The sequence below is a fragment of the Triticum aestivum genome, chromosome 5D (assembly GCF_018294505.1).
Source record: "Triticum aestivum cultivar Chinese Spring chromosome 5D, IWGSC CS RefSeq v2.1, whole genome shotgun sequence".
In the NCBI taxonomy this organism is placed as follows: domain Eukaryota; kingdom Viridiplantae; phylum Streptophyta; class Magnoliopsida; order Poales; family Poaceae; genus Triticum; species Triticum aestivum.
The window spans coordinates 29,233,484-29,305,572 of record NC_057808.1 but is presented as its reverse complement, the minus strand read 5'-3'; the positions used below and the strand labels follow the sequence as shown (position 1 = coordinate 29,305,572).

General features: G+C 44.0%; 3 protein-coding genes, 1 long non-coding RNA gene and 1 pseudogene across 5 annotated transcripts; 2 read left to right on the top strand and 3 right to left on the bottom strand.

The window, feature by feature from the left end:
• Nucleotides 1-31,062: 31,062 nt before the first annotated feature.
• On the top strand, nt 31,063-33,457 carry LOC123120170 (leucine-rich repeat extensin-like protein 3; annotated as a pseudogene).
• A 7,028-nt stretch (nt 33,458-40,485) lies between these two features.
• LOC123120169 (plant cysteine oxidase 3) lies at nt 40,486-42,375 on the bottom strand. The gene is made up of 3 exons (XM_044540169.1): nt 42,172-42,375; nt 40,940-41,120; nt 40,486-40,813 (listed from the first exon to the last, which is right to left on the bottom strand). The coding sequence occupies exons 1-3, from the start codon at nt 42,373-42,375 to the stop codon at nt 40,560-40,562; spliced, it is 639 nt and encodes a 212-aa protein (XP_044396104.1). The 3' UTR covers nt 40,486-40,559.
• Nucleotides 42,376-47,073: 4,698 nt separating this feature from the next.
• Nucleotides 47,074-49,919, bottom strand: LOC123119220 (plant cysteine oxidase 2). Its single transcript, XM_044538934.1, has 5 exons — nt 49,341-49,919; nt 48,812-48,939; nt 48,551-48,719; nt 48,232-48,435; nt 47,074-47,528 (listed from the first exon to the last, which is right to left on the bottom strand). Exons 1-5 carry the CDS (start codon nt 49,594-49,596, stop codon nt 47,398-47,400), a joined length of 888 nt encoding a protein of 295 aa, XP_044394869.1. The 5' UTR covers nt 49,597-49,919; the 3' UTR covers nt 47,074-47,397.
• Nucleotides 49,920-54,355: 4,436 nt separating this feature from the next.
• LOC123119219 (dihydrofolate synthetase) lies at nt 54,356-59,333 on the bottom strand. Of its 2 annotated transcripts, none has more exons than XM_044538932.1 (10): nt 58,671-59,331; nt 58,410-58,507; nt 58,152-58,302; nt 57,405-57,467; nt 56,618-56,779; nt 56,077-56,268; nt 55,871-55,970; nt 55,476-55,610; nt 55,251-55,382; nt 54,356-55,146 (listed from the first exon to the last, which is right to left on the bottom strand). In XM_044538932.1, exons 1-10 carry the CDS (start codon nt 58,932-58,934, stop codon nt 54,767-54,769), a joined length of 1,677 nt encoding a protein of 558 aa, XP_044394867.1. In that variant the 5' UTR covers nt 58,935-59,331; the 3' UTR covers nt 54,356-54,766. The 2 variants fall into 2 exon arrangements, with proteins under 2 accessions (XP_044394867.1, XP_044394868.1); XM_044538933.1 differs by having other exon boundaries at nt 54,825-55,175; nt 58,671-59,333.
• Nucleotides 59,334-60,008: 675 nt separating this feature from the next.
• On the top strand, nt 60,009-63,154 carry LOC123124178 (uncharacterized). Its single transcript, XR_006461007.1, has 3 exons — nt 60,009-60,824; nt 60,935-61,171; nt 61,442-63,154. It is a non-coding gene; the product is annotated as an uncharacterized lncRNA (long non-coding RNA).
• Nucleotides 63,155-72,089: the final 8,935 nt, after the last annotated feature.

Here is a 72,089-nt window from a genome sequence, read left to right as displayed (position 1 = left end):
GCTTTACTTTAACGTTTTTGTATGGGCATGTTCTTTTATTACGTTGGAACTTGGAATATGTTGGTGTTGCATTTGTGACACTAAAAGTTGTACTTGCTAATGATACCAGGTGGTATCTTGAGAATGTGTTATTTTCTTGAAATAATCACCATTGTTTTGTCACTTGGTCTTTATCTTAAAAGATGGAGCACTTGGACTGGGGAGGAGGAGATAATTTGATGAAGGAGAAAAAGAAGAAGAAAATAAATAAATAAAACAAGAATAAAATGTATAAATTTGACATGATTAGTGTTGGACCACTAAAATTTTATGCTCCTTGTCCGTTTAATTTTATGCTCCCGTTGCAACGCATGGGCAATTACCTAGTTAATAGTAAAACATTCCGTCAACTTTATCTTTACTATAAAAGGGAAGTTGGGGATTGTACATGGTACATCCAACTCTTCTACTTCCCTTGATCCCCGTACAAAAAAAACATCAACTCTCACCTCCCCACATGCAAAAAAAACCAACAACCCTTGCCTCACATAAAAACAAAAGAAAAAAGAGAAGTTCATACGTCGTCTCATTGGTACCCAGTCAATAATGCAAAAACAATTTGAAGATCAAGTACTGAATCAATTTGGAAACGAAGCCATTAATGCAATTAATTAGCTAGACAACTAATTACTTGTGGAATTAATTAAGTTCGTTTAAATAGATATTTTTCACATGAAATTAATTATCTCTACTCCTAATGGAGGCCATACATAGTTTTGTTGGTACTCGATCATTGATACAAAGAGATATTGGAAACCAAGCAACCAATCAATTTGGAAATCAAATCATTAATGTTATTAATTAGCAGATATAATGAATTATGTGTGCATGTAATGAATTAATTTCATTTAAGTAGGGATTTATTTCGCCCGAAATGAATAATGAAATCGAATAATTAATATAATCAATTAATTAGTTAGGCACTAAATTAGGGATGCAGATAATTAATAGTAAAAGGTTTCTTGAACTCTATCTCTACTATAAAAGGGGAGTTGGGGATTGTACATGGTACATCCAACTCTACTTCCCTTGATCACCCTATGAAAAAGACGTCAACTCTCACCTCCCTACACGCATAAAAAAACCAACCTCCCTCGCCTCACTCGACAAGAAAAGAAAGAAGAGATTTCATACATCATCTCATTTGTACACAGTCGAAAGTGCAAAAACAATTTGGATACCCAGTACCAAATCAATGTGGGAACCAAGGCAATGATGCAATAAAATAGCCAGATAATTAATTATGCATGCAACTAATGAAATCCGTCTAATAGGGATTTTTTTCACACCGAATTAATTATCTCTAATCTTAAAACAGGAGTAAGTATGTTGCTTCGTTGGTACTCAATCATTAATGGGAAGGAAGAAATAGAAACCGAGCACCCAATCAATTTGGAAATCAAATCATTAATTCATTTAATTACCAGATAATGAATTACATGTGCATGCAATGAATTATTTTCAGTTAAGTAGGGATTTATTTCACGCCAAATCAATAATGAAATCAAACAATTAATATAATTAATTAATCAGTTAAACACTTAATTAGGAATGCAGATAATTAATAGTGAAAGTTTCTTTAACACTATCTCTACTATAGGAGGGTAGTTCAGGATTGTACGTGATACATCCAACTCTACTTCCCTTGATCCCCCTATGAAAAAAAACACATCAACTCTCATCTTCCCACACACATAAAAAACCAACCTCTCTCGCCTCACGCAAAAGGAAAACAAAAAATAGGGGAGTTCATACGTCATCTCGTTTGTTCCCAATCAATAATGCAAAAACAATTTGGAAACCAAATACCGAATCAATTTCAACGAAGCCATTAATTCAATTAATTACACATGCAATTAATTATGTCCGTTTAATAGGGATTTTTTTGCACCAAATTAATTATCTCTACTTCTAAAGGGGAGTCGTTTCGTTGGCACTCAATTATTAATACAAAGAAAAATTACAAACGAAGCACCCAATCCATTTGGAAAGCAAATCATTAATGCAATTAATTAGCCGATAATGAATTATGTGCACATGTAATGAATTAATTTCATTTAAGTAGGAATGTTTTCACGCCAAATGAATAATGAAATCGAATAATTAATATAATTAATTAGTTATGCACTTAATTAGGGATGCAGATAATTAATAGTAAAAAGTTTCTTGAACTCTGTCTCTACTATAAAAGGGAGTTAGGGATTGTACGTGGTACATCCAACTCTACTTCCCTTGATCCCCCCATGGAAAAAACCCATCAACTCTTACCTCCCCACACGCATAAAAAACCAACCTCCCTCGCCTCATGCAATAAGAAAAAAATTAAGGGAGTTCATACGTCATCTCATTGGTACACAGTCAAAAGTGCAAAAACAATTTGGAAACCCGATACCAAATCAATGTATAAACCAAGGCATTAATGCAATTAAATAGCCAGACAATTAATTACGCATGCAATTAATTAAATCCATTTAAACTATGATTTTTTTAACACCAAATTAATTATCTCTACTCTTAAAGTGGCAATCAGTACGTCATTTCGTTAGTACTCAATCATTAATGGAAAGAAGAAATTAGAAAACAAGCACCCAATTAATTTGGAAATCAAATCACTAATGCATTTTATTACCAGATAATTAATTACGTGTGCATGCAATGAATTGTTTTCAGTTAAGTAGGGATTTATTTCGTGCCAAATCGATAATGAAATCGAATAATCAATATAATTAATAAATTAATTAGTCAGACACTTAATTATGGATGAAGATAATTAATAATAAAAGTTTCTTCAATAGTATCTCTACTATAAAATGGGAGTTGGGAATTGTACGTGGTACATCCAACTCGACATCCCTTGAACCCCCTATGAAAAAACACATCAACTCTCACCTCCCCACACGCACATAAAAACCAACCTCATGCCAAAAAAAGAAAAAAAAATGGGGAGTTTCATATGTCGTCTCGTTGGTACCCAGACAATAATGCAAAAAACAATTTGGAAAGCAGTACTAAATCAATTTGGAAACCAAGCCATTATTGCAATTACTTAATTAAAAAAATTAATTACGCGTGCAATCTCTACAGCTAAAGGAGGGTTGGTACGTCGTCTCGTTGGTACTCACTCATTAATGAAAAGAAATATTAGAAAACAAACACCCAATCAATTTGGAAATCAAATCATTATTGCAATTCATTACTAGATAATTAATTACATGTGCATGCAGTGAATTAATTTCATTTGGGTAGGGATTTATTTCGAGCCAAATCAATAATGAAATCGAACAATTAATGTAACTAATTAATTAGTGAGGCACTTAATTAGGGATCTAGATAATTAATAGTAAAAAAATGTTTGCAACTGTATCTCTACTATAAAAGGGGAATACGGGATTGTATATGGTAATTCCAACTCTACTTCCCTTGATTCCTCTATGAAAAAACCATCAACTTTAATGTCCCCACACGCATAAAAAATCCAACCTCCCTCACCTCACGCAAAAAGAAAAGAAAAAAATAGAGGAGTTCATACTTTATCTCGTTGGTACCCAGTAAATAATGCAAAGACAATTTGGTAACCAAGTACTAAATCAATTTGGAAACAAGGTCAATTGATTTAATTAACAAGATAGTTAATTACACATGTAATTAGTTAAATCGGTTTAAATAGGGATTTTTAGCACCAAATTAATTACCTCTACTCCTAAAGAGGGAGTCTGTACGTCATTTCATTGGCACTCAATTATTAATGCAAATAAAAATCACAAACCAAGCACCCAATGTTGAGGAACGTGGTAATTTCAAAAAAATTCCTACGCACATGCAAGATCATGGTGATGCATAGCAACGAGAGGGGAGAGTGTTGTCCACGTACCCTCGTAGACCGAAAGCGGAAGCGTTAGCACAATGCGGTTGATGTAGTCGTACGTCTTCACGATCCGACCGATCAAGTACCGAACGCACGACACCTCCGAGTTCAGCACACGTTCAGCCCGATGACGTCCCTCGAACTCCGATCCAGCCGAGTGTTGAGGGAGAGTTTCGTCAGCACGACGGCGTGGTGACGATGATGATGTTCTACCGACGCAGGGCTTCGCCTAAGCACCGCTACAGTATTATCGAGGTGGACTATGGTGGAGGGGGGCACCGCACACGGCTAAAAGATCAAACGATCAATTGTTGTGTCTCTAGGGTGCCCCCTGCCCCCGTATATAAAGGAGCAAGGGGAGAGGTGCGGCCAGCCAGAAGGGGCGCGCCAGGAGGAGTCCTACTCCCATCGGGAGTAGGACTCCCTCCCTTTTCCTTGTTGGACTAGGAGTGGAGGGGGAAAGTGGAGGGAGAGGAAGGAAAGGGGGGCGCCGCTGCCCTCTCCTTGTCCTATTCGGACTAGGGGGAGGGGCGCGCGGCCCTGCCCTGGCCGCCTCTCCTCTCTTCCACTAAGGCCCACTATGGCCCATTAAGCCCCCAGGGGGTTCCGGTAACCTCCCGGTACTCCGGTAAAATCCCGATTTCACCCGGAACTCTTCCGATATCCAAATATAGGCTTCCAATATATCAATCTTTATGTCTCGACCAATTCGAGACTCCTCGTCATGTCCGTGATCACATCCGGGACTCCGAACAACCTTCGGTACATCAAAACATATAAACTCATAATATAACTGTCATCGAAACTTTAAGCGTGCGGACCCTACGGGTTCGAGAACTATGTAGACATGACCGAGACACGTCTCCGGTAAATAACCAATAGCGGAACCTGGATGCTCATATTGGCTCCCACATATTCTACGAAGATCTTTATCGGTCAGACCGCATAACAACATACGTTGTTCCCTTTGTCATCGGTATGTTACTTGCCCGAGATTCGATCGTCGGTATCTCAATACGTAGTTCAATCTCGTTACCGGCAAGTCTCTTTACTCGTTCCGTAATACATCATCCCGCAACAAACTCATTAGTTCCAATGCTTGCAAGGCTTAAGTGATGTGCATTACCGAGAGGGCCCAGAGATACCTCTCCGACAATCGGAGTGACAAATCCTAATCTCGAAATACGCCAACCCAACAAGTACCTTCGGAGACACTTGTAGAGCACCTTTATAATCACCCAGTTATGTTGTGACGTTTGGTAGCACACAAAGTGTTCCTCCGGTAAACGGGAGTTGCATAATCTCATAGTCATAGGAACATGTATAAGTCATGAAGAAAGCAATAGCAACATACTAAACGATCGAGTGCTAAGCTAACGGAATGGGTCAAGTCAATCACATCATTCTCCTAATGATGTGATCTCGTTAATCAAATGACAACTCATGTCTATGGCTAGGAAACATAACCATCTTTGATCAACGAGCTAGTCAAGTAGAGGCATACTAGTGACACTCTGTTTGTCTATGTATTCACACATGTATTATGTTTCCGGTTAATACAATTCCAGCATGAATAATAAACATTTATCATGATATAAGGAAATAAATAATAACTTTATTATTGCCTCTAGGGCATATTTCCTTCAGTCTCCCACTTGCACTAGAGTCAATAATCTAGATTACACAGTAATGCTTCTAACCCCCATGGAGCCTTGGTGCTGATCATGTTTTGCTCGTGGAAGAGGCTTAGTCGACGGGTCTGCAACATTCAGATCCGTATGTATCTTGCAAATTTCTATGTCTCCCACCTGGACTAAATCTCGGATGGAATTGAAGCGTCTCTTGATGTGCTTGGTTCTCTTGTGAAATCTGGATTCCTTCGCTAAGGCAATTGCACCAGTATTGTCACAAAAGATTTTCATTGGACCCGATGCACTAGGTATGACACCTAGATCGGATATGAACTCCTTCATCCAGACTCCTTCATTTGCTGCTTCCGAAGTAGCTATGTATTCCGCTTCACACGTAGATCCCTCCACGACGCTTTGTTTAGAACTGCACCGACTGACAGCTCCACCGTTCTATGTAAAGACGTATCCGGTTTGCGATTTAGAATCGTCCGGATCAGTGTCAAAGCTTGCATCAACGTAACCATTTACAATGAGCTCTTTGTCACCTCCATAAACGAGAAACATATCCTTAGTCCTTTTCAGGTATTTCAGGATGTTCTTGACCGCTGTCCAGTGATCCACTCCTGGATTACTTTGGTACCTCCCTGCTAGACTTATAGCAAGGCACACATCAGGTCTGGTACACAGCATTGCATACATGATAGAGCCTATGGCTGAAGCATAGGGAACATCTTTCATCTTCTCTCTATCTTCTGCAGTGGTCGGGCATTGAGTCTTACTCAACTTCACACCTTGTAACACAGGCAAGAACCCTTTCTTTGCTTGATCCATTTTGAACTTCTTCAAAACTTTGTCAAGGTATGTGCTTTGTGAAAGTCCAATTAAGCGTCTTGATCTATCTCTATAGACCTTGATGCCCAATATATACGCAGCTTCACTGAGGTCTTTCATTGAAAAACTCTTATTCAAGTATCCCTTTATGCTATCCAGAAATTCTATACCATTTCCAATCAGCAATATGTCATCCACATATAATATCAGAAATGCTATAGAGCTCCCACTCACTTTCTTGTAAATACAGGCTTCTCCAAAAGTCTGTACAAAACCAAATGCTTTGATCACACTATCAAAGCGTTTATTCCAACTCCGAGAGGCTTGCACCAGTCCATAAATGGATCGCTGGAGCTTGCACACTTTGTTAGCTCCCTTTGGATCGACAAAACCTTCCGGTTGCATCTTATATAACTCTTCTTCCAGAAATCCATTCAGGACTGCAGTTTTGACATCCATTTGCCAAATTTCATAATCATAAAATGCGGCAATTGCTAACATGATTCCGACAGACTTAAGCATCGCTACGGGTGAGAAGGTCTCATCGTAGTCAATCCCTTGAACTTGTTGAAAACCTTTTGCAACAAGTCGAGCTTTATAGACAGTAACATTACCGTCAGCGTCAGTCTTCTTCTTGAAGATCCATTTATTCTCAATTGCTTGCCGATCATCGGGCAAGTCAACCAAAGTCCACACTTTGTTCTCATACATGGATTCCATCTCAGATTTCATGGCTTCAAGCCATTTTGCGGAATCTGGGCTCACCATCGCTTCTTCATAGTTCGTAGGTTCGTCATGGTCTAGTAACATAACCTCCAGAACAGGATTACCGTACCACTCTGGTGCGGATCTTACTCTGGTTGACCTACGAGGTTCAGTAATAACTTGATCTGAAGTTCCGTGATCATCATCATTAACTTCCTCACTAATTGGTATAGGCGTTGCAGAAACTGGTTTCTGCGATGAACTACTTTCCAATAAGGGAGCAGGTACAATTACCTCACCAAGTTCTACTTTCCTCCCACTCACTTCTTTCGGGAGAAACTCCTTCTCCAGAAAAATTCCGAATTTAGCAACAAAAGTCTTGCCTTCGGATCTGTGATAGAAGGTGCACCCAACAGTCTCCTTTGGGTATCCTATGAAGACACATTTCTCCTATTTGGGTTCGAGCTTATCAGGTTGAAGCTTTTTCACATAAGCATCGCAGCCCCAAACTTTAAGAAACAACAACTTTGGTTTCTTGCCAAACCACAGTTCATAAGGCGTCGTCTCAACGGATTTTGATGGTGCCCTATTTAACGTGAATGCAGCCGTCTCTAAAGCATAACCCCAAAACGATAGCGGTAAATCAGTAAGAGACATCATAGATCGCACCATATTTAGTAAAGTACGATTACGACGTTCGGACACACCATTACGCTGTGGTGTTCCGGGTGGCGTGAGTTGCGAAACTATTCCGCATTGTTTCAAATGAAGAACAAACTCATAACTCAAATATTCTCCTCCACGATCAGATCGTAGAAACTTTATTTTCTTGTTACGATGATTTTCAACTTCACTCTGAAATTCTTTGAAATTTTCAAATGTTTCAAACTTATGTTTCATTAAGTAGATATACCCATATCTGCTTAAATCATCTGTGAAGGTGAGAAAATAACGATATCCGCCACGAGCCTCAACATTCATCGGACCACATACATCTGTATGTATGATTTCCAACAAATCTGTTGCTCTCTCCATAGTTCCGGAGAACGGCGTTTTAGTCATCTTGCCCATGAGGCACAGTTCGCAAGTACCAAGTGATTCATATTCAAGTGGTTCCAAAAGTCCATCAGTATGGAGTTTCTTCATGCGCTTTACACCGACATGACCTAAACGGCAGTGCCACAAATAAGTTGCACTATCATTATCAACTCTGCATCTTTTGGCTTCAATACTATGAATATGTGTATCACCACTATCGAGATTCAACAAAAATAGACCACTCTTCAAGGGTGCATGACCATAAAATATATTACTCATATAAATAGAACAACCATTATTCTCTGATTTAAATGAATAACCGTCTCGCATCAAACAAGATCCAGATATAATGTTCATGCTTAACGCTGGCACCAAATAACAATTATTTAGGTCTAAAACTAATCCTGAAGGTAGATGTAGAGGTAGCGTGCCGACCGCGATCACATCGACTTTGGAACCATTTCCCACGCGCATCGTCACCTCGTCCTTAGCCAATCTTCGCTTAATCTGTAGCCCCTGCTTCGAGTTGCAAATATTAGCAACAGAACCAGTATCAAATACCCAGGTGCTACTGTGAGCATTAGTAAGGTACACATCAATAACATGTATATCACATATACCTTTGTTCACTTTGCCATCCTTCTTATCCGCCAAATACTTGGGGCAGTTCCGCTTCTAGTGTCCAGTCTGCTTGCAGTAGAAGCACTCAGTCTCAGGCTTAGGTCCAGACTTGGGTTTCTTCTCCTGAACAGCAACTTGCTTGCTGTTCTTCTTGAAGTTCCCCTTCTTCTTCCCTTTGCCCTTTTTCTTGAAACTGGTGGTCTTATTGACCATCAACACTTGATGCTCCTTTTTGATTTCTACCTCCGCAGCCTTTAGCATTGCGAAGAGCTCGGGAATCATCTTATCCATCCCTTGCATGTTATAGTTCATCACGAAGCTCTTGTAGCTTGGTGGCAGTGATTGAAGAATTCTGTCAATGACGCTATCATCCGGAAGATTAACTCCCAGTTGAATCAAGTGATTGCAGTACCCAGACATCTTGAGTATATGCTCACTGACAGAACTATTCTCCTCCATTTTGCAGCTGTAGAACTTATTGGAGACTTCATATCTCTCAATCCGGGCATTTGCTTGAAATATTAACGTCAACTCCTAAAACATCTCATATGCTCCATGACGTTCAAAACGTCGTTGAAGTCCCGGTTCTAATCCGTAAAGCATGGCACACTGAACTATCGAGTAGTCATCAACATGTGACTGCCAGGCATTCACAATGTCTGCAGTTGCTGGCGTAGGTGGTACACCTAGCGGTGCTTCCAGGACGTAATTCTTCTGTGCAGCAATGAGGATAATCCTCAAGTTACGGACCCAGTCCGTGTAATTGCTATCATCATCTTTCAACTTTGCTTTCTCAAGGAACGCATTAAAATTCAACGGAACAACAGCACGGGCCATCTATCTACAATCAACATAGACAAGCAAGATACTATCAGGTACTAAGTTCATGATAAATTTAAGTTCAATTAATCATATTACTTAAGAACTCCCACTTAGATAGACATCCCTCTAATCTTCTAAGTGATCACGTGATCCATATCAACTAAACCATGACCGATCATCACGTGAGATGGAGTAGTTTCAATGGTGAACATCACTATGTTGATCATATCCACTATATGATTCACGCTCGGCCTTTCGGTCTCCGTGTTCCGAGGCCATATCTGTTATATGCTTGGCTCGTCAAGCTTAACCTGAGTATTCCGCGTGTGCAACTGTTTTGCACCCGTTGTATTTGAACGTAGAGCCTATCACACCCGATCATCACGTGGTTTCTCAGCACGAAGAACTTTCGCAACGGTGCATACTCAGGGAGAACACTTATACTTTGATAATTTAGTGAGGGATCATCTTATAATGTACCGTCAATCAAAGCAAGATAAGATGCATAAAAGATAAACATCACATGCAATCAATATAAGTGATATGATATGGCCATCATCATCTTGTGCTTGTGATCTCCATCTCCGAAGCACCGTCATGATCACCATCGTCACCGGCGCGACACCTTGGTCTCCATCGTAGCATCGTTGTCGTCTCGCCAATCTTATGCTTCTACGACTATCGCTATCGCTTAGTGATAAAGTAAAGCATTACAGGGCGATTGCATTGCATACAATAAAGCGACAACCATATGGCTCCTGCCAATTGCCGATAACTCGGTTACAAAACATGATCATCTCATACAATAAAATTTAGCATCATGTCTTGACCATATCACATCACAACATGCCCTGCAAAAACAAGTTAGACGTCCTCTACTTTGTTGTTGCGAGTTTTACGTGGCTGCTACGAGCTTAGCAAGAACCATTCTTACCTACGCATCAAACCACAATGATAGTTTGTCAAGTTGGTGCTGTTTTAACCTTCGCAAGGACCGGGCGTAGCCACACTCGGTTCAACTAAAGTTGGAGAAACTGACACCCGCCAGCCACCTCTGTGCAAAGCATGTCGGAAGAACCAGTCTCGCGTAAGCATACGCGTAATGTCGTTCCGGGCCGCTTCATCCAACAGTACCGCTGAACCAAAGTATGACATGCTGGTAAGCAGTATGACTTATATCGCCCACAACTCACTTGTGTTCTACTCGTGCATATAACATCAACGCATAAAACCAGGCTCAGATGCCACTGTTGGGGAACGTAGTAATTTCAAAAAAAATCCTACGCACACGCAAGATCATGGTGATGCATAGCAACGAGAGGGGAGAGTGTTGTCCACGTACCCTCATAGACCGAAAGCGGAAGCGTTAGCACAACGCGGTTGATGTAGTCGTACGTCTTCACGATCCGACCGATCAAGTACCGAACGCACGGCACCTCCGAGTTCAGCACACGTTCAGCCCGATGACGTCCCTCGAACTCCGATCCAGCCGAGTGTTGAGGGAGAGTTTTGTCAGCACAACGGCGTGGTGACGACGATGATGTTCTACCGACGCAGGGCTTCGCCTAAGCACCGCTACAGTATTATCAAGGTGGACTATGGTGGAGGGCGGCACCGCACACGGCTAAAAGATCAAACGATCAATTGTTGTGTCTCTAGGGTGCCCCCTGCCCCCGTATATAAAGGAGCAATGGGGAGAGGTGCGGCCGGCCAGAAGGGGCGCGCCAGGAGGAGTCCTACTTGTAAGGGCATATTTATCCCTAAGATGTTTTGGTGATTGATGACAATGCTTTTGCGGACTAATCGTGTGCATTGATTGTTTTCAGAGATTCATCCTTTTGGCACGAGACGATTCCCTCCCCTCAGAGCTTGAAGCGAAGATGGTGTAGTCCTTTCGAATTAGTTTGGTGGACTAGTTTCATAGGGATCACCGTACTATCAAGAGGGGGTCCGCTTTGGAAAGGCTAGGGCGGAATCATCACGTACACTTCCTTTGCCCCCCCCCCTCCGAGCCTTTCCGCTTCTATGATGGGCTCGTTCCTCTCTTCAGTGTGCCCTCTCTGGTCCCAGCGGTAGTACCGCGGGCCGGAGCGGTAGTACCGCTTGGGTGCTATAAGCGGTAGTACCGCGCCAGAGCGGTAGTACCGCTCTGGAGCGGTAGTACCGCTGGTAGCCCCCAGCCGTAGTACCACTGCGGTCTCGTGCTAGTACCGCCTCGATTCGAGGGGTCTTTTTTCGTGTCGGGTTTTACGGTACTAGCCACGGCAGTGGGGGCCGTACTACCGCTCGTATGCGGTAGTACCGCCCTGCCACCGCGGTAGTACCGCTCTGGGCCCAGCGGCAGTACCACGAGGGGGAGCGGTAGTACCGCTTATAGGGGCAAGCGGTAGTACCACTGGCCAAGCGGCAGTACCGCTCTCTGCGGGGCTGAAGTGGGGGTAACGGTTGGTTTTTCCCCCCACTATATAAGGGGGTCTTCTTCCCCAAAGTTTACCTGACCTCTTCCCCCAAAAGCTCCATTGTTGCTCCAAGCTCCATTTTTGCCCGATCTCTCTCCCTAGCCAATCAAACTTGTTGATTTGCTCGGGATTGGTTGAGAAGGCCACGATCTACACTTCCACCAAGAGAAATTTGATTCCCACCAGTTATCCCTAGCGGATCTTGTTACTCTTGGGTGTTTGAGCACCCTAGACGGTTGAGGTCACCGCGGAGCCATAGTCCATTGTGGTGAAGCTTTGTGGTGTCGTTGGGAGCCTCCAATTAAGTTGTGGAGATTGCCCCAACCTTGTTTGTAAAGGTCCGGTCGCTGCCTTCAAGGGCACCAATAGTGGAATCACGGCATCTCGCATTGTGTGAGGGCATGAGGAGAATACGGTGGCCGTAGTGGCTTCTTGGGGAGCATTGTGCCTCCACACCGCTCCAACGGAGACGTACTTCCCCTCAAAAGGAAGGAACTTCGGTAACACATCCTCATCTTCACCGGCTCCACTCTTGGTTATCTCGTCCCTTTACTTTCGCAAGTTTACTCGTGTTATATCTCTTATTTGCTTGCGTGCTTGTTGTCATTTCATCATATAGGTTGCACACTTAGTTGCATATCTAGACAACCTATTTTGATGCAAAGTTTAATTTGGTAAAGAAAAGCTAAAAATTGTTAGTTTCCTATTCACCCCCCCTTTAGTCAACTATATCGATCCTTTCAATTGGTATCAGAGCCTCGTCTCTTTTTAAGGACTTTACCATCTGAAGAGTATGGTTGACGTCATAGACGGTGTGGAGGAGCACTCCGGTGTGAATCCGGTCTCGTCTACGGGGGATGGGGGAACCGCGGTCTCTCGTGAGGAATTAAATGTGGCGTTGGACACATTGAAAACCTCCATCACTACCGAGGTCGAAAGCATGTTTCATAAATACTTAGAAGGGCATAAGCTTTCCATCGCTCCGTTGAAAGTGGGTGATCCCGCCAACAAGGTGACGGATGCTACCTCCGACAAAGGGGAAGCTACTAGCGAGAAAGCTCCTTCTTCTAGTGGTAAAAAGGACACCGACATATTTGCCCATGTGGAACCTCCACCTGTCTATGGTGGACCGCTCCCTTCCACTCATTTGAATCATGCCGGCCCGGCTCGTAAGATTGAGAAGAATGTAGATTTTGATTCTTGGGTCTATCGTTTTAAGCGTCATTTAAATCATGTGAACACTAACCCTTGGAGAATCATTGAAGAAGGTTTCTATCCGCATGACCGAAGTAACTTCACTCCTAGAGAAGTTGTGGATCATCAATTCAATGAGAATGCTCTCTTCATCATCCAAGAAGCAATCCCACCCGAAGATCTTCCTCATCTCCGGCCTTACACCGTGGCCAAAGATGCTTGGCTCCAAGTTGTTTCCCTCTATCGGGGAAGCGCAAGCATTCAACGCTCCAACTATGAAGTGGTGCAAGATGAAGCCGACGAGTTTGCAATGAAAGAAGATGAAGAACCGCGTGAGCTCTTTCGGAGAGTAACCAAACTCGCGGTCTCTCTCCGAGATCATGGAAGTAAGGACACGGATGACAATTGGATCAAGCGCAAATTCCTCAAGGCAATGATGCCCTACCACAAAGCCATGTCCTCCGTAATTCGTCAAAGGCCGGACTTCCACACCTTGTCATCAAGTGAAGTGTTGGATGAGTTTGTTGCTATGAGCATCTTGGACAAGACCGCCGACAATGCGGTTCTTCGCTCTCAAAGAGTAAAGAAGCCCAACCTTGCTCTAAAGGCCAAGGTTAGTATGGAGGAAGAGGATGAAGAGGAAGAATAGGAGGGCAACCTCGAAGATACGAAGTATGCCTATCATGAACACATGGCTCTTGCTTCAAGGCAATTTTGGAGCAAGAAGAACACAAGGCCAAACTTCAACAAGAACAATTCAAGTGGCGCAAAGGGCAAGCAACGAGTGAGAACTTGCTTCAATTGTGGCAATGTGAGCCACTTTGTTGCGGAGTGCCCTTACGAGAAGAGGGAAGACAATGGTGGCAAGCTCATTAGACAGGACAAGGCCAAGTCGTTCCCCAACAAGAGCGACTTCACCAAGAAGACTCCTCCCAAGGCATTAGTGGTACAAGAAGAGTACAACGAGGATGATGACGATGATGAAGATGATGAGTCGGTTGCCATGGCCTCCGTTGCCATTGCGAAGACTCCACAGATGTCTCTCTTCGACTCACCCAATGAGAACATCACCGCCAAGTGCCTCATGGCTAAAGCCACCAATAAGGTAACCTCCAACATCAAAACTAACATCATTAATCATCCTTCTTCGACAGATAGCATTGATGAACATGAGGGGACAAATGTGGAGGAAAATGAGTTTGAGACCTTTATGGGTAAACTCAAGGGTAAATCCAAGAAGCACTTCGTTGCTCTCTTGGAACAACTTGGTGAAGCCAATGACATGATCGAGGCTCACGAAGATACCATCTCTAAGATGGAGGGGCATAGTCGTGACTATGCCGATGAGATTTCGGATCTTTCCAATGCTCTTGAAGAAGAGCGTGGTCTTCGTTTGGCTCTTGAGGAGTCATACAACGATGATCATGCTAAGTTAAAGAAAGATCTTGATCATGCTCTTGTTGCGTCTCGTGTGCTAAACTCCGAGAAGGCAAAACTTGGGGTTGATCTTGCTAGACTTAAAGAGGAGTTTGACATTCTCGACAAGGCTCACAAAGTCTTGAAGGGCGTTCATGCTAGCCTCAAGGAGTCTCATGATCAACTCCAAGTAATGCTAACTAAGGAGAAAGCCACCTTTCCTCATATGGTGTTAATTGATAATGAAAATGCTACTAACCCTTGTTGTGAGCATGTGCATCTTGTTGAGGAGAATGCTAAGTTGAAGGAGCAACTTGAGAAAGGCCTTGTGTCATGCATACAAGGTGAGAAGAACCTCAACGACCTTTATGGAAACCAAAAGGAAGTTGTGGCCAAGGAGGGGATTGGGTTCGCACCCAAGCCCAAGAACAAGAAGAAGAATGACAAGACCAAACGACCTCCCCCTCTCAAGCAAACTTTTGTGAAGGAGGGAGAGAGTACTTCCAAGGAGAAGAAGAACAATGCGAAGGTTGACGGTGTTAAGAAGGGCAATACCACCCCATCCAACAAAGCCGGCGACTTTAATCCTTCTTATGTGTTATGCCGTGCAAGTGATGGGCATGTTTATGCCAAATTTGTTGGTTCTCCTCATGAGTATATTCAATGGTCCATTTGGGTTCCTAAGACCCTTGTTACTAACATCAAAGGACCCATTACAAAATGGGTACCTAAAACCAAGCATTGATCTCTTGTAGGTGTTTGCTTCCGGTGGGGGATCATGGTTGCTCGATAGTGGAGCTACAAATCATATGACCGGAAGCAAGGACTTGCTGGTGGACGTGCACAAGATTCCATCTATGCCCACCAATGTTGAGTGGGGTGATGCCTCGTCTTCTAAGGTATTGGGACTCGGCAAAGTTGTCATTTCTCATGATCTCACGATCGAGAAGGTCATGCTAGTTGAGTCCCTTGCATACAATTTACTCTCCGTTCGTCAACTTGCTACCATGGGCTTTGCCACTTTCTTTGATATTGATACCGTGGCCCTCTTGTGGAGAAAGACTCTTAAAGTAGCCTTTGTTGGGCATGTCGAGAACGGTCTCTATGTGATTAACTTTTCGGAGCGACCCACTAAGACCGCGACATGCCTAATGGCTAAAGTTGACGTGGGATGGCTTTGGCATCACCGTTTATCCCATGTCAATATGAGATCTTTGCAAAGTCTTCTCAAGGGGGACCATGTCCGTGGACTAACGAACGTTAGTTTTGCTAAAGATCGTGCTTGCAGTGCTTGTATCAAAGGAAAGCTTCATGAGAAGGCTCACCCTCCCACGACTCTCATTTACTCGAAGAGGCCTTTGGAGCTCCTTCACTTGGATCTCTTTGGGCCTCCATCCTTTGATAGTCTTGGGGGTAGAAAGTATTGCTTGGTAATTGTGGATGACTATTCAAGATACACTTGGGTGTATTTCTTCAAGAGGAAGAGTGAGACCCAACAAACCGTCATTGACTTTGCAAATGAAGCCCAACGTCAACACAATGCAAAGATCTTGACAATAGAAGTGACAACGGCACCGAGTTCAAGAACTACACCTTGGATGAGTTTCTTAGTGATGAGGGGATCAAGCATCAATTTTCCGCACCTTACACCCCTCAACAAAATGGTGTTGCGGAGAGGAAGAACCGGACGTTGATGGATGCGGCAAGGACCATGATGGCGGAGTTCAAGTCTCCATACAACTTTTGGGCCGAAGCCATCAACACCACGTGTCATGCTTCAAATCGGCTCTATCTCCGCAAAGGCTTGAACAAGACTCCATATGAGATACTCACCGGTAACAAGCCCAACCTCAAGTACTTTCGGGTGTTCGGGTGTAAGTGTTTCATTCTCAAGAAAGGTGTTCGTTTGTCTAAATTTGAGACTAGAGCTCATGAGGGCATATTTGTTGGTTATGCTACAAACTCCCATGCTTACCGTGTTCTCAATAAGTCCACGGGACTTATTGAGGAGACGTGTAACGTGGAGTTTGATGAGAATAACGGCTCCCAAGTGGAGCAAAGTGGTACTTGTGATGTAGGTGATGAAATTCCTCCCCAAGCCATAAGAAGAATGGGTGTTGGTTATATCCTACCCATTGAGGAACCCCTTGTGGCCGAAGGAGAAGGACAATGCTCCACTCAAGTGGAGCCATCACCAACCCAAGACCCACACGCTTCCGAAGAACAAAGTGAAGGCCCTCAACCTCATGAACAAGATCAAGGGCAAGATCAACCTCAAGATGGTGGTGATCCACCAAATGATGCCCAAGGTCAAGTTCTCCCCCTCGAGCAAGTTCAAGATCAAGAACAAGCTCAAGACGACACTCAAGATGATCAAGTAACCCCTCCTCGTTTCACTTCCGAGGAGGAATTGGAGCGTCGTGCCGCTAAGATAGCTTCCAAGCTCACCACCAAAGGTCATCTCATGGAGAATGTGGTTGGAAGCCTAAGAAAGGGGGTAAGCACTCGTAGACAATTAGCAAACTATTGTGAACATCGTGCGTTTGTTTCTTGTGTCGAACCCCAAAAGGTTTATGAAGCGCTCGAGGACCCGGATTGGCTCAATGCCATGCATGAAGAACTCAACAACTTCGAACATAACCAAGTGTGGAAATTAGTGCCAAGGCCAACCGGGAACAATAATGTCATTGGAACCAAGTGGATATTCAAGAACAAGCAAGATGCTCATGGGATCATTGTTCGCAACAAGGCTCGTTTGGTGGCACAAGGCTACTCCCAAGTCGAGGGAATCGACTACGGTGAAACCTTTACCCCCGTCGCTCGCCTTGAATCTATTTGTTTGTTGATTGCTTATGCTTCTCATCATAATTTCACGTTGCAACAAATGGATGTGAAGAGTGCTTTTCTTAATGGTCCCATAAATGAGTTGGTTTATGTCAAACAACCCCCCGGGTTCGAAGATCCCTATTTCCCCGATCATGTGTATCAACTCCACAAGGCGCTCTATGGCCTTAAACAAGCCCCACGTGCATGGTATGAGCATCTTACAGAGTTGTTACAAGATCGTGGATTCGAAATCGGGAAAATCGACCCCACTCTTTTTACTAAGAAGGTCAAAGGGGAGTTGTTTGTGTGCCAACTATATGTTGATGATATTATTTTTGGTTCCCCTAACAAAGCCTTCAATGAAGAATTTGCCGCTCTCATGACCTCAATGTTCAAGATGTCTATGATGGGAGAGTTGAAGTTCTTTCTCGGATTCGAAATCAAACAAAGAAGAGAAGGAACCTTCATCAACCAAGCCAAATACACTCAAGACATGCTAAAGAGATTCAAGCTAAGTGATGTCAAGCCGGCTTCCACTCCAATGCCCACCAAGTGCCAACTTGACATTGATCCCAATGGTAAAGCGGTGGATCAAAAGGTATATCGCTCCATGATTGGATCCTTGCTTTACCTTTGTGCATCTAGACCGGATATCATGTTGAGTGTGGGAATATGTGCACGGTTTCAAGCCGCACCTAAGGAAAGCCACTTTGTGGCGGTCAAGCGAATCTTTCGATATTTGGCTCATACCCCAAACTTTGGCTTATGGTACCCAAGAGGAGCAAACTTCAAGCTTGTAGGTTATTCGGACTCCGATTGGGCGGGAGACAAAGTGGATAGGAAGTCCACTTCCGGAGGGTGCCAATTTCTTGGTTGCTCTTTGGTAAGTTGGTCTTCTAAAAAGCAAAGTTGTGTGTCTCTCTCGTCCACCGAAGCGGAGTATGTGGCGGCCGGGAATTGTTGTGCACAACTCTTATGGATGAGGCAAACTTTAAAGGTTTACGGTGTCATTTGTGACAAAGTGCCTCTTTGGTGTGACAATGAAAGTGCTATCAAGATTTCTCTCAACCCGGTGCAACACTTCAAGACAAAGCATATTGAGATTCGTTATCACTTCATCCGGGATCATATTAGGCGAGGGGAGATCGAGCTCAACTATGTCAACACTCGTGATAACCTTGCAGATATTTTCACGAAGCCATTGGATGAAGCAAGATTTCGTGAGTTAAGGCTTGAGCGAAATATCATTGATTCGAGCAATGTGGTTTGAACCTTTGCACATTCGTCATGCATTCTTGTCTAGGTGTAGGCATGGACTTAGGGGGAGTGTTGTTCTCTCAATGAATTCTTCCTCCCCCCATAATGCATAAACTAATCTCACTCTTTCACATTAGCCATTTTTGATGGTACTTGTGCTTCAAAGACGAGCTTTGGTCATGGGCCCAAGGATAATTCTTCGCGGTGCCATACCAATTGACTCAAACATAGGTGGCCTCGGCCACCGCCCTCTCGTATAGAGGCGCGTGGTTTTTGTTCTCTTGCTGGTGCTCTTGTTGGTCTTCTTGCCGTCGTCTCCCGTCTTTTGTTTTGTGCCATAGGTGTTGAGTCTTGTTTTGAGTTGCGCTGGGCGGTACTACCGTTGTGAAGGGGCGGTACTGCCGCTCTACGGTGCGGTACTACCGCTTATGTGGCTAAGCGGTACTACCGCCCATCACCACGGTACTACCGCTGAGGGGCGGGGCCAGGGGGTTAAGTCGTGGGCAGGGGTGGTTTCCTCCACCCCATACCCATTTGCTTCATCCCCTGGTTCCTCTTCCCCTCTCTCCAGCGCCATCTCGCCGCGTGAGGGCTCCGGCGGCCCTCCGTCTCCGGACCGTTCCTTTCCATTTCCTTCGGTGGAGTCGATCCCCACCTCGTCCTCTTGCCATGGATGCCGGTATTGCCCCCGTTCCTCTTCTCTTCTTGTCTAGTTTTCAGATCTCGCGTTTTAGGGGCAATAGTAGTTGCATCTCTAGATTTTTGGCCAAATCTAGGCTTGAGTAGGTTGGAGAAGGCAACTAGACTCTTTGGATTGATGTTTGGTAGGTTTATTTTTGAATTTGGCATCCCCGGTAGTGCCGGATCTGACCATGGCAGTAGGGATCCTCCGTGCCCTGTCTCGGGCGGTACTACCGCCCATATGGCGCGGTACTACCGCTGGAGCGGTACTACCGCTGGGAGGGCACGGTACTACCGCTTGTGCGGTACTGCCGCTGTGCAGGCACGGTACTACCGCCGGATGCCCAGTTCCATCGTTTCCTACCACATGTTGATCCATATTTGTTGTGTTTATTTGGTTTTGATCGCTCCTTCTGGTTGTTTCTTGTGTTCGTGTGTTTGGTTCCAGGTGATGAACATCCTGAGCAGCAAGGCCGTCGTGTCAACCCTGGGCGTTCAACGTCAAAGCGGTACCGCTCATCTGAGACTGCAGGTGGTTCTTCCAGTGCTCCACCGCCGCCAGTGGGTGCTTCCTCAAGTGCTAATCCTCCTCTCAAGAAGAAGACTGCCAACCGGCCGAAGCCAAGTGGCAAGAAGGTGACTGAGATGTCTAGCAAGGAATTCTGGGACAGGCGTCGCCGCAACCCATATGAGGAAGACCAAGAACCCAACCTTGTCAATCGCCCGTTCTGGAACCGGTTTCAGTATGCCACCTACTTTGATGTGATCAAGGCTAAGAAGAACCTCTTTGTCAATGTTCATTCCATCAACACGGATGCTATGGAGAAGGACCCTGAGTACTTTGGTGATGCCCTTCAGATGTGCTCTCAGTTGAACATTCTCAGGATCATGCAGTTCAACAAGGACTTTGATGCAGATTTGCTGGCACAGTTCTTTGCCACTGTCCACCTAGGAACTGATGAAGACAGGACTCTGACTTGGATGACTAATGGAAAGTTGCTAGCTGTCAAGTGGTAGGCCTTCATGGGGTTGCTTGAGGTGGAAGATCAAGGGCTCGAGACTCCAGTCGGTTTTCGTCCTCACCAAAATGTTACCTCCACTCACAAGCAAGCTCTCTGGCCCTACTGTACTCGGAAGGTCAACCCTGAGATCGGGAAGGAAACCTATGAGTTGTCTGCCTATCTGGACATCCTTCACCGTATCTTCCGCGAGACTCTCTTCCCTCGTATCGGGAATCTGGACATGGTACACTCTTATCTCGTGGACATGCTTCTCTTCTGCCAGCGTGAGAAGGAAGCAAACACTGGCGAGTCCCTGGACATCTCTCATGTCATGTCGTCTGAACTTCTTGCTGCTGTTTCTGAGCGCAAGTGCCCGATTTATGGTCCGTTCATTATGTTGCTCATTGAGAAGGCCTGGAGACGCACCTATCCTGAGGAGCCGCTGGAAACTGGAGAGGTGGTCTCTCATGAGATCAAGCGTTTGCGGAAGAAGGATAATTGGGGCATTCCTAGATCTGGAGTTCCATCTTCTGCTGCTGCCATGGAGACCGAGGGCGAGGCTGATGCTGATGATGACGATGAGGATTATGTGCCTTCTGGGACAGAGCCTTCTGTGGCAGAGCCCTCTTGGGCAAAGAAGCTCAAACACAAGATGAAGAAGTTGTTCTGCATGGAGTCTCACGGTCAGTACATGACTCATGTGGCCGAGAAGAAGGCAAGGGGACATCACAAGGAGCTTATGCGTCAGTTGGGTGCGACAGTCACCAGCGGCTCTGAGGGTCAGATCACTGAGGAGGAGGAGTGGATCCAGCAGCACTGTCCGTGGACCGATTCAGATGCCGAGCAGTTTCCGGCCGAGGACGGCAGTGCAGATGATCACGCAGCGTCCTGATGTTCGAGATCCTCAGCTTGCTCTCACCTGGAGCCGTAGGTTTGCTCTTTGCCCCTTTTGGTGTCTCGATGCCAAAGGGGGAGAGAGTTTAGGGATTTGCGTCGTTGTGCTGCGAGTGTGTCGTCTTTGACTTTGTGCTTTCGTTGTGTTTGCTACCTTGTGCTTTGTTTGGTTTTGTGTTCAGTGAGACCTTGGTTCAAGTCATATGGTGTGAGACATATGCTACCCTATCCTTATCATATCTTTATCTTTGTCTCTAGTCATTTGGTATCTCATGAGTTGCATGCTTTATTATGTTATATATCCTGCTATCTTGTATCTCGCTTAGGTTGTTGGTCCCTAAAATACAGGGGGAGTGTTGATCCTAGTATGTGTGTCGTGCAGTCCAAAGCACTTATCTTGATGGCACACATCTAGGGGGAGCCCGTCTATATTTTAGAGACTTGGGGTTTGCTTATGTCCTTTGTCTTTTCCCAGTTGTGCAAATCCCGTATTGTCATCAATCCACCAAAAAGGGGGAGATTGTAAGGGCATATTTATCCCTAAGATGTTTTGGTGATTGATGACAATGCTTTTGCGGACTAATCGTGTGCATTGAGTGTTTTCAGAGATTCATCCTTTTGGCACGAGACGATTCCCTCCCCTCGGAGCTTGAAGCGAAGACGGTGTAGTCCTTTCGAATTAGTTTGGTGGACTAGTTTCATAGGGATCACCGTACTATCAAGAGGGGGTTCGCTTTGGAAAGGCTAGGGCGGAATCATCACGTACACTTCCTTTGCCCCCCTCCGAGCCTTTCCGCTTCTATGATGGGCTCGTTCCTCTCTTCAGTGTGCCCTCTCTGGTCCCAGCGGTAGTACCGCGGGCCGGAGCGGTAGTACCGCTTGGGTGCTATAAGCGGTAGTACCGCGCCAGAGCGGTAGTACCACTCTGGAGCGGTAGTACCGCTGGTAGCCCCCAGCCGTAGTACCGCTGCGGTCTCGTGCTAGTACCGCCTCGATTCGAGGGGTCTTTTTTCGTGTCGGGTTTTACAGTACTAGCCACGACAGTGGGGGCCGTAGTACCGCTCGTATGCGGTAGTACCGCCCTGCCACCGCGGTAGTACCGCTCTGGGCCCAGCGGCAGTACCACGAGGGGGAGCGGTAGTACCGCTTATAGGGGCAAGCGGTAGTACTGCTGGCCAAGCGGTAGTACCGCTCTCTGCGGGGCTGAAGTGGGGGTAACGGTTGGATTGTTCCCCCCACTATATAAGGGGGTCTTCTTCCCCAAAGTTTACCTGACCTCTTCCCCCAAAAGCTCCATTGTTGCTCCAAGCTCCATTTTCGCCCGATCTCTCTCCCTAGCCAATCAAACTTGTTGATTTGCTCGGGATTGGTTGAGAAGGCCACGATCTACACTTCCACCAAGAGAAATTTGATTCCCCCCACTTATCCCTAGCGGATCTTGTTACTCTTGGGTGTTTGAGCACCCTAGACGGTTGAGGTCACCGCGGAGCCATAGTCCATTGTGGTGAAGCTTTGTGGTGTCGTTGGGAGCCTCCAATTAAGTTGTGGAGATTGCCCCAACCTTGTTTGTAAAGGTCCGGTCGCCGCCTTCAAGGGCACCAATAGTGGAATCACGGCATCTCGCATTGTGTGAGGGCGTGAGGAGAATACGGTGGCCCTAGTGGCTTCTTGGGGAGCATTGTGCCTCCACACCGCTCCAACGGAGACGTACTTCCCCTCAAAAGGAAGGAACTTCGGTAACACATCCTCGTCTTCACCGGCTCCACTCTTGGTCAGGGGCGGACCCAGGACAAAAATGACCCGGGGTCCCATGTGTATCACATATATGTGGATATCAAGTCATAATATAGATAACCCCGCAACAAAAAGTCATAATATAGATAGAAGTAACACACTTAACAGGTACATACAATATACCTAGAATACGATATGACGATGAATATGATTGCCAAAGGTCCAAAACAAAGAGTTCGCTCGAAATATTAGTTGATTGCTGGAAATTGAATAGTAAATGAGAATCAAAGTGTCCAAACTATGAATAAAGTATAACCGATGATGAGAAAATGCAACAGTAGATCTTGATTGCCTGCAAATAAAAAAAACCACTTAAAAACAAAAAAACAAAACCACTTAGCACATATTAATTACAGTTGTGTAATAAGTAAGTTAAAACCATTACCTTTTCTAAAATGGTTTCCTGCGTTCTTTCATGGCCTCAAAGCGATCAATTACTGCATCATTTGTAACCTTCCTCATTTCGCTTTTCTCCACATAACAAATAAGGTTGTACTTCAAGGCGTCGTCGCCAAGACGATTGCGCAAATATGTCTTCACAATTCTCATAGCTGAAAAAGATCTCTCAACTGTAGCAGTGGCAACAGGCAATACTAGTGCTAGCTTCAAAAGTCGATAAACCAAGGGATATACAATATGTTTCCTTGTCTCCACCATTTTTTGAGAGAGCCGACAAATATTACTTAAACCAGAGAAGCGATCATCTGCTCGGACATCAGCAATGTAAAGAAGAAGGTGATGTCTAAGGTCCCTGAGTTCTCCATCATCAAAATCTTTTGGATAAAGTTTGGCTAGACTCATCAAATGCTCTAAATTGAAATCACGAAATGATTCAATTGGACTCAAAGCCGCCGAGCAGACAAGTAGTTTAGAATTTTTCTCATTGAAGCGATTGTCAAGTTCTTGAAGAAGCCAATCAATGACATCATTAAAACAATCCACTTCATAATGATGCCTATTAGTGATACCTGTTTTTTGCCGTGGCTTCTTTGGATTCACATATTGGTCTTCCATTTCCAACTTGGAAATGTCATGCTTGTCACAAAAGACATATGCTTCATGTAGGACAGAATCCCATCCATCTCTCCTTAGATAATTCAAAGAGGCTTTGGTTTAATTCACACAATTAATGGCATTCACAATGTCTTGATTCTTACGTTGTAGAGCCAATGATAATGTGTTTGTGATTATCAATATAGTGGCCATAAGCTGTAAGTAGAACACAAAATCAAAAGACTGGAAATAAACAAGAAGACCACATGCTTGCCTTCTATTTGTATCATCCCTGTCTTCTTCTTCCACATATTCTAGCACCTTGACAATTGTAGGGAACATATCAATCAAACTCTCAAGAGTCTTGTAGTGAGAACTCCATCGAGTGTCTCCAGATCTTTGAAGAGCTAGTTCTTGATTTAATCATGTCCCACTTTTCAATAGTCCACAACCTAAAGCTTCACACACTTGTTCTTTATATTTGTCTCGAATCATGTCTTTTCTTTTTGATGATCTAGAGACAACATTCAACAAGACCGAGATCATATCAAAAAAATTACCAATGCATTTATGCTTACGAACAACAACCACAAAAACTAACTGAAGCTAATGTGCAAAACAGTGAACGTAATATGCTATGGGGTTGTCTCTCATTATTAAGGATTTCAAGCCATTGAACTCACCTCTCATATTGCTTGCACCGTCATATCCTTGACCTCTAACTTGCTTGAAACTTAATTTATATTCTGCAAATAAGTCATCAATGGCAGACTTGAGATACTTGGAGGTTGTCTCCTTCACATGAGTAAGGCCAACTAATGTCTCTATGGCACTTCCACATTTACCAACATACCCCAATACCACTGGCATTTGCTCTTTACCAGCCACATCCCTCGACTCATCAACCAACAAAGAAAATACATCATTCCCAATTTCCTGAAGAACCGAATGTAATATTTCCTTTGCAAAACATTCAGCTATGTCCTTCTGAATCTTCGAAGAAGTCAACTGATTATTACCTGGAGCATTATGCGCCCCAACTTTTCTTACAGCTGGATTCTGCTCTGCTGTGTAAGCATGAAATTCCATGAAATTGCCTTTATTGAGAGACTCCTCGGACTCATCATGGCCACGGAAAGGCAACCCTTGCTTCAGTAACACTCTAGCAACATCAATTGAGGCATTTAGTCGAGTATAATAAGCAATCCTCTCAGCATTACTTTGGTTATTTAGAGCAACATAAATGTGTTCCTTTTGTTTCTGCAAAGCATCACAATCTCTTTTTGCTTGGTTGTGAGCACTATTGATGTCTCCTACATGCTCCTTTAATCTATATTTTTTATTCCAACTTGACCAACCATTTGCAACAAATGCATCATATCCAGATTCTTTCTTCTTGCGTGGTCTAAACAAGAAACAACAAAAACAATATGCTTTGTGTTCGGACTCGCTATACTCAAGCCAGCTCTCAAACTCATCAAGCCATTCCCGAACGAACCTTCTATCTCTACCACATATTTCTGTTACTTTAAAATCACCAGTACGAGGCTGACAAGGTCCATTGGCCAAATACTTCCTTCTTACCATATCTCTCAGATTCGGATGATACTCATCTATACTTCTCCGTTTACCTGGATCAAATTTAATTTCTTCTTCCCAATTGATCTCTTCTTCAACTTGAAATAAATTCCTTGTATTATTGGCAGAATTAGGTTCATGTGTGGAGGCATCATTCTGTCCAGGTGGTGATGGCGGGGCTGGGACATCAACCTGTTCATGTGGTGAGGGGACATCATTTTGTTCGATCGACAGTGGCGGGATCGAGGCATCATTCTGATTATGTTTGTGACGGGCCTTCATCTTGCACTATGGTTCTCCTCTTTTTTTAAAACCTTTCCATAAACTGAGCTTCTCCTGAAATTTGTAATTATTTAGATAATTAATTTTTTCACAAAAGGAAAAAAAACTTAGAATCATGTGTATACATACATAACATGAATTGCAATTGCATAGCTGTAAAATAAAACTTACTTGACATGTTTGCTGCCTTGCCGGTGCTTCCAGCCGTCCTAATCTCCTAGAATATTGCAGTATTCTTCTCCACTCATCCACTGACCACTACAATAGCCAAATAGTCCAATAGCTAATACAGTCAAAGTTTCTAGTCTTACCGAATAGCCCTAATTTCCTAGGGTTAGACAAACAAATTAAGAATTAGAGCAGAATTTGGGAATTGAAATAGAGGCAGACACACACTGCGAATTGGGGTCTGATGGAACATACGTTCACTGATTGGGCGAATTGGGGGGATCTGGCGAAGTAGATGAACAGGCGAGGGGTCGAGGGCGACGAGGCGACAGGCCACGAAGCGCATCGGCCGAGCGGCGAGTAGACGAACAGGCAAGGCGATACGCGAAGCCACGTACTGACGTACGTATAGATGGATCGATGCCTGGGCCTGGGCTTTCACCAGGGCGTGCTGTGCTGCTAGTCGGCCGGGCCTTGTTGGCTAGTTGTGGCCGTTTTGTCTGTACGGGGGTGTCCCATTAGGAAATTTAGGGGTGTCCAGGCCTTCGTGGGCTCTACATGTATAAGGTAAGGTAGTTTTTTTACCCGGTGTCATGGGCTACCTGCTGGGTCAACGGGGCCCGCCCCTGCTCTTGGTTATCTCGTCCCTTTACTTTCGCAAGTTTACTCGTGTTATATCTCTTATTTGCTTGCGTGCTTGTTGTCATTGCATCATATAGGTTGCACACTTAGTTGCATATCTAGACAACCTATTTTGATGCAAAGTTTAATTTGGTAAAGAAAAGCTAAAAATTGTTAGTTGCCTATTCACCCCCCCTCTAGTCAACTATATCGATCCTTTCACTACTCCCACCGAGAGTAGGACTCCCTTCCTTTTCCTTGTTGGACTAGGAGTGGAGGGGAAAAGTGGAGGGAGAGAGGAAGGAAAGGGGGGCGCCGCCCCCCTCTCCTTGTCCTATTCGGACTAGGGGGGAGGGGCGCGCGGCCCTGCCCTGGCCGCCTCTCCTCTCTTCCACTAAGGCCACTATGGCCCATTAAGCCCCCGGGGGGGTCCGGTAACCTCTCGGTACTCCGGTAAAATCCCGATTTCACCCGGAACTTTTCCGATATCCAAATATAGGCTTCCAATATATCAATCTTTATGTCTCGACCATTTTGAGACTCCTCGTCATGTCCGTGATCACATCCGGGACTCCGAACAACCTTCGGTACATCAAAACATATAAACTCATAATATAACTGTCATTGAAACTTTAAGCGTGCGGACCCTACGGGTTCGAAAACTATGTAGACATGACCGAGACACGTCTCCGGTAAATAACCAATAGCGGAACCTGGATGCTCATATTGGCTCCCACATATTCTACGAAGATCTTTATCGGTCAGACCGCAAAACAACATACGTTGTTTCCTTTGTCATCGGTATGTTACTTGCCCGAGATTCGATCGTCGGTATCTCAATACCTAGTTCAATCTCGTTACTGGCAAGTCTCTTTACTCGTTCCGTAATACATCATCCCGTAACAAACTCATTAGTTGCAATGCTTGCAAGGCTTAAGTGATGTGCATTACCGAGAGGGCCTAGAGATACCTCTCTGACAATCGGAGTGACAAATCCTAATCTCGAAATACGCCAACCCAACAAGTACCTTCGGAGACACCTGTAGAGCACCTTTATAATCACCCAGTTACGTTGTGACGTTTGGTAGCACACAAAGTGTTCCTCCGGTAAACGGGAGTTGCATAATCTCATAGTCATAGGAACATGTATAAGTCATGAAGAAAGCAATAGCAACATACTAAACGATCGAGTGCTAAGCTAACGGAATGGGTCAAGTCAATCACATCATTCTCCTAATGATGTGATCTCGTTAATCAAATGACAACTCATGTCTATGGCTAGAAAACATAACCATCTTTGATCAACGAGCTAGTCAAGTAGAGGCATACTAGTGACACTCTGTTTGTCTATGTATTCACACATGTATTATGTTTCCGGTTAATACAATTCTAGCATGAATAATAAACATTTATCATGATATAAGGAAATAAATGATAACTTTATTATTGCCTCTAGGGCATATTTCCTTCACCCAATCCATTTGGAAAGCAAATCATTAATGCAACTAATTACCAGATAATGAATTATGTGTGCGGGCATTGAATTAATTTCATTTATGTAGGGATTTATTTTGCACCAAATAAATAATGAAATCAAATAATTAATATAATTAATTAATTAGTTAGGCACTTAATTAGGGATGCAGATAATTAATAGTAAAAAGTTTCTTGAACTGTATCTCAACTATAAAAGGGGAGTTGTGAATTATATGTTATACATCCAACTTTACTTCCCTTAATCCCCGTATTGAAAAAAAAACATCAACTCTTAGCTCCCCACACGCATAAAAAACAACCTCCCTCGCCTCACGCAAAAAGAAAAGAAAAAATGGAGGGCATACGTCATCTCGTTGGTACACAGTCAAAAGTGCAAAAACAATTTGGAACCTAGTACCGAATCAATGTGGAGACCAAGCCATTAATGCAATTAAATAACCAGACAATTAATTACACGTGTAATTAATTAGGTACATTTAAATACATATTTTTTCACACCAAATTAATTACCTGTACTCTAAAAGCGAGAGTCAGTACATTGTTTTTTGGTACTCAATCATTAAAAGAAACAAAAAATAGAAACCAAGCACCCAATCAATTTGGAAATCAAATCATTAATGTATTTAATTAGTAGATAATTAATTACATGTGCATGCAATGAATTAATTTCATTTAAGTAAGGATTTATTTCACGCCAAATAAATAAATTGAACAATTAAGTATAATAAATAAATTAGTCAGACATTTAATTAGGGATGCTGATAATTAATCGTAATTGTTTATTTAATAGTATCTCCACTATAAAAGTGAGTTGGGGATTGTACGTGTACATCTAACTCTACTCCCCTTGAACCCCTTACGAAAAAAGCCATCAACTCTCACCTCCCAACGCGCACAAGAAAAACTAACCTCATGCAAAAAAATGGAGTTCGTACATCGGCTCATTGGTACCCACTCAATAATGCAAAAACAATTTGGAAATCAAGTACTGAATCAATTTGAAAACCGAGCCATTAATGCAATTAATTAGTCAGAGAATTAACTACGCATGCAATTTCTACTCCTAAAGGGGAGTTCGTACATCGTTTCGTTGGTACTTAATCATTAATGTTAAGAAATATTACAAACCAAGCACTTAATCAATTTGGAAATCAAATCATTATTGCAACTAATTACCAGTTAATTAATTAAATGTGCATGCAGTGAATTAATTTCATTTAAGTATGGACTTATTTCACGCCAAATCAATAATGAAATTGAACAATTAATGTAATTACTTAATTAGTGAGGCACTTAATTAGCGATGTAGATAATTAATAGTAAAAAAATCTGCAACTGTATCTCTACTCTAAAACGGTAATTTGGGATTGTATGTGGTACATCGAACTCTACTTCTCTTGATCCCTCTATGAAGAAAAACCATCAAATCTAACCTCCCCACAGGCATAAAAAAATTAACCTCCCTCGCCTCACGCAAAAAGAAAAGAAAAAAAATAGGGGAATTCATTTATCATCTCGTTGGTACCCAGTCAATATTGCAAAAACAATATGGAAACCAAGTACCGGATCTATTTGGAAACAGAACCATTAATTGAATTAATTAGCGAGACAATTAATTATACATGTAATTAGTTAAGTATGTTTAAATAGGGATTTTAACACCAAATTAATTATCTCTACTCCTAAAGGGAGAGTCCGTATGTCGTTTCGCTGGCAACCAATTATTAATGCAAAGAAAAAATTACAAACCAAGCACCAAATCCATTTGGAAATCGAATCATTAATGCATTTAATTACCAGATAATGAATTACATGCACTTGCAATGAACTAATTTCATTTAAGTAGGGACGTATTTGGTGCCAAGTGAATAATGAAATCAAATAATTAATATAATTAATTAGGCACTTAATTAGAGATGCAGATAATTAATAGTAAAAAAAATCTTCAACTATATCTCTACTATAAAAGGAGAGTTGGGAATTGTACGTGGTACATCCAACATTACTTCCCTTTATCCTCTATTGAAAAAACTATCAACTCTCACCCTCTACACGCATACAAAAACCAACCTCCCTCGCCTCACGAAAAAAGAAAAGAAAAAATGCTGTTCCTACGTCATCTCGTTGGTACATCGTCAAAAGTGCAAAAAAATAGGAAACCCGGTACCAAATCAATGTCGAAATCAAGCCATTAATGCAAATAAATAAGTAGACATTTAATTACGCGTGCAGTTAATTAAGTCCGTTTAGACAGAGAATTTTTGTCATGCCAAATTAATTATTTCTACTCTTAAAGCGGTCATTTTTTCGTACTCAATCATTAATGGAAAGAAAAATAGAAACCAAGCACCCAATTAATTTGGAAATCAAACCATTAATGCATTTAATTATCAGATAATTAATTATGTATGCATGCAATGAATTAATAATTTAAGTATGGATTTATTTCATGCCAAATCAATAATGAAATTGAAAAATTAATATAATTAATTAATTAGTCAGACTCTTAATTAGGGATGCAATAATTAATAGTAAAAGTTTCTTTCAACAGTATATGTACAATAATACCAATATAAAAAGACTCAAATGGGCAGATCTAATTAATCTCGACCATCAAATCATGTCAATCCAACGACCTAAACTGCTTTAATGTCGAGTGCTCAACACGTTTAGTGTGTAGTTAATTTTATGCCAAATATAATGCTAATCACATAATAATATCTTACTTAATATTCGCATGCACTTGATATACTTCCAAATTAACGTGTATTGCACATACACATTGACTAGTACTAGAAGTTTCTTCAACAGTATCTGTACTATAAAAGCCATCAACATGCACATACACAATGACTAGTGGTACATCCAACTCTATTTTCCTTGAACCTCGAAAAAAAAAGCCATCAACTCTCACCTCCCCACACGCGGAAAAAACCAACCTCACGCAAAAAGAAAAAAGGGAGTTCAGACATCTTCTCATTGGTACCCAGTCAATAATGCAAAAACGATTTGGAAACCTAGTACTGAATAAATTTGGGAACCAAGCCATTGATGCAACTAATTAGCCAAACAATTAATTACGCGTGCAATTAAGTAAGTCCTTTAAATAGGGTTTTTTCACACCAAATTAATTATGAAATCAAGTTGTTAATGCTCTACTACTAAAGGGAGAGTTTGTATTTAGTTTCGTTTGTACTCATTCTTTAATGCAAAGAGAAGTTAAAAATGAACCACCAAATCAATTTGGAAATCAGACCATTAATGCAACTAATCAGCCGGACAAATAATTACGTGTGCATGGAATTAATTAATTGCATTTAAGTATGGACTTATTTCACATCAAATCAATAATGAAATCAAACAATTAATGCAATTAATTATTTAGTCAGTCGCTTAATTAGGGATGCAGATAATTAATAGTACGAAGTTTTTTCAACTCTATCTCTACTATTAAAGTGGACTAGTAGAACGCCCGTGCGTTGCTACGGGCTCTTTGTATATAAAAATAGTTCAACATCAGTTGTGTATAATATATACTGTACCCTCGTACTAATTATGCTTATGCATCATTGTCGACCTTTTTTTATGTAAAGACCCTCTTTCTCACTCTGTCTCTCATCTCTAACACTCTTCTTTCTCTCTCTCTCTCCACCCATTTCACTATTGTGCCTTCATCTTCTCCATCCTCTCAAATTCCCTCAAATCAGTTATTTAAGTGTTTGACTATACACAAAATAATATTTTCCAGTGTAATATATTCAGGACTAAGAGCATCTCCAATAGACGGTCCATATGTAAAAATAACCAACTTTTGGATCGTCTGAGGCAAAAAATATCTCTCCAACAGATGGTCCATATGCAATTTTTTTTACATTTCCGCCTCCACGAGATGTAAAATACAACACCTCGCGGTGCAAATTTACATCTCCGGAGGCAGGAGATGTAAAAACCGCGACCGCGCACCAACGCCCAACCGCCCTTCAGTTCATTTCCCCCCTTCTTCCTCCCGCTCGCCCGCCGCAGCTCCCCGACCCCGCCCCGCCGCAGATCCAGCCCCGTCCCTACCCCCGCCGCCGATTCCACCCCGCCTGGACTGCCGCCCGCCATCGTACGGGTGGATCGGGCCATCGCTGCACCGCGCCGCCCCGGCCCCGTCCGCCTCCGCTCCGGCCGCCTCCGCCCCGCCCCGGACCCGTCCGCCTTAGCCCCCGCCCGCACCGCTCGCCGTCGCGCCCGCCCTTGCCGGCACTGCACGCCGCCGCCCCGCTCCGTCCGCCTCCGCCCCATGCCGCACGCCGCCGCCCGCTCCCCGCTCGGCCGCCGCCCCGACCTCTCTCCATCTGCCGCCGCCCCGACTCGCTCCGGCCGCCGCCCCGACCTCTCCCCATCTGCCGCCGCCCCGACTCGCTCCGGCCGCCGCCGCCACCCGATGGCGCCGAAGAAGAGACGCCGAAGGGCAAGTCGGGTTTCTTCGGCGTGAGGGTGAAGCCCTCCGGGAACTTCGGAGTGGAGTTCTCCGACGCCGGGCGGTGTTGGTGGCTCGGCACGTATCCCACCGCCAACGAGGTTGCGCGTGCCTACGATGTGGCGATGTGGCGTGTCGGACGGCCGAAGACGGACCTCAACTTCCCGGCAATCGAGACCTGGGCGGTGGCAGAGTGGCTCGTGCTGCAGGGCATCCGGATGGAGGAGATGCCGACGAAGAAGAAGAAGAAAAGACCGGCGGTTGTCGCCACTCCCGGTGAGAGCGACGAGGCAACGATGGCTCGGTTTGCGTGGGAGCATCCCGAGTATGCCCAGGCCGAGCAGGAGTTCTACTGGAAGCGTGATGCCGAGGAGAAGAAGAAGAAGAAGAAGAAGAAGAAGAAGAAGAAGAAGAAGAAGAAGAAGAAGAAGAAGAAGAAGAAGAAGACGAAGACGAAGAAGAAGAAGAAGAAGAAGAAGAAGAAGAAGAAGAAGAAGAAGAAGAAGAAGAAGAAGAAGAAGAAGAAGAAGAAGAAGAAGAAGAAGAAGAAGAAGAAGAGGAAGGAGGAGGAGGAGGAGGAGGAGGAGGTGAAGAAGGAGGACGAGGCCGGCCCCTCAACGGTGATCCCCATCCTCCATCATCGTCGGAGGAGGACGAGGAGTTCTGGGGGCTCTCGGATGACTCCAAAGAGTCGTACTGGATGCCCTCGGACAACGAGTAGTTCTGCTAGTTTAAATTTATGTCATCTATGTTTGAATTTGATGTTTGAACTATGTTGAGATGAAGTAGTAGTTGGTCGTTTTCAGAATTTTACATCTTCGTTTTGGACCATCTTTTGGAGTTGCTCTTTTACATCACCGGTTTGGATCACCAAAATATACATCATCTATTGGAGATGCTCTAAGCATTATATTTGCCACCACAACAAAAGGAATTTCATGGAAATTGTTTTGGGTGATTCGCTCTATCCTTTAAAGTTTTTAGGGTCATGAGAAATATTTTGTGGAGCACTACAACACACTCCACACATATGGTGGCGTAATTTTTCATTTTCTGATAAGAAAACATATAATTTTTTATCTATTTGTGTGAATCATCGTAAGTAGGATAGTTAAGTTTGTGTGGATATCATGATACGAACCGGAATATCCGCAAGTTTAAAATATTTCATGGCAATAATCTATGTACTCTCTTTATAATTTATTTTGCACTATCATAAACCAAGTCATTACAAACACTACTTGCCTTGGTCCATCAAGTATTCTCTTAGCCCATTTGAATAACCTTAGCAAGAAAATTTTTACACAGAGCGAAGTGCTAATATTTATACATCAAAGCTTAACCAGCCTGTAGATTTTTCCTACATTAAAACCAATTAACTCTTCTATGAGGTAGTTATTTCACCACATGCAAATTTCTTCTGATTACCTCCATCCCCTTATAGCAGCACCCCTCATAGGCACTCCTACTTACTATGAAGTTGAATCTTCATCAAATGTTAATGTCTCATTTTCTTCCTTGACGTCTTATACTATTTATTTTCATGGATATAGGGTGCTTTGCTTCCACTGTGATGACATTCTGCTATGTCATTTGTAAAAACATGTCTACTTTGTAGTATCCAATGTATCATGCACTTTTGTCTTCTCGCCGTATAGTCTCAACTGCAGATAAGGCTTCAAAAACAACGGTCACGTGTAAGATCTGGGCTATTTACTTAAGTGACATTGATGGTAGCTATCTGCAGGTTTTCTTCAATCAACAGCTCCGACTGGCATACTCGCTGATAATTCTACCTTGGTTGTAGGCAAGTAGGCTGGTATGTTCATCTATTGTCAGGAACTCCTCTTCACATCTGAATTTTGGCGGAACAACAATTCTACTGAGAGTACGCTTTATAGAATACAGTTAAAAACTGATACATTGGTTGTAGGCAAGTAGGCTGATATACAGTTAATAAGTTGATATATATATATATATATATATATATATATATATATATATATATATATATATATACTTTTATAGAATACAGTTAAAAACTGATGGCTTTGGATGATGCTTTGAAAATATAGATTGAAAAAGCTTTATGATGGATGGACTCAAAACTCATCGAGTCTTATACAATTGGAAGAGATGCATACAAATAATTGTTCTTCTCTTTTTTTTGCATATGATAATACAAAAAGTGTACTTTTACAGTTAAAAACTGATACATTGGTTGTAGGCAAGTAGGCTGATATACAGTTAATAAGTTGATATATATATATATATATATATATATATATATATATATATATATATATATATATATATATATATATATACTTTTATAGAATACAGTTAAAAACTGATGGCTTTGGATGATGCTTTGAAAATATAGATTGAAAAAGCTTTATGATGGATGGACTCAAAACTCATCGAGTCTTATACAATTGGAAGAGATGCATACAAATAATTGTTCTTCTCTTTTTTTTGCATATGATAATACAAAAAGTGTACTTTTATATGTTACTTTTGCATAATATGAGAGAGATGGAGATGTGTTATGCCCTTGTTCAAAAAGAATCCGTCAATAAGGGTGTTGATGCGATGTTGTTGGAAGGGACCAAAAATTCATCGAGTTATATACAACAATACAGGTATATATATGCAATCAACAAAAGAAAATTAGAAAGCCCGTGGCAACGCACGAGCATTCTACTAGTTAGGAGTATTTAGGTATTGTACATGGCACATCCAACTATTCTTCCCGTGATCCTCCTATGAAAAAAAAACCATCAACTCCCACCTCCCCACACGCGCAAAAAAAAACCTCCCTCGCCTCACGCAAAAGAAAAAGAAAAGAAACAAAGTGAGAGTTCATACATTGTTTCGTTGTTACCCAGTCATTAATGTATCAACAATTTGGAGACAAACACCAAAACATTTTGAAAATCAAGCCATTAATGCAATTAATTAGCCAAATAATTAATTACGTGTGCAATTAATTAAGTCCATTTAAATAAAGGATTTTTTCATGCCAAATCAATTATGGAATTGAGTCATTAATGGAATTAATTAATTAGCCAGGTACTTAATTAAGGATGAAGATAATTAATAGTAGTAAGTTTGTTCAGTCTGATTTCTAATATTAAAGGGGAGTTGGGGGTTATACGTCGTACATCCAACTCTCCTCCCCATGATCCCCTACGAAACAACCCATCAGCTCCCACCTCTCCACACGCACAAATAAACTCATCTTCCTTGTCTAATGCAAAAATGAAAATAAGAAAACAAAGGGGGAGTCTGTACGTCGTTTCGTTTCGTTGGTATCCAATCATTAATGCAAAACAATTTGAAACCAAGCAGTGAATCAATTTGGAAATCAAGCCTTTAATGCAATTAATGAGCCAGACAATCAATTATGCATGCAACTAATTAAGTCCGTTGAAGTAGTGAATTTTTCACGCCAAATCAATTATAAAATTGAGCCGTTAATGCAATTAAATAATTAGTCGGATACTTAGTTAACGATGTTGATAATTAATAGTAGAAAGGTTTTTCAACCATATCTTTGGAAGTTAAGGATCGTACGTGCTACATCCAACTCCCCCCACCTTGACCCCCCTATGAAAAAAACCCATCAGCTCCCACCTCCCCACACTTATAGAAGGAACACCTCCCTTGCCTCATGCAAAAGGAAAAAAACAAAAAACAAAACGTCGTCCTTACTCCCCCTCCCCTCACACACAATTTATTGTCTACCACACAGCTGGACTAACAACCGGTCACCGTCGTGCGTCATCACAGAGGTGCCCAAGGAGCGCGCCTCATGGTCGATCTGGTCGCCACTATGCATCATTCTTAGACACAAGTGTGGAAAGAGAGTGGGTGCCAGGACAGGATCGTTGGACCGTCGACGCAGCTCTGGGGATGCGATGACCGGGAGGGAGGTTGCCGCCCTTGGGTGACACATCTCGGGGTAGGGATAGGCTGCCGTTGGGGCTGTGGTCTGGTCACCTCCCCGGTTCCTATGGTCATGCATTGAGCCATGTCCAGAAGAGGAACCAACGGTAGATTCCAAGCCATGTGAGTGGAGCAGCCAAGTCGTATCCCACCCCACTGCCTCTAATGGGTGACACTTGTAGGTGGAAGAGGCACGATGAGGAGGGCGGCGCTGGCAGGAGGAGTAGATGCGAGGTACCCGTGGAGAGGCAGTTGCAGTAAGAGTTCTCACCCATGCAACCTTCACCTGATTAATCTCCCTCCTTCCATCATCTTCCGATCGATGCATTATTTCCATCATTGGGCGAGTTATGCGATGGACAGCTGGACGAGCACAGTTGGATCAACCCAACAGCCACCACCCTAAGAGAAGCGAGTTGTGGGGAATCTTCACACGTCGGTTTGACACCAACGGATGAGTTCACGTGTCAACGCTCAGAAGGTGGCCGACATGGATGCCCACTTCAATGACCTCCCTCAGCAGGTTCCATCACACACATCTCCTAGCGGACCTCTGCCTCCATCTTCCTAACTCAATCAACATTCATACGGATTCATGTCGTCTGCAGCATGTTCCACCAAAAGCTACTGATAAACTGAAATGTTGGTATAAAATAGATCAATAGCTCAATTCTGGTATTAGAACTATTTCTTGTGTAACAGTATGATCCATTTGCTATTGATCGTGTTTGGAAGGAATACCATTTCTGGACAATGAGGCTGCTGAGGTCACAAGGTAATGAAAAATAGATATTACTTCATTTTTGCCACTCGGTTTCTGTTTGACCGTGTTGACATGTTTACATATCACACGTAGCTTTATATAGATGTTCCAAAGTTACTTCATCTGGTATGATTAGCTAGAAAAGTAACTGATTTAGGGAGCTAAGCTGAGGTTGTACATGTCTCTATCTTTGTATTATATACCATCTATTCAACCTTAGGATTTAAGTTCATGTATCAAGTTTAAAAACACACACATGAATGCACCATAGAATATACACAGGAGAGCTGCATTTTCGTACATAGAGGAAGGGAGAGACCACGTCAGTTGTACAAGGAAAAGAAATAAAATGGAAACGAAAATGAAAAACACAAGAGAAGAATGCTATGATCCCATGATAAGATGTCGGCCACCAACTAGCCAGCACCCACAGGACCGCTCCTATAGTAGGTCCTAAAGCACACATAACTTTTGATTAGTACTAGCATGCATCTAATGAAGGTCACTTGATCTGCCTAATCTATAATGCTTGGTCCGTCATTCTTTTGCTTATAGTTGATGATTTCTTTTTAGGTATGCAATTTAGAAAATAAGTATGTTATTGTCCAGGTGTACCATGTCAGTATAGGTTATGGAGGACGGCAAAGTGATTATTAGTTAAAAAGCATTGGCTATGCTTGATATGTTTTAATCCGTAGCTATCCAACCTCTGGTACCAAGTAGTCATGCATTTTGTGATTATCAAGCTTCAATTGCATGATGCTTTCGTTCATTAATTCCAACTTTTGTAGGTTCGTCATAAGAAGGGCTGCCTCATAGTCGAGGAAGATGATATCCATTGATTTCGACAGGCGACAACTATCTAGGTTGTAGATCGTATTGCATAAGATATTCACAAGAGGAGAGTATGCATGTATTATTGATTTGCATTGTTAGATCTTGCATTTTATCCCAAAGAAATCAAAAGATCAGTTATGTGATGTCATTAGTAAATGACTTCCCATAGACCTTTTTTCTTTCTTTCACAACTACATATTAACCACATACATTCACGAATTGTGCAAACTATTAGATTTTTGTTAATATAAATAATTTTTAATGAATATGTGTGGCAATACACGTTTCAAAAATTATGTAAGCAATCATTCTTGATAACAAGGTCATGCATGTATAATTAGTGAATTTTATTTTGTAGCTCAATCTTTTTCTCCATGATATACCAACAACCAATATAACACAGAGTGCATTTTAAAAAAGCAGTAGGTGTAATAGACTAGATTGAGGGGCATAATTGGATTAAGAGTTCAGACCAGAAATGTTTCCTCAAGTATATGCATTGTAGCCCGTAGCGACGCACAACATTCTACTAGCATACATAGGTGTAATATAGGACATCTCCATTGTTGGGTGCTTATACGGGCGCTTGCAGACCAAAAAATAATCTATGGATGATCTATGCATTGACAAAGATCAACAAAGGATCTGGACAAGGTCCACACACACAGCTGCTGCAAAAGCAGGTAAGCACTCTTACATGATAAATTGCCACCACTCACTGAGACATCATGCACAGACTGAAACCTATGCTCACGGTTGAACTAGCTAGCTTTGCTGCTATATTCACACGGCAAACGATTCTAACATCATCTTGTTTGAGTTGTTTGAGTTGCTCATCATCCGTTGTGAAGTGCTGGAAAGAACGGCGCCGAACAGGGCTTAATCACCTGTCGGAGATCGGCGGGCCGCTGTACTGGACGGTAGGGCTGGACGTCCGAACGGGCTAATGGGCTCGGCTCGGAGCTCGCTCCAGCTCGGCCCGACTCAGCTCGGCCCGAGAACTAAATAGGCCGAGCCGAGCCACGCGAAATGGGCCCGTTGGCCGACCGAGCCGAGCCTGTTTTGGCCCGGTCCAGCTCGGTGGCTCGTCCAAAGCCGAAGCCCAGGACGCGACACGTTCATGCAGCCCAGCAGAGGAGCGCAACCAGCCCAACCCAGCGAGTCGCGTCGTCTCCACTGTCTCCTCCCGCTAGGGTTCGCCGCCGCCGTCGCCGCCGCCCCACGCTTCTCGCCAAGCTATTTCCTGCATGCCACCACGACGCATCCTGCCGCTGGCGTCGGCACGCACGAACGCATCCAGCGGCCGCAGCGCACGCACGCATCACCAGCCTGTTGATTGATTCCTGGACACAAGTACAAAACTTGAAGCACGTTGATTGAATCCTGGAGTTGGACACAAGTACAAAACTTGATGCACACGTACGAGAGGAAGCAAGATCAACTGCTACAGAGGCTAGCCACCTGCGTTCGACGCACCAGACGCCCGACCTCGCCACGTCGGCACGTCTCCGTCGTGCTCCCCTCAACGCTGTCAAGCTCCAGCCTCGCCTGATGCGCCCGTACGCCCACGCACCCAGCCTCCAGAGGCAAAACGAGCTGCTCGGGCTCGGACCGAACTCAGCTCGGCTCGGCTCGTGTCCAGCCCTATTGGACGGTGCGCATCTTCAGATCCCTCGGCATCTCGACCTCTTTCAGCCACGCGAGGCATCGCCCTTCTTGTTCATTGCAGGTCACTGTCAGTAGAAGAGGAGACAAATCAGTTAGCCTTGGGTTACACCAGTGTGACGAGCTAGCTGTAAACATATTAAATTAGCAGAAGCATCATCGGTCATCACGATGATTACAGACCAATGTTCAGGCCTTGAAGGAGCCCTAAATTTCTTTGGGGGTGAAGCTAGCAACATTACTCTAATACTGTTCCACAACATGCATGGACGGCTAATGTCATTCAGAACATGGTTTATGTACAAGTGGTTTCGACATTCTGCGCTTCTAAAACCCGCGGGGGCTTAAAACCGTGTGCTAACCCTATTAATTAAGAGAATTAATCATGTGCATAGGATGCAAATGGAGTGTGTACCATAAACAAAGATACCTTCAGGCTGCAGGTTGTTACTTAACTAACAGACCTCTCTCTCCATTCAGTGGGCTGCTCACGAGGCAAACTACTGTTTTTGATGGTGCAAAACATAGTATCTATGTCGGAAAAAAAGGACACGTCAAGCATGTACTATCATCGCTCAAATCAGGCCCCAAAAGAAGCGAGAATGTGAGCTCATGCATTTCCAGTGACCGTTAACAGTTGCATTGTAAATTCAGAACTAGTAGATTATCTAGCTTAGACTTCTAAGATCAAGATTGGCAACAACTTTCAACTTTCTAGGATGCTGGGAGGAGTAGGGAACATCCGTGTAGTAGGTGCAATCTCGGTCCTCTTCGATGGAGTAAGGGGGACCAAGGATGTCAAGGATGGCGCACGGCGCGATGGCTGTGAAACGGTGCATGTTGCCTCCTGCCGTCGGGTAGAGGACCGACGTGTTGCACGGCGCCGTGAAAACATCGTCCACAACCAGCTCCGCGAATCTCACTGCAAGCAATTCATCAAGCCCCAACGTTATAGCGCATTTGCTATATATGCATGCTATTGGATACTGGCAAATTAGCAGGGAAATTGTACTAGGTAGAACTGCTCGCGCCCATCGGTGGGTATCACCTGCAGCGCACGCCTCGGAAGGTAGGAAGCAAGAAAGAGATGAGGGAAAGGTGGTGGTGGTGGGGGAAGCAAGGGTGAGCGCGGCGAGGATATTTATGCATGCGACTGTGCAGGTGGGGAAGGAGCAAAACCATGGGCTGGACGACGATGGATCCACGGCGCGAGAGAGACCGCCAGCTGCCTGCGAGGGAATCCAGGGACGGTTCAACGCCTTTCGGTGGACGCTGTTTCGGACGGATTGGTGCAGAAGGAAACCACCTGCGTCGGGACCAAACTAGGAGTAGCATGGAGGATTCCGGTGTCCCCTCCCTATGACGGTACTGCTACGTAACGGTCAAACATCCACCACGCGGTAGGCGGTACCATGAATCGTGCAGCTGAAGGTCCACATCAGTTGTATATCTAACAACCCACCTATAGCGAATCAACCTGTGGTTGGATGGTTGTAAAGATACTGGTATCCACTGCCCATCAGAGTTCAAGTCCGAGAATTGACATTGGTGCTTCCATTTTTCTGCATTTATTTCAGACCTTCGGGCGATGTGCTTTTAGTGAGAGGGAACATTCTCGTCGACTACGAAGGCGTCTGTGGCGACTTCAACTTCGTCAATCTCAAAATCTAGCGGCATGATCTTTAGAAGAAAAAAAAGTCGGTATTGGATATGTTCTAAACATGTTTAAATTTTGATGCCCCAATCAATTTAAATAATAAAAATAAATTTTGAAAAATTTGGATTCACTTAATTTTCCTTGAAATAAGTGAAACGATAATTTCATATGCATTCAAAGTGAAATAAAAATAACAAAATAGCATATCCAGTTTCACATATGAATTGATATGGTTTTGATAAATGATATCGGTATTGTTGTGTTACTGACGCTGATATTTTGGTTAGTGAAATGGATACGACTGTTGTTATTGAAATGGATAACATTTGTTGCCATTGAAATTAAATTAGTCGGTGAATCAAGAGCAGCAATAGTACATTTGTTGCCATTGAAATTAAATTAGTCGGTGATAAGTATTGCTCAAGGCAGTATGCTCACGTCATGTTCATGAAATTAAATTAGTCGGTGAATCAAGAGCATGGCCTCGCTAGATTGTGAGCATCCACATTGGAGCTCCTAAACTCATGAACTATATTACAAAAATAAAAAAAAGTAGCTGTCATCTTGATCTCTTGGACAGTAGCTCCATAGCTCGACCCGCTTCCCGTTTGGACTTCTGTTACCACACCTCCGTTTTGCGTGATGCTGGCACAGTCGGCCAGCTCCGTCTTGTGCCCACGGCCCAGTTCAAGCGCATGCTGCCTTTGCAAGTACGTGAGCATTTTTCTCAAATGCTTGAACATGCCGTGAGCATACTGCCTTTGCAATACCATGCAAATATGTTCAAGCATGCGAAGCAGCTCCGTCTTCTCGGATGACGTGAGCATGCTGCCACTGCAATATGTTCAAGCAATACCTGAGTATTTTTCTCGAATGGTTGAACATATTTTTCGTTCGCGAACTTTTTTGAATTGGTGAATAATATTACAATTCACGAAACTCTATTTTTGGATATGTGAACAACTTTCTTGAATGCGTGAACATATTTTGCATTCGCAAACTTTTTTAAATTTGCTCCCAACATATTTTGAATTGGTGAGCATTTTCTGTAGTCGTGAACATTTTCTTCAATCCGCGAACATTTCTTGAAGATGTTCACATTTTTTATTTTGCAAAACTTGTTTGAATATGTGAACATTTTTTGAATTTGCGAGGACTTTTTGAATCCGCCGTGAACATTTTTGAATTCACTGTGAACAATTATCGAATTTGTGAATGTTTTTCAAAAATTTCTGCGAACATATTTCCAATTCTCAAACATTTTTGAATGCATGAACAATATTCGAATTTGGGAACATTTTTTTGAATACATGAACATTTTTCTAGGATACTTGAACATATTTTGAATTCATGAACAGTTTTTGAATCGCCACAAGCTTATTTCATATTCGCGGAAATTATTTGAATTCAATGCGAACATATTGCGGATTCGCATATATTTTTGAATCTGTGAACAATGTTTGAATATGTGAACAATTTTTTTGAATATATGAAAATTTTCTTGAATTTCTGAACACTTAAACATTTCTGAATTCATGAACTATACTCAAATTCACAAACTTTTTTTTAATACTTAAACATTTTCCTACAATATTTCAGCATATTTTGAATTCACGGACATTTCTTGAATTTACCGTGAACAGATTTCGTATTCGTGGACATTTTTTAAATCACGAACATTGTTTGAATTCACCTCAAACATATTCTGAATTCACAAATATTTTTTGAATCTGCGAACAATTTTCAAATGTGTGATCAATTTCTTCAAATACATGAACTTGTTTGAATTCATGAACATTTTTTCCGATTCACAAACATTTTTATTAAACTATGAACATTTTTGGGAAATTCATGAACAGTTCTTTATTTGCACTAACTTTTTCAAAATTTAAAACACGATTACCATTGTTTTTCTTGCATGAGGCAGCACCGCCCTCTGCGAGATACAAGCAAGTCAAGCTTCTGAGCTACCCAAACAGTCGAAGAATTGTTAACATTTAATGAGTGTTGTCATGGTCCACATGTAGACGGGAACATCATGCAAACCGATTTGTCTGAAAAGCCGTTAAACCTAATTTGGTTGCACCTAAAAAGTACTGCAATCTTTAGAAATAATGGCGGAGCTTCATGGAGCCAAAGGGGGCCATGCCCCCCCCCCCCCCCAACCACTGTAGGAAAACTACTCGGAATTATTAGGTCTGAATAACAATTATTTTTTAGAGTTCGTGCATAACTTATTTTCTTCGTCCCCATAACTCTGATTAGTACCCTCAAGAATCTTCATCAAGCTTCGCCACTGTCTAGAAACATGCACAACCAGTATCAACAGTAGAAAAGAGTAGCTTCTCAGGCAGCCTTTGGGGCACCGTAGCACTACATTACCGCTACAGTACCCAAAGGAAATGCATCTCACGCCTCAGGCAGCGCCCGGGCTGCCTAGGACCTGGCTCCGCCACTGTGCACAGCGAATATGAGATGCCACTCAATTTTCACAATAAATAGCATGTTGTACTACGAAACGTATGCATGTTCTACCGTCTTACATATTAAACGGCATTGTCTCGGTATGCTACTGTTTGCTGCTGGTATCCCTCCCTGATTTCTACGCCCGCACTTTATACATGTGCCCATGCATGATTGTTCCATTGGTCCACCTAGCAGGAGCAGGTGAGCTCGTCCATTCTATTGCCACTCTCATAAGTTTGTGCCTTTTCTTATAGTGGATGGAACAATATTGGGTTTGCGATCTCAACAACAAAATGAAGCCTTTAGTCCCCAACAAATTGGGATAGGCTAGAGGTGAAACCAATAAGATCTCGTGACCAACTCATGGTTCTGACACATGGATAGCAAGCTTCCACGTACCCATGTTTATAGCTAGTTCTTTGGTGATACTCCAGTCCTTTAGATCTCTCTTTACGGACTCGTCCCATGCCAAATTCGGTCTACCCCGACCTCTCTCGATATTACCCGCACGCTTTAGCTGTCCGCTGTGCACTGGAGCTTCTGGAGGCTTGCGCTGAATATGCCTAAACCATCTCAGACGATATTGGACAAGCTTCTCTTCAATTGGTATACCCCAACTCTATGTCGTATATCATCATTCCGGACTCGATACTTCCTCGTGTGGCCACACATCCACCTCAACATGCGCATCTCCACCGCACCTAAGTGTTGAACATGTCATCTTTTAGTCGGCCAACACTTGGCGCCATACAACATTGCGGGTTGAACCGACATTCTGTAGAACTTGCCTTTTAGTTTTTGTGGCACTCTCTTGTCACATAGAATGCTAAAAGTTTGGCGCCACTTCATCCATCTGGCTTTGATGCGATGATTCATATCTTCATCAATACATCCATCCTTCTGCAACATTGACCCTAAATATCGAAAGGTGTCCTTCTGAGGTACCACCTGCTTGGATGTCTATCATATGCATAATAAATTCAGCAATCAAGTAAGCTCTTAATAGACTCATAAATATGAACACATCTTTTTCCCGATTTCTTTTTACCTTGGCTAAATACATTTGTGGTGCGCAGGAACATATACTCCCTAGAGACAAAAATAATATCAGCTTGGTAACCCACATGATTCTCAGCTGAATATCTCTTATTCCTAGAAAATAAATAAATATATAAAATAATATCTTGATGTATTTTTTTAACACAGTACAGACGCAAGCGCTCATATACACGCGCATACACTCACCCCTATGAACGCACACACGCACACCCTACGCCTATGAGCACCTCAGAAAGACTGAGCCGGCATATCATCTTCAAATTTATGAAGTCACCGTTTGTTACCGTTTTAGCATCACCTCGAGTAGTTTTTCCTACGGCATGCCAATTTTAGGGAACTTTTAGTCTTGGCTTCCGTTGTCTTCTTCATGTAGGCGAATTGATTATGGCCCATAGCTTTGAAATGTACGCGAGATTCAGCCCACTTGAATTTGGGCTGCATTGTCTTGTTAGTTTCCAAAGGGAAAAATATATTAACTCCTTGAGTATCCCCTCAAGAAAAAAGGGTAGGGAGACTCGTAGCCCTTTGGCTTAATCTATGCGCATCTTTCTCTAAAAAAACCTATACGCCATCAAAAATAGAAAGGTGTATAAGTTTTTCTTTAAGTCAAACTCAAACTGACCACGTTTTCCTTTAACTCAAACTTAAACTGACCAAGTTTTTTAATTAATAAAATACATGTTATGACGGATCAAATGATGTAAATTCATAAAATATATTTTTATTCATTATTTATTTTATATTACGATGTTAATATTTTATTCTATAATCTTGGTCAAACATACATGACTTTTATAAAAATTGATGCAATACTGAACGGAGGGAGTATGTTCGAATATACACATATAAGATTGCGAATCAATCTGTGGTTGGTTAGAGGGACTGTGGTATCCCAGTTCACCAGGGTTCAAATCCTGATGCTCGCATTTATTTCTGGGTTTATTTCAGGATTTCCAGCGATGCGCATTTAGTGGGAGGAAACGTTCCCGTCGACGACGAGGCGCCTACGGTGACTTCGTAGATCTTAAGATGATATGCCTGCTCAGTCTTTCGAAGATGCTCATAGGGATAGGGTGTGTGTGCACGTTCATAGGGGTAAGTGTATGCACGTGTATATGAACGCTTGTGTTTGTACTGATGTTAAAATATATATATATATATATATATATATATATATATATATATATATATATATATATATATATATAAGATCGTTTTGGTTTTGTTTACATGATGGCGCATACAAAAAGGGTTGTTTTAGCCACATACACGAATGATATGATCACACGTCAGAAAAGAATAGAGAAAATCAACCCCCCCCCCCCCAAAGAAAAAAAAAGAAAAACATAGGCGAATATTAAAAACTTATGATCATATTATATAAATATAAAATCTGAATAAAAAATATTCCAAGATATATGGGGAAGTTGGAATTTTGACGACTAAATTTAAAGAAGCATATAATTTTAATTTAAAAAAACGAACGCAAGAAAATAGGGAAATTGTAAGTGATATTATTAGAAAAACTATTTTTTAAAAAAGAATGGCAAAGTAGTACAATTTTTTAAAAAAAAGCAAGAAAATAGGGAAATTGTAAATGATATTATTAGAAAAACTATTTTTTTAAAGAATGGCAAAGTAGTACAATTTAGAAAAATGGAAGCATAGGGAAATTGTAAGTGATATTATTAGGAAAACTAATACTGTACTACTTGGTTTAGCCACATATGGGGAAATAGGAATTTAAGAATCTCAAATTTGACAAAAGAAATGGCGACTAAAACTTTAATAATCATATTGTTAAATTTTAAAATTCGAAACAGAAAATACAGTATGGAAATTCTAAGAATGATATTATTAATATCTAAAAGAAACTGAAAAAGAAGGAATGACAAATTAGTACGAGAGACATGGGGACAAATTTAAGAATCTCAAACCTGATAAATAATTGGGCAGAGCATGAAACATTTCAAACGAAGAAAAGTGGGGAATGCAGATGCTAAGCAAGTGAAATCTATGGATGATCTATGTATTGAAAAAAGATCAACAAAGGGATCTCCTGGACAAGGTCCACGTACACAGCTGCTGCAAAAGCAAGCAAGCAAGCATTCTTACATGGTAGACTGCCATAACTGATTGAGACATCATGCACAAACTGAGACCTATTCTTATGGCTCAACTAACTAGCTTGCTGCTGTATTCACAAGGTGAACAACGATTCTGACACCATCTGGTCTGAGTTGGGTTGACACTTGACAGCTCATCATCGGTCGCAAAGGGCTGGAAGGAAAGGATCAAAGGACCCGCGCCGGCCGGGGGGTCGATCATCTGCCGGAGATCGGTGGACCGCCGTACCGGACGCTGCACATCTTCAGATCCCTCGGCATCTCGACCTCTTTCAGCCACGCGAGACGCCGGCCTTCTTGCTCGTTGCCGATGAGCTCATTGCTGGTCACTGTCAGCAGAAGAGGAGGCAAATTTAGTTAACCTTCAGATTATAGAAGCGTCCAATGAGCTAGCTGTAATTAAATTTAGTTAGCAGAAGCATCGACGATCACGTGATTACCGACCAATGTTCAAGACCCAATGGAGCCTAAATATCTTTGGGGTGAAGCTACATTACTTTAGTACTGTTATAAAATGTGGATGCCTCTTGCCTAGTGCCCTTTAGAACATGGTTTTATGCACAAGTGGTTTCGACTTTCGACATCCCGCGCTTCTCAAACCCACGTACGGGGGGCGCAAAACCGTGTGCTTGCTTGCACTATTAATTAAGGAGTGTATGATAAACAAAGCTACCTGAAAGCTCCAGGTTGTTACTTAACTAAAAGACCACTTTCTCCATTCAGTGGGCTGCTTACAAGGCAAACTACTGTTTTGATGATGCAACATATATATATATCTATGTTGCAACTTGCTATTGATGCCTAACCATTCTTAGTTAATTCTTTCGCATGCTGTCGGTAAAAAGGATGCATAAAGTATTTACTGTGATCACTCAGACCAAACCCCCAAATAGCAGAGGATATGAGCTCAAGCATTTTCTGTGCTGGTTTACAGTTGCAAGCTACACGCACCGTCGAAATTCAGAACTAGTACCAAGTCCATCTCCATAATGTATCTAGATTAGATTTTTGAGATCAGAATTGGCAACTTACTGTGATGCTCGGAGTAAGGAATGTCTGTATAGTACGTGCAGTCTCGGTCTTCTTCGATGGAGTAAGGGGGGCCGAGGATGTCAAGGAACGCAGATGGCGCGACGGCCCTGAACCGGTGCATGTTGCCTCCCGCCGTCGGGAACAAGACCGACGTGTCGCACGGCGCCGTGAAAACATCGTCCACGACTAGTTGTGCCAGCCTCACTGCAAGCAAGGAAGTCTAAACGTTATAGCACATTTGCGTCGCCAGGCATATATACTGGGGAGCAGAAGCAGGGGATCTGGTGACAATTGTAGTAGAAATGTATGGGAAGCTCACATTGACCGTCAGCTGACGAAGCGTCACTCTCATTAGGCGGATCATCAGGATCAGCCCAGTCATATGACTTTGCGTGCATCGATCCGATGAGTAGCTTGTTGAACACCGTCATACCGGGGTGGTTGTGCAGAGGGATGACCGCATTCGTCGGCAAGAAGAAGAGAACCATCTGCCAAGCAACAAAAAGGAGGAAATGTCAGCAACTAGTAATTCCCTTGGGTATATATACGATCAACACGCTGTTTTTTACGCTGCACTTACGGAAAATTTCTCAGATTTGTATATGGTGGTGTGTGTGATGGCCGGGGTCCCTTCGGTTGCCGGCGCATCTCTATTCCTGAAGAAGGGCATGTCTGAGCTTAGGCCGACGTCCTCTGGTCTCATTCTGTCTGCAAATATCACCGCCAGCATTCAATATTCAGTTGTGGTAAAATTCAAGCAGTACACGACATTCCCATTTCCGAATCCACTTCATTTCAACTATGTCTCCATTTGCATGCTCAAATTTAACATATTTTTTTGTAGAAAAAACAAAAATTAAACATCTTCAGTACGCAGAGCACAATGGTAGACACTAATTATCAAGTAAAAACTCAGCAAATTCTGAACTTAGTTATATGGTATCCAAGACATGTAGAACTAATTTGGATGCAAAAAAGCAAGACTTGAACTTTTAACGGGTCACTGCATGCACCAAATTAATTTTCAAGGTCCTGATTGGGTGATTGTGCATGTACTACTAGTAGCTAAGTAGGTTTGAGAGGAGGGGTGGTTTGGTTGGTTGGCGTACCGAGCATGGCGCGGAGCAGGGCGACCTCGGCGGGCGCGGGCACGGTGCCGGGGCCCCGGAAGACGGCGCGGCAGGCCTGGAAGAGGCGCTGGATGGCGGACGGCCTCCTCTCGCGCCGCGGCCTCCTTCCTGCCGCCGCCGCCGCGGTCTTGAGGGCCAGCACCCGCCTCCTCTTGGCCGGCGGCACGGTCTGCGCGGCCTCCGCCGCGCCCACCTCCACCATCCCGGGCCCGAGCTCCACCATCCCCGCTCCCATGGCAGTAGGCAACTCCAAAAAGATTACAGAAGACGCAAAGAAACGCGGTGGATCGTAGCAGAGGGAGGGAGGGAGGGATGAATCAAGCAAACTGGTGGGGACGAAGAGGCAACAGGAGAGGCGGGGATATATGCGGGAGGTCAGCGAGGGCGGAGGGAGCAAAACCAGGTGCCGCTCGACGGTGGGTTGACGGTGGAGGCGACACGACGGGACGGGACGGGCGAGGAGGAACGAAACCGGGGCGGTGGGTTCGATCCGTCCGATGGGGCCGCTTTCGGTGGTCGCCCTCGGCACCGAGCTGCTTCTTTTCTTGTAGTCTGGAGAAAGAAAGCAGCAACTGGATAGAGATCACGGTGTGGGTGTGGCGTGGCGCCCGCCATTTCGGGGAAGCGGAAAGCAAAACCGGCTGCTGCACCGGTGTCCACGGTTTGTCGCCCCTCGGAAAACTGTGGCTGCTCACGTGCGGTGCGGGGGAGACGCTCTCGCTCTCGCTCTCTCTCTCACTGTCCGACGCGGATCTGCTGGCCGCCGCTGTCGAGCGAGCCTCTCCGCTGGATTCGCTTAATCTAGCAGACGGTAGATTACGTAGGCCCCTTTTCTTGAGGCCTTTCCCAAACGGAACAAGCCAGATATTTCGAGCTGCCGCCCGCGAGTCCACGCCTCCAACCGACGGGAAAATGCTACCCCCGCCGTCACCTATTTCTAAATCAAATCAAACCAAATGTAGACATGTTTTAATGTATTTGTTCATTTGTTTTAGTCTGTATATAGTTTATATTAAAACATACTCCCTTCATTCCTAAATATAAGCCCTTTTAGATAAAAAAAATTTGAGAGATTCCTTTTGCAGGAGAAATTTCTAAATGGCCTTATATATAGAAACGGAGGGAGCACAAAACATCTGTTATTCGTGAACGGAGGGAGTGGGCAGATGGGGATTGTTATGCTAAAACTGTTAGAAATTGCCATGCTCTAAATACATAATTTGTCATTCGAGTGTGATTTTAAAGAGGGTGGTGGGCGCTAAGACAGGTGCACGTCATTGCCTCAGTTGACACGGGGAGCGAACACGTAGTGTCATATGCTCAGTCGTCCGCTCAGTGGGGTGCATGGGACCGAACAGTGATTAGCACGTGTGTCGCTTTAAGATTCACACACGGGAATCGGACGCACAGGAGAATGTTCTCTAGAAAACCACTCCTATGGAACGTCAGCTCAATAGCATTTTTGATATTTTTGACCAAAACCATTTCCGAATCCAGTGGGGCAGAGTACAATTAAAGTTTTTTGACGTTCAAGTATAATCTAGTTCTGAATCCGACTTCAATTCGGAATCCGATTGTTAGGATATGATATTGCTAATATGAGATAATCATTTTTTAGCTGGATAAACTGATCTTGTAAAATATGGTTATATGATTTATTGGTATATAACTGTAAACATTAACTAGCAATTATGTGCATGCCATCTTCACCTATGAGATGGGACATAGGCTTGCTAGTGGTTTATTTAGATTGTTTTACTACCTTTCTAATGTTTTTATGTGTGCTTCATGCGTGCGAGTATTAATGGTTACCCAAATCTGACACTGAATATGTGTTTGTCTGTTATCCGTCATACATCCACGTCTGAAAAGGTATAAAATATAGAATGTCGTTTGAGCACTATTGGACCAAATCCGCTCCGTTTTCACGCATAGTTATTTCCCCATTTCAAAATTAAGTGTGTGTGAACTGTGATCAAGTTTATGAAAAACAAACCTGCATATGTAATGCCAGTTTTAGAACTTTTTCTACATCGTAGGTGTACCTATTTCTCTCTCTCTCTCTCTCTCTCTCTCTCTCTCTCTCTCTCTCTCTCTCTCTCGCCCCGAACGAGATCGATGACCTAGAGTTTCCATGTCGACGTAGGTGCAACCTACCTTGCCATCGTTTGTCCCCGCTCCAAACTAGTCGTCCCCCCCCTCACACTTCATGTCGTTGATGTAGTTGGCGGCGAGAGATGCTCTCCGATCCACTAGCCGCCAGTGTCAAGCCCCTACTTGATTCACATAGTTTATTTATTATTACTATTTTGAGTTGGATTTGTGTGGTTTATGAAATGGTAGATTATGTTGGCCCCTTTTGTTTGAGCTTTTGGGGTGTGTGTTTTACATGAAAAGCAAAAAAATCCCAAATAAACAAGATATTTTGATATTTTGCGAGTCCATAGCTCAAAGCGACCTTTGTTTTTTTAAAACGGGCAAAAGATTTGCCACGTATATTAATTAAGAGAGAAAAAAGTCTGTGTTACAAACACCCCTTAACAATACAGGGAAGAATCACTCTCCCGGCATGATGGACCCTAGTTTCTTAGCTCCGGCGGCGACCCAAGACCATGCCTCCCTTTTGATGTTGTCGAGAAGAACCTTAGGCGGGGCGGCCATGTTGCGGAACACGCGGGCGTTTCGCTCGTTCCAGATCGTCCATGTGGTGAGCATGGTGAGCGAGGCCATGGCCTTCCGGTTGGGGACGGAAGCATCGGTCAACCCAAGCCACCAATCTAAGGTGGAATGCCTCAGGGGCCAAGTGGAGGTGTCAACGTGGATGAGTTGCAGCCACGCCTTGATCAAGCCCCATAGGCGAATGTTGAACCGGCATTTGAAGAAGAGATGGTCAACCGATTCATCCTCACACGTGCATAAGGGGCATGAGCCACAGTTAGGCCAACCACGCTTGGCCAATCTATCCGCAGTCTAGACTCTATTTTGGATGGCCAGCCAAGCAAAAAACTTGACCTTGGGTGGAGCCCAGATTTTCCACACTGCATGCTTCAAGGGAGAGCGAATGAGTCCAAGAAATTGCGGTTTGTAGGCGGACTCCGTCGTGTAGAGGCCACTAGCAGAATGCTTCCAAACAATGTCATCATCAATATCCTCCTGTAGGTGAAAATCCCGGATGATGGCCCAAAGCTCGAGAAATTGCCTGAAATGCTCTATAGAGAAACTAGGCGTCATCTTGATCTTTTTAACCCAAGCACCATCCTTGAGCGCTTCTCGCACCTTCCAATTCTTCCTTGTGGACGCCGCGTAGATGAGAGGGGCCATGTCCATGGGTTTGCGGTTGTGCACCCATGGAGAGTCCCAAAAGGGGGTGCGCGCGCCATTTCCCACAATAATAGTTGAGGAGGCATAGAAGAAGTTGTAGTCTGCATCATTGCATGGGTTGCCCATGCCATCCCACATCTTAGTTGGCTCCTTTCACTCAAACCAAATCCAACGAAGCCTAAGCGCCCTAGCAAATTTCTCTGTGTTTAGCACTCCAAGACCCCCATTGGCGATTGGGCGGCAAATGGTGTCCCAATTAACCTTGCATTTGGCTCCGGTGGTCTTGTCCATTCCTTCCCAAAGGAACGCTTGCTCAAGCTTGTTGATATTTTTGAGGGTGCTTGGAGGGACGACGAGCGAAGTGATGAAGAAGATGGCTTGGGAGGCAAGCACCGACTTGACCAAGGCGGTGCGTCCCATAGAAGTGATGTTTTGCCCGTCCCAAGGGACCAACTTTGTCGCAGCCTTATCCTCCAGGAACTGAAAGTCCACCTTCCTAAGCCGCCACACAGAGAGCGGAAGGCCTAAGTATTTCATGGGGAAGGATCCGCGTGCCGCTGGGAGATTCGGAAGGATGTCCGGCAGGTTGATGTGTCCACAACGAATCGGGACGACCGAGCTCTTGTGAAAGTTGGTGGCTAGACTGGTGACATCGCCAAAAATGCGAAGGATGTTGGAGAGGTGGTCAATATCGCGCTTGATGGTTGCCATGAAGACCGCCGCGTCGTCTGCATATTATATGAAGTGATTAGGATACTTTTGTTTATCAAAACCTTCAACTCCAGTGGTGTAGAATATGGTGAGGAATTTTCGACATTCGAACAAAATTCAATTTGAATCCACATACGACTCATAGGATACGGTAGTGCTAATGTACAACAATACATGATAATCTCCTTTTCTAGTTGGATAATTAGACCTTCTAAATGTGTTTATTTTTTTGCTTTTTTATCGGTATAACTGGAGAATTAACTAGGAATACATGAATGCTATCTTGACCTATGAGATGGTGCACATGCTTGCTTAGTTTTTCTAGGTTCCTTTTTACCACGTTTCTAGTGTTTTATGGGTGCTTAATGTGTAGAAATATTACTAATGACTTGTTGTTTATGTATAGTTTTTGTTTGAAGCAAGTATATATTCCTCATGTATGCATGGAGTATGTCTCCGTTTCTAACCTGAGTCGTATATCCTTTACTATAAAGCTAATTATGGGGACAATTCTCGACAATTATATTTCTATTTTATTCCTGTATTAGTAGGTAGTGTTACTTTTGAACATCCATTGTCGGCTCCGAACTGGATTCGCTTAATTCTTGCAAGTCTACTATGCAAAATTTAGCTCAAGAGTAGTAGACTTTGGTCCTACAATAATAACTGTAGGATACAAACACCAGTAAGCACACATCCAGCATCTGCATGACTAGGATGCACACAAAACCACCACCAACACAACACATACACACAAAGAAGACAGAGGAAAAAGAAAGAAAAGTTTATTTCAGTTGATGATGTTCACAACACGCAAGATCCCAAACATTCTAAACTCTATGAATAAATTATTACTAGTATTGCACTCTTTCCCCACCAGATGACCAAATAGTATTACATCACAGTGAAATTTTCTTGCATCTGCTTGAACAAAATTGTAAGATCAAGAAACAAGTTTTTTCTCCATCAATCAAGACAGTAGTATATTTCTTTAGTAGATGAATAAATTATTAGAACAGTACAAAAAGTAATTAATTGTTTAAAAAGAACAGCTTTGTAAAGTCGACCGAGGTCAACTACCAAGGTGTGAGTGTGAACAAGGCAAAGGACTAGTCGCTCTCACCAGACAACCAAGACAAGGACATGCACGGCGCATCGACGCTTTCTGGGTAGCTTTATGAAAGTTAACATCACTGCTTAATCCCATCGACTCTAGACCATGTAAGCACTGTACTGGTGTACTGTAAGCATGTAACTACAGCGTCACCCCCTTGCACAAACAACAAATTCCTGCCTGCTGATGCTGATGCCTGCCAGTGCCAGCCATGTACAGTAACTGACAACATGTGCCGCGAGTCTGCAACCATGGGGAGTTACTGCTCAAGCTGCTGCAGCACCGCCGCGACCATATGCATGGAGCCGGTGACGCAGATGAGGCCACCCCGAGCAGCGCCGCCTCCGTCTGCCCGGCGCAGCAGCCGGGAGGCCGCCTTCATCAGGTCGCAAGAGAACGGCGCGGCTCCGCACCCGATCAACATCGGCGCGGGCTTGTCTGTGCCAGCGGTGGGTGTCAGGTGGTCGATATTTACGTTTGGGGCTTCGTCGCCGGCGATGGCCCCGATGTCCGCACACTCGATGCCGTGGCCGAGAGCGGCGCCTGTCCAGATGTCTCTCAGTGATGAGGCCGGCATGGAGCGAGCAGTCCCTCCCGCGATCCCCGTCTCCGTCAGCAGCACCACGTCGGGCCTTCTGCCTGAGAGTGATCAGGGAGGTTGAGGAAAACTACTGTGACGTTCTTCGGTCTGAACTATCCAGCTATGAGACGGCCGAAGGGGTAGAGTTAATGAAGTATCTTGCCTGAGAGAATTTGTGCAGCGAATGCGAGGTGCTCTTTGTCGCTGGCCATTCCGACGATGAGGGCCACAGGCCCTTCCGGTTCGACGGTTTTTATCACGTCTGACAGTGCCTTTGCAGACGCCTCGGTATGGGCTGGAAGATGATTTGAATATCAGATGGTACCTTTGGCTAAGGCAGCAGTGAAGGGAAATAAAGCAATAAGGACAGGTGGTTATCAGGCAAAACCTCCGTCGATTAGAATGGTGGATGCTCCGTCGAGCCCAAGGACCGAGGCTTCATCTTGTGTCAGGAATTGGCTTCTCCCTGGCAGTTGCGTCTTCTCTAAACCAGCTCGGATAGATGCATTGGATACATTCCATCCTTAACTTCCCAAAGCCATGGATACAAGAGAAAATATGTCAGACTTGTGCAGATTAAGCAATGTGTATGATAAGGTGAAAAAGGAACTGAAAGAAAAGCAAATATTCAGTCCTCCAGCACTATAGTCTCATTCAGAAGCAGCACTACAGTGAAGGTTCAAAATAAGGACCTTATCAATGTTGGAGTAACTGTACTTTAATGAATCGAAGTGGATTAAGAAGGACCATCACCAAACAATATGAAATGGCATGTTTCCTTACCTAGCTCACGCAGACATAGAGCTGTGCAAGAAGCCGTGACAGCATTCTGACGCTGATGGTCTCCCAGCAGCTGGAGTTTTACATCATGCAATTCCACAGACTGCAAAATATAAATTTGCGCCTGTCATTTAGAGGACTTGAAAAGCAGAGGGGAAAGCTCTATACTCTGTTAATTTCAGATGAAAGTAGATAAGGTCGGTTTCTACCAATGGCATATCGCCTGAAATCTTCATGACAATGTCACAGCTTTGATAAGGCTTTGCATAGTCTCGTCCAATGCATCTTGTGATGCTCCTGATGGCAGTATCACAAGCAGATATGACAGGAGATTGTGTCAAGAATGCTCTATCCCGAATTATTTGCTCGATGTCTGTTGAAAATGGACCACCAATGACAACCTGGAATAATGTTTGATATTCAGGTTACAGACTCCACCATTATCAGAAGTTACACTTGTACAAGGATAATATTATACGGCCTGAAGGTTAAAATATCACCAGATCATAATTAAGGAAAAGTAAGTCTCCAATTTTACAGAAGAAACACAAGATGATGCCTAGTAAAATAGTGGTGAACTATCATGGACATGGAACAGCAAGTAAAACATGAAGTGCCAACCATTTCTTTGAGAGAAAAGAACACTACACTGGACAGCTATCTGAATTAATTCGATTATAATCTCGAACCACAAGCAAGAAAAAAAGCTGGTGAAAATGAAAAGGATTAAAGATGAGAGAACAACTTAACTGGTCGTCCTTCCTTGATAATTCCAGATTTTGCCACTGCTATGCTTTGGAGGGAACCACCCAAAGCAGCTAAATGTTCTTTCCCAACTGTTGTTATGACTGCTGCAGCTAGTTCACTATTTCGTATGACATTTGTGGCATCTCTAGCTCCCCCAAGGCCTGCCTAGGCAATCAATAACCAAACAAGTTACTATTTAGTCACTGTAAGTGATATAACTTATAACTCAAAGATCGTTTTTCAAGACTAGAGGCGGAGATACTTGAGATCGGTGCTATAAAAATGACAGAGGATTAACCACTTCATAAAGATGGATACACTCTGTCATTCATATATTTCATTTCTGAGTAACACGTTGCATTAAGTACCAAATTAGTGGACCTACTTTTTCTGTCTCCATATTCTAATATTTCTTAAAGATACAAGACTTAGTGGACTGTCCAAAGCAGAAGATCTGAGGTGGGCAAAAGACAACTGATCGACCACACAATTACAAGGCAAGTTTCACCATTCATATAACATTTTTCCAGCAGTTCAGTACATTAGGTGCATTCTTGTGACTGAATTTCCAAGTCAGTACAAAAGTCCATACATGTTAGAAAACTTCAGTTAAACAGGTGCATTCTTGTGAGTGAATTTCCAAGTGAGTACAAAAGTCCATACATGTTAGAAAACTTCTCTAATAACAAAGGTATGAGTCTACTGCACCCTTGAAACTTACAGAAACATGTAAACGCAAACTGTAGTTTTAATTGAACAACAGTAACAGTGCCAGTATTACACAACTTACTTCGACAATGGCAACATCAACATTTTCTCGTGAGAATAGGAGAAATGAAAGAGCAGTAAAAACCTGCAAAATAGCAAGTATATTTTAAGTGCATGATCATCAGAAGTCAAGTAACAACAGATAAATATTAATGCCTACAGTGATTGCCTTAAAAGAATGCCTACAGGGTTTTTATTGTAGTTAGATGTGCACAATGCCACAAGGCAGGGCATTTGATCATTATCGGTTGTGTAAGAAATTAGCTATCAACTAGAGATGAATTGTTGGCAGACGTTAATAAATGGAAGTAACTCTTATGCAGTATGACAGAATCAAGGCAGCCAAAAAGAGCAGGGCTGTCCATGTATTCTTGCTTATTACATGCATCACCAAATTTCACCTGGATCAGCAGCATATAATGTCTATGTGTTCCTGCTTGTTACAGAAAGTTCAGGTGTAGAATTAATATTTAGACTATAATGGCTTTGCCAATACGCAAAGAAAAAGTTAGATGGCATAATTTAGAACAGGAAAAATGGCATCACAGCCTGTAATGCTCAATGCAGTAAGGTGAGATGCAAACTAAGTAAGGAAAATCCATGACCTATTGCCTATGCTATTTTTCTTGCCATGCTTATCGTTTATTGGTAGTGTAGGCTCTCATTCGGGGACAGACAAAAAAATATCTGAGTACACATCATTATCATCATTTTATTAAAGCAAAAACCAACTAAATCTGCAACTTAAAAATAACTTTGAAAAATATACCTCAAAGTGTGTCAGGGATCCATTTTCTGATTCGATTGATTCATCGATAGCTTCCTTGGCCAGATCAAAAAGATCCCTCAAGGATGCAGCTGAAACAGGGCCTCCATGTTGTCCAACAGAAATGCGCTCTCGGATTGTTAGAAGGTGTGGACTGCATAGACATCAGCGTCATAGAATTCCCTTGATTGTGTGGTCTAATAGTTACGTACTACCAAATGGATTAAATGATACATGGAGCTTGGCGATATGGTGGAATACCTGGAATAGCAGCCCACATTGTATCCTTGCTCCCTCATGATATTGGACAGGAACGCGGCAGTCGAACCTTTCCCCTTGGTGCCGGCGATATGGACAGACTACAAACGCAATCACTTAGATTAATCCTTCCATACTTCACACTGTATCCATGGAAACAAATCTATTCGCCAATCACCGTACTAAATGATGACTGACTACCACTGGTCACGCACTCACGCTTAACACATCCCAACCGCAATCACAGATCATTAGCCAACTCACCGGGTAGTGGGTGTGGGGGTCGCCGAGGCGGCGGAGGAGGCGGCGCATGCGGCCGAGGTCGAAGCCGTCGTCGGAGTCGGTCCCGGCGCCGCGCGGCACGCCGGAGCGCTCGTAGTTGCGGAGCATGTCCATGTACTCGAGGAACCCCCCGAGGTGCGCCTCTTCGCCTCCTCCGGCCATCGCGGATACGCCGCGGCGGCGGCTGCTGCTAGCCCGCAGTAGGCCGCCAGACCAGCGGAGAGAGACTGGGAAGCGGGCGACCATGCGGCACGGGCCCGCCGCGACGGCGGGCGGTCGAATGGACGCGGCCGTGTCGCCGGAGGGGTGGCTGCGCTCCTTGGCGCCAACCGTTGCCGCGCTAGAGGAGAAGCACCTCAGCCCCTTCCTCTCCGGTGCGGCGCCGTCGTCTCCGAGAGTCCGGTCCGGGTGCGATTGCAAGGGCAGGAACGTGGCCTCGCGGGCGCGGTGTGCGGAGGGGGCGGCGACTGACGGGGTACCGGGGAAGCAGCAGCAGGGCGGGCGTGTGGGGGAGAGGGACGGCGCCTGCGGAGGGGAGCAGCCGGCGAGCCGCCGCTGGGGCTTGGGAAGAAGGGGATCAGAGGGATGAGGGATGGGTGTACGAGGGGTATTTTGGTCCTTGTCTTTTTTAGCTCAAATCTGAATCTGAAGAAAAACTTGGTAGAATGAGTTTTGATGGGCAACCTCCATCTGTTTGTGTTTGTGACCAAACGAACGACGCGCCCGTCCCGTATGCTCACTGCATCTGCTATGGTATTTCTGCAAGACCCCTATGATCGGTGTGGCCACTTTACCTTCAATTCAACTGCATTATAGCATTTCACATTCTGAATATACTAAACCTGGCCAGGTTTCCTTTTTCTTGTTTTTTGTTTTACTTTTTCCAATCAGTGAAAACCGGACCAATGGGGTGCTAACACGTGATATAGTGGGGGGTCCGGCTGGGTACGCGCCTGTGTGCACTCAGCAACTGCAACTGGGTTTCGTAGTTTGACTTGCCACTGAATGCATGTGTGTGCATGGTTGCACTGCATCGTTGTCTACGTCCTGCATGGGCTTGCGTTCGATTCGGGTTGCACGTGCGCACTGACATCGTTTCTCACTGGTATGCATGCATGCAACCGTGCTTTGCTTCGCCCGACAATGACGATGTTGTCAGGTCGGCTGCCGCTCGAGCCGCGCCTTCCAGGCTTCTTCCACGGTCGGCTGCCGCCTTGAATTTATGCGGTGGCTGCCTCGGAATTGTTCTTTGCTTCCTTCCCTTCCTTCCTATAAGTACTCGCCCCCTCCGCCTATTCTCATTCCATCCTCGCTCGAGTCGCCGTGCGTTCCTCACCTCTCGCAACCCTCCAGCGCCGCCCCTATCTGCCGTCTCTTCTATGCGTAGACGCGCCGGCCGGACTCCAAGCGCGGTCACCTCCACCATCTACGTGCTTCGCTGCCCACGGCAGCCCGCTCGCTGCAGCCATGCTCCCCACGCCTCGCCTGTCCCGACAGCCCTCTCAGACTTCCTCTCTCGGGCCACAACACAACGGCGGCGGCGGCGTACAGCGGGAGTAGGCGGAGCAGGAAGACCCCTCTCCCACACGTCTCTCCCTCGACCTCCCTCAGCAGCGTCGCAACTTCTCAGCCACGGCCTCTACCCGCTGGCGGCTGGTGGCGGAAGCGAGCCGCCTGCCACATGCCTCCTCCGCCTTTGCCGTCCTTTGATCCCCAGCACCCTGCCTACCTTGGCCGCCGCCACCTCTCTCTCTCTCTCTCTCTCTCTCTCTCTCTCTCTGATCCAATTCTTACTTTTTGATGTGCTACTTCTGTTCATGTGGATGGGTCGCTGATTCAAATCCTCCTATTTGAAGTGTGGTTGTACAAAAATATGAATCCTCTTTTTTCAGTGACCAATAGGTGTTTGTGTTAATGCGTAGGAAGAGAAACCAAGCTGATTGTGTTTCGAATATTTTGATATTAAGATGTTCTGCAACATTTACTCTTATAGTCTTCCTAGAATATCACTGAAGGCTAAGAATGTTGTTCGCCGCTGCCCACCGTGATCTCTGATGCGTTTCGTTGGGGGCCCGACACGACGAAGGAGAAGCCCTGTTCCCAGGCATTCCCAGATCGCGGGGTCTGATGCCCAAGGTAGTTCTGACCCTCTCGAATTCGCCACGTAATCCTCAGTTCGTTCATCCATTTGGAATGGATTCGATTCATGTTGGTCCTGGTGTTCACATGGCTTGTGTGTTATGCAGGCGCATGGGGAGATGTTGCCGGCGGTGTGGTGGACTGCGAGGACGAGGAGCTTGGGCTGCTATTTGACTACTTCCGTGTACAACAGCGATCTATGTGAGGCGCACCATCGACTTCTGCTAGGTGGTGGAAGAATCGGTGGTGGAGGCGGATTGTGTTGGAAAGTGAGCAGCGGCGCTATCAAACGGTAGCATGGGCATTTTGCCGCCTCTGCTCACCGTTGAGGACGCAGCAGCAAGGTGAGCCCCCTGCTCTTTTTTATTATTATTTTTAGATCTTGTAGTATCATGGCGAGTCTTCGAAAAATTGGTACACCATTGGATGAACACCAGGAAAAAAGTGAAGGGAAGATCAACCTAAATTGGATGAATAGAACACATACTAATGCCATTTTTGATACGTTGTGTATGTTGCTATATACTTGGCCAACAAAATGAATAGATGTAAGATTGCTAGAAGTTCTAGCAACTTTTTTCTATTTGATTTTAACATTCTTCATGAATGTGCAGGTTAGTATACCAACTTGATGAAATGGCTTAACAGAGTGATGAGAAAAATCGAATGAGCTCGGGAGCAGAACATGACTTCCGCTAAGATACTTCCTATTAATCTTCTCTGGGTGGAAGATCTACTTCAGTGATGAAGTACCCATTGTTCCTGAACATAATATTATGAACTGTATGGACTTGCGTACATATGTTTCTATTTAACTTTAGCGCTGGACATGTACGTTGTCTGTCTTCTCTATAATTCGAAAGTGAAATATTTACAACTTTATTTAATGATGTCAAAAGGTATGACGATGTATTTCTGTCCTTTCTCAAAATTGAGGCACTGAAGTGGATTGAGCAGAGGGACACTCTGACTTTATGAGTGTCTTGATCATTTTGCATATCAAGAAAGTTGAAAAAGAGAAATTCTATGTTCTCTTTGCGCTTAGTTTACTACGTTTAATCTGCTGATATAGGTATTGGCCTGCCAGATCTCTTGCATTGCAATCTATATGAAAGAAAGTTGAGAGTGTTTCTTGAAGGACAATGGCACCAGTGCACAGAACAATTGGCCCGGCCTTCCAAAGAACCATGATGTAAAAGAAACAATCTTGAGAGGCACTGCCCATGGTTCAGTTTTCATTGAAAATGAAACCAAGTCCATGATGTATAATCAGGCAGCATAAGGTAATTATTCATTGGTAGGCAGTACTTACATTCCCTTATTTGTTATGATTTCTAAGGATTTTAAAATTCTTGGCACAATTTTTCTATGGTTTTTAGTTGTTTTGTGTTGTTCAGACCTTAGATTAGAAGTGCTGCTTCTTCGGAAGCACTAACTTGCTTTTCACATTTACTATGACAAATAATTTTGCTGATTAGGATATGAGAATAGAAGATATAACTTGGTAGGCTCTAAGTGCAGAACCTATTAAGCATTGAAGGATGGTAAATCTGTGAGTGTGTCGGGGCTGCTGGAATTGAAGGAGGACAGTAGAAGCAATCAAAAGGAGAATTGTTAGATATAGTTTTATTTTGGATATGATTCGTTTTATCCAAGACATGGCTGTTGGAGGCTACTAGCCAACCATCCAACTTTAACAAAGATACATGTATCTGTTGTAGGCGAGCACTTCTCATTGACTTGCCTTTGGAACAACACTACTCTACATATAAACCTTGTAAGCGCCTGGCTTAGACCAGTTGTGTAGGTAGGTATACAGTAAAATTGTTAAGACACTATACTCCCTGTGATATAATTACTTGAATGGGAACCATGTTTAGTTATCTAATTTAATGGAAGTCGGTACGTACCACTATGATGCTAAGTTGTTCCATGATTGTGGCATGTGCCATTCTTTAGAAAAATATGATCGTATTCTCCATGGTGACTGCAACTTGACGCCGTCAAAGTTGCCTCTCTTCCTTCCCTCTGTCTTTGGTACGGGTCCACTTCTCTTTTCTTCCCTGCTTGGTCATCTCTTTTTTACTGGCTTTATCTCCCTCAGGAGCTAGATTAACGAACAATGCTGGAAGCCCTGCTTTGAAAGAGACGGGTAATTTATCATGCTCTTTGTGATTTGAACTAGATTTTTAAGGCTTCAAATTCTCATGTTCTTGATTTGTCTTTCTTTTTGTTCATTTCAACGGTGTGATTATTTATCTCAGCGTGCAGAGTATCTTAGTTGCAATTCTATATCGAAGGCCAGTGATTATATTGATGAGGTTGAGTTGTTTTACCCTCCTGAGCAATTGAATTCAATAAAAATCAACAATTTCCCACAGCACAAAATTCCGCTTAATGTTGGCGTTCCTGTTATGCTCCTTAGGAATGTCAACCAATCATTTGGTTTGTGCAATGGAACGCGGTTGATCATTACACGTCTTGGTGAAAGAGTGCTAGAGGGAGAAATTGTTGCCGGCTCTAACGAAGGGCAGCGTGTTTGCATCCCACGGATTGTTCTTAATTCTTCCGGGTGCAAGTTGCTTTAGGTGTCAGAATTCCTGGAGTTACAGGAGAGACTAGAAATGCAGTGTGCAAAGAAACCATAGATCGTTTGTAGAAACATAAAGTTGCAGTATCAGAATGGACTCTCTGTGCAAAATGTATCCAGTGTTCCATGCAATACTTTTGCTATTCATGCCACTTAATATTTATATAAGTACAATGAATTAACAAACATACTACATAAATATAATTAGAAATCAACTTATTAACCAATTAACAGGTAAAATACTTGAACTAGCTTATATTAAATAAATAAACATCCATGAACGCCACTTCTACAATCTGCACCCTTTACCAAGACTAACAAGCATTGTAATCAAGCGGCGCATGTGCTAACTAACTACTCTTTTTGTAGTAAGTCGAATCTCAGTTGGTTAAACGAGCCACCTGATGTCATTGTCAGTAAACTCGTGGACGATGTAAGTGTTCTATAATTCAGTAAAGCTTGCCATGATGACCTTCCCTCTAAAGACTAACAAATAATAAAAATGTATACAACAAAATACAATGTCATACGCTGCCACGTACAAGGCGCGGCGTGCCGCCACGCGGGTATAAGCTAGTTACTACTACAGAGTTTATTGGCCACTTGAAATTCATTCGACTTCATTACTTGTGTAATTGTGTTATGTATATAATTGCAAAAATTGAGTGTTTTCACTTGCATCGATAATAATTGACTTTTTTTTCTTTAGAAACACGTGCAATTTTGTTCATACTCATAACAATTAATAACAGTTTCACTGATTTGGATTTAAAGTCTAAGAAAATACAAAGTAAAAGCATCTACATGCGCAGTCACCAAATCCGACCCCTCAAACACCCGCGGGCATTGGCCGGCCACTCCGCAATTTGTGCCATCCACATCCATGTATCTCATATCCAATACCCTATACCGTACTAAACATGCAACGTGAATAAAAAAATACATAGATCATCGCACGGACTATGAAACGGACATAAAATATGCACATTCCGATCACCAACAGATTTCCCAAAGCTAGTCAAAGTTCACATAATCCATGTACATGACAAAAAAGTTTTATCTAGAGTACCAAATAACTAGAAATAACGACGAAGGCGCGGATATTCACCACTTCCTCGTCGGCCTTTGCCCTTTTGGTCGTCGGCGCAACTGTAGGCGTCCGCGACGGGTGGTGGATCGTCGTAGTCGTCGAAGTCGGAGACGTGGTCATCACCATCGTCGGACGAGGAGTCGGAGAGGAGGACAAGCCCCTTCATCCGTCAGACGGCCCTATCCCGCCACCGCCTCCGCCACCTACTTAACGGAATTAGCATCCGTCTCCAAGGACGTAGGATCACCTACTACATTGCGATTGGTGGGAGGTTGCTTTATGCCCTCAAGGAGTTCTTTTAACATGGACTACCTCGACCATCATGGATGTCTTAATCGCGACCAAGGCATCGTTTAAGGCATCTCGGATCACTACGGTTGGGTCCATGGCCGCTAGAATCTTTGCATCCCTCTCCTCTTCGCCAACCATACTCTTTAGGCGTTTAAGCCCTTAAAAAGAGATGAGACTCTGATACCAATTAAAAGGATTGATATGGTTGACTAGAGGGGGTTGAATAGGAACTACCAAATTTTAGCTCTTTTTACAAATTTGGCTTGACAATAATATAGGTTGTCTAGATATGCAACTATGTGGACAACCTATACGACAAGCACAACAACAAGCTCACAAGCAATATAAGCTTGCACAGAGTAAAGGTAAGAAATAACCACAAGTGGAGTCGATGAAGAAGATGATGTGTTACCAAAGTTCCTTCTCTCTAGGGGGAAGTGCGTCTCTGTTGGAGCGGTGTGGAGGCACAATGCTCCCCAAGAGCTTTGTGATGAACTATAATATGCAAGGGATGGTGAAAGGATCGATATAGTTGACTAGAGGGGGGGTGAATAGGCAACTAACAATTTTTAGCTTTTCTTTACCAAATTAAAGTTTGCATCAAAATAGGTTGTCTAGATATGCAACTAAGTGAGCAACCTATATGATGCAACGACAACAAGCACGCAAGCAAGTAAGAAATATAACTCGAGAAAACTTGCGAAAGTAAAGGAACGAGATAACCAAGAGTGGAGCCGGTGAAGACGAGGATGTGTTACCGAAGTTCCTTCCTTTTGAGGGGAAGTACGTCTCCGTTGGAGCGGTGTGGAGGCACAATGCTCCCCAAGAAGCCACTAGGGCCACCGTATTCTCCTCACGCCCTCACACAATGCGAGATGCCGTGATTCCACTATTGGTGCCCTTGAAGGCGGCGACCGGACCTTTACAAACAAGGTTGGGGCAATCTCCACAACTTAATTGGAGGCTCCCAACGACACCACAAAGCTTCACCACAATGGACTATGGCTCCGCGGTGACCTCAACCGTCTAGGGTGCTCAAACACCCAAGAGTAACAAGATCCGCTAGGGATAAGTGGGGGGAATCAAATTTCTCTTGGTGGAAGTGTAGATTGTTGGAGAACGTAGCAGAAATTTAAAATTTTCTACGCATCACCAAGATCAATCTATGGAGTAATCTAGCAACGAGGGGAAGGGGAGTGCATCTACATACCATTGTAGATCGCGATGCGGAAGCGTTGCAAGAACGCGGATGAAGTAGTCGTACTCGTAGCGATTCAGATCGCAGTTGATTCCGATCTAAGCACCGAAGAACGGTGCCTCCGCGTTCAACACACGTGCAGCCCGGTGACGTCTCCCACGCCTTGATCCAGCAAGGAGAGAGGGAGAGGTTGGGGAAGAGTCCGTCCAGCAGCAGCACGACGGCGTGGTGGTGATGGAGGAGCGTGGCAATCCTGCAGGGCTTCGCCAAGCACCACGGGAGAGGAGGAGGGAGAGGGGTAGGGCTGCGCCAAGAGAGAGGTGTTCTCGTGTCTTTGGCAGCCCCAAATACCTCAAGTATATATAGGGGAAGGGGAGGGGCTGTGCCCCCATCTAGGGTTCCCTACCCAGGGGTGGCGGCAGCCCCCAAACCCATCTAGGGTGCGGTCAAGAGGAGGAGTGTGACGCCCGGATAATCAAGCTACAGTAATCCCACGTTAATGATGCCACGTCACCTCGATTACTATTGCTAATCTCGCGTTACTTCAAAACCGGTTCAAATTCAAATTCAAAATCAAGCGAGCAATAAAATATTTTCAAATATTAAAACTAAAATGTTGGGGTGTTGCCGAATAATTCATAAGTAATAATGGTGGAGAAACCAACATTTCTTATAATATTTAAATTCACTAAAATAACCAAAGCTTAGGGCAAAACAATTAATTTAATGCCTTTTATAAAGTTATAATAATATAACTTAATTAGTAGTGTGCCAAAATAATTATGGCAGTGGCCTAATTAGTAATACTAATTTAGGTGCTAACTTTGTATTTTATAAAACTAAAATAATAGAAACTATAAATGAAGACAGTAAAGAAAAAAAAGAAAAAAACAAATCAAGAGAAAACAGAGAAAAGAGAAGAAAGAAGAGAAACCCCCCACTGGGCCAGCTGGCCCAGCTGTTAGCCAGGCCGGCCCAACTGGCCCAACCGGCCACCCCCACATCCCTTATCCACCCACTCGGTGAAACCCTAACCCCCACCGACGCCGCACTCGCTCCCTCCCACTCCCCTCGCCCCGATCCCCTCTCCATCTCCGCTCGTTCTGGATCAAGGGCATGAACTCGCCGCGCCCGACGTGCACATCGCCGCCCTCGTCGGCTCCGTCGTCGCCCTCGCCGGCTCCGTCGCCCGCCACCTCGCGCTGCCATCTCCATCTTCCTCGACGGATCTGCTCGCGTCCGAGGACACCGCCCCCCATCGCCGATCCCGCCGTCCGTCGCCCCCGGACCGCCACCGCGCTCCCCCGTCGTCCTCTGGACGCCGTCGCCCCGACACCGCGCCGTCGTCCATCGCCCCCGACACGCCACCTCGCCGCATCCGACCTCGTCGCCGTCCTCCTCCCCACGGGTCGCCCCCGAGCCCGCTGCCATGCCCCTCCCACTCCCCTGTGAGCGCCTCCCTCTCCTCCTCTCTCCCCCACCACGCCGTGCCCGCGCCCGTCGGCGCTCTCGCGCGCCCCTGTGGTGGAGCCCCTCGCTCGCGCTCGTCCCCACCCGTCGCTGGCCGCGCCCAGTGCCCCGCCGTGCTCACCGCCCCGCCTCGCCCACACTCGGCGTCGCGGCCCACGTCCCTCACTCGCTCACCGTCGCCCGGGTTCTGCACCCGCTCCATGCCCGGCGCCCCTCCCCGTGCGCGCCCACCGTGGCCGCCTCCCCCGTTCTGCTGCCCCTCGCCTTCGGCGCCCCACCGCTCGCCCGGGCCGCGCACGCCCCCCCTGCAGCCGCCCAACCGCCAGTGCGGCCGGCCACGCGCGCCCCTGGGGCCTCGTTCCACCGCCCCCACCTGCGGGCAAGCGCCCGTTCAGGTGCGTCTGCGGCCGCCCCGTTTCGCCAGCGCCCAAACCCACTATGGCCCTTAGGGCCTATGACATGTGGGGCCTAGCCCCCAGAACGATTTATGTAAAACAAGGGAATTAAATAAATAAATAAATAATAAAAATAATTAATAAAAGTAAATAAATAAATAATAAAAATAATTAATAAAAATAAAAAATAAATAATAAAAATAAATAATAAAAATAAATAAATAAATAATAAAAATAAATAATAAAAATAAATAATAATAATGAATAATAATAATAAATTAATTAGTAAAAATGTAATTAATAAAATTATTAATTATTTAATTAATTAATTAGTAAATTAATTAAGTTAATTAATCCTATTTAAATTAATCTAATTAATTAGTTAATTTAATTAAACAGTAATTAATTAGCTAAACCCTAATTAAGCTAAGAAGTGTATGACATGCGGGACCCACCCGTAGTTGACCCAGTCAAATGCACAGTTGACTGCTGACGTCAGAATGATGTCATGCTGACGGCATATTTTACTGTTCTGGATAAGGTTGAATAAATTAATTAAATAAATCCTAAAAGTGATTTAAATCTTTAAAATTTAATATAAAATAATCCGTAGCTCGAATGGAAAAACTTTGTATATGAAAGTTGCTCAGAACGACGAGACGAATCCGAATACGTAGTCCGTTTGTCAGCCACACGTCCCTAGCATAGTGAACCTGCAACATTTCACCTCCGGTTCATCTGTCCGAAAACGTGAAACACCGGGGATATTTTCCCGGATGTTTCCCCCCTTCGCCGGTATCGCTTACTACCGCGTTAGGGCATACCTAACACCGCGTTTTGCCTCCTTATGTTATGTGATACTTTGTTTGCTCCGTATTTACTGTTTCTTCCCCCTCTCCTGCTCCGGTAGACTACGAGACCGACGCTGCTGCTACCCAGTTCGACTACGGAGTTGACGACCCCTCCTTCTTGCCAGAGCAACCAGGAAAGCCCCCCCCTTGATCACCAGATATCGCCTATTCTTCTCTATACTGCTTGCATTAGAGTAGTGTAGCATGTTACTGCTTTCCGTTAATCCTATCCTGATGCATAGCCTGTCATTGTTGCTACAGTTGTTACCCTTACCTGCTATCCTACTGCTTAGTATAGGATGCTAGTGTTCCATCAGTGGCCCTACACTCTTGTCCGTCCGCCATGCTATACTACTGGGCCGTGATCACTTCGGGAGGTGATCATGGGTATATTCTATATACATTATATACATGACACATGTGGTGACTAAAGTCGGGTCGGCTCGTTGAGTACCCGCAAGTGATTCTGATGAGGGGGCTGAAAGGACAGGTGGCTCCACCCCGGTAGAGGTGGGCCTGGGTTCCTGACGGCCCCCGACTGTTACTTTGTGGCGGGGCGACATGGCAGGTTGAGACCACCTAGGAGAGAGGTGGGCTTGGCCCTGGTCGGCATTCGCGGATAAATAACACGCTTAACGAGTTCTTGGTATTTGATCTGAGTCTGGCCATTTGGTCTATACGCACTAACCATCTACGCGGGAGTAGTTATGGGTATCCCGGCGTCGTGGTATCAGCCGAAGCCTTCGTGACGTCAGCGACTGAGTGGCGCGCGCCGGATTGGACTGGAACGCCACTAGGCTAGGTCTGCTTCCGGCCGCGTACGCAACGTGCAGGTGTGCATAGGGCGATGGGCCCAGACCCCTGCGCGCATAGGGTTAGACCGGCGTGCTGACCTCTCTGTTGTGCCTAGGTGGGGCTGCGACGCGTTGATCTTACGAGGCCGGGCATGACCCAGAAAAGTGTGTCCGGCCAAATGGGATCGAGCGTGTTGGGTTATGTGGTGCACCCCTGCAGGGAAGTTTATCTATTCGAATAGCCGTGTCCCTCGGTAAAAGGACGACCCGGAGTTGTACCTTGACCTTATGACAACTAGAACCGGATACTGAATAAAATACACCCATCCAAGTGCCAGATACAACCCGGTGATCGCTCTCTAACAGGGCGACGAGGAGGGGATCGCCGGGTAGGATTATGCTATACGATGCTACTTGGAGGACTTCAATCTACTCTCTTCTACTTGCTGCAAGATGGAGATGGCCAGAAGCGTAGTCTTCGACAGGACTAGCTATCCCCCTTTTATTCTGGCTTTCTGCAGTTCAGTCCACTGATATTCCCCTTTACACATATACCCATGCATATGTAATGTAGCTCCTTGCTTGCGAGTACTTTGGATGAGTACTCACGGTTGCTTTTCTCCCTCTTTTCCCCTTTCTATACCTGATTGTCGCAACCAGATGCTGGAGTTCAGGAGCTAGAGATCCCGAGGATGATTCTACATGGAGTTCGGCTTCAAGGAGTAGTTAGGAGGTCCCAGGCAGGAGGCCTTGCCTTTTCGATCGTTGCTACTTTTGTGCTAGCCTTCTTAAGGCAAACTTGTTTAACTTATGTCTGTACTCAGATATTGTTGCTTCCGCTGACTCGTCTATAATCGAGCACTTGTATTCGAGCCCTCGAGGCCCCTGGCTTGTATTATGATGCTTGTATGACTTATTTATGTTTTAGAGTTGTGTTGTGATATCTTCCCGTGAGTCCCTGATCTTGATCGTACACATTTGCGTGCATGATTAGTGTACGGTCAAATCGGGGGCGTCACAAGTTGGTATCAGAGCCAACTGCCTGTAGGAATTCCCCTTTCCAACTCCTTGGCTGAAGTTGAGTCTAGTCATTGCAAAACTTTTACTAACATGGATGTGTGTCTTACGGGCCCACGTCGCCATTGGGTGGTACTAGGATCTTTTACTCCTTGTCTATACTCTGGGACTCTGATCTCTCTTCTATTCGGGTTAAGTGAATTTTACTAAATCTAACATTAGGATCTCGTTACCACTTTCACCCGGAGACCCCCTTATTACTGATGATCGTCTGCTGCACGTGAAGACCCTGAAGATACTCTCCGCTGATAACCCGAGAACTTGTGTTCATCGCTTTTGCAATTCCCTTCTAACGATAAACTCCTATGGATAGCCACGTATACTCGCCATTCATACAATGTTTCCCAGTTGATCTTGTTATTACAAGATACCCCGAAATTCTCTTTGCTGCTCCGAGAATCCTTTGAGCTTACTGCCTTGCTGTTCTTTGCCACATGAATACCATTAAGGATAATTTCTAGCACTCACCAGATATTTGCTCATCCCCAGTTGATTCATATATTTCACAAAAGTCTTCAAAATACTATTTGAACTTCTGAAATCCCGAGTAGTCTATTGCTCTTGAAATTCTTACTTGCTTGCATTATGGTTAATCCCATAAGTCTAAATCTTATTGGCATCTCTTGTCATTATCATTTTGAGTCCGTTGATTCAATTTGTTGCGAATGCTCGCAATCCTCAATCAGATCCTAGAATTCATCCTTCCGGCTCAGACGTCATTTTAAACGTGAGCTGGATCTCAACCAATCAAATTTGCCATCGATTGTACCCGTAAGTTTACTCGACTTATCCATCCCTAATCAGAGCATTGCTTCTGATCCCTTGTCTTGGAATTCATAATTCCTTTGCATTTGATCTTTTGAGTTAGTCAGTTGTTTCTATAATCTGATCTCCTTGCATTCTTTCTTCCTCTGGTTGAGTACTGATGCTCACATCAGATCCCTTGTGGACCACCAGACCCTTTTGTCGGATTTTATCCGACAATGTCCTCCATATTAAATAAGCTTGTGAGCTTTTCCTTGGATACATGATGCCTTTGGTAAATTGTATCCTCTGCTTTGTGAACCATGCTCTACTTTCGAGCTTGTATTATTTACTCCGAAGTTTGTGGTATATGTTCCTAAGATGCCCTGATGGGTTGAACCTACACCTTCCCTAATCCGTGTGAACCCGAAAGATTTCACGGGTCATACTTATCTGGTATTGCACCAAGTAAAACTTTCGACGACTAATGTCATTATCAAAATACGAGAGGCGAATGGAAGGTTATGCATTGAAGAAGTGGGAGTCGACCTTGAACTTTGTGTTCATACCCATGGACACGATGTAGATCTTATCATTAAAAGCTTCTCTTAAATTAATTATTCCCTTGGTATAAGTTCATCTTATATCTGGGATCTGGCCTTTTTCAATCGTGGTTCCGACCATGTTCTCCTTTAAATACCATTTCTCGTACAAGTTGAGCACTTGTCTTCTGCAGAGCAATACCCCAGTCCAACCTCTACT

Coding starts and splice junctions, on each gene's coding strand:
- LOC123120169 (XM_044540169.1), bottom strand. CDS start 42,375: ATGCTCACGTCATCCGAGAAGACGGAGCTGCTTCGCATGCTTGAACAT. Junction 41,121..42,171: donor TCACGCAAAACGGAGGTGTG/GTAACAGAAGTC, acceptor ATTCCCTCGCAG/GCAGCTGGCGGTCTCTCTCG. Junction 40,814..40,939: donor TTCCGAGGCGTGCGCTGCAG/GTGATACCCACC, acceptor AATTGCTTGCAG/TGAGATTCGCGGAGCTGGTT.
- LOC123119220 (XM_044538934.1), bottom strand. CDS start 49,596: ATGGGAGCGGGGATGGTGGAGCTCGGGCCCGGGATGGTGGAGGTGGGC. Junction 48,940..49,340: donor CCTGCTCCGCGCCATGCTCG/GTACGCCAACCA, acceptor TGATATTTGCAG/ACAGAATGAGACCAGAGGAC. Junction 48,720..48,811: donor ACAAATCTGAGAAATTTTCC/GTAAGTGCAGCG, acceptor GTTGCTTGGCAG/ATGGTTCTCTTCTTCTTGCC.
- LOC123119219 (XM_044538932.1), bottom strand. CDS start 58,934: ATGGTCGCCCGCTTCCCAGTCTCTCTCCGCTGGTCTGGCGGCCTACTG. Junction 56,780..57,404: donor TTGATGTTGCCATTGTCGAA/GTAAGTTGTGTA, acceptor TTGATTGCCTAG/GCAGGCCTTGGGGGAGCTAG. Junction 55,383..55,475: donor CACCATTCTAATCGACGGAG/GTTTTGCCTGAT, acceptor ATCATCTTCCAG/CCCATACCGAGGCGTCTGCA.